The sequence below is a fragment of the Triturus cristatus genome, chromosome 12 (genome assembly GCF_964204655.1).
Source record: "Triturus cristatus chromosome 12, aTriCri1.1, whole genome shotgun sequence".
Classification (NCBI taxonomy): domain Eukaryota; kingdom Metazoa; phylum Chordata; class Amphibia; order Caudata; family Salamandridae; genus Triturus; species Triturus cristatus.
The window spans coordinates 398,029,667-398,101,755 of NC_140595.1; positions in this window are offsets into that span (position 1 = coordinate 398,029,667).

The following is a 72,089-nucleotide window of genomic DNA, read 5'->3' on the forward strand; positions in this document are numbered from 1 at the left end:
ATCTGTGTATGATTTCATCCAATGTTTTCCAGAAAACACTGGAGTAATTAATTCATACAAGGGCTTAACCCGCTCAGCATAGTGTGTCACATAACTCTTCCAAAGTTAAGAAACCCTCTCAAGGCATGTGACTTCCTTAATATGTTTGGAGGTTGTAAAAGTATTAGGTTTTAACAACATACACAACAGTACATTATGGATATCATTTTCAGACCATTTCACATTACATTTCCAAACAACACCAATGCAGCAGGGCATCATAAGCAGGTACAGTTCTGGAGCTTCAGGATTCTGTGGATCTAGATAGTGAAGAATATGCTGTTAATGGCCTTCATATATCCTTGGGACTGGATGGGCCTCCACACAGAGTTCAAGTTGCTCTTTGCAGTAGGTCATGTCTTTTAACCATTGGTCCATTTTAGGAACAGACCTCTTCCCCCCGTCTACCGCCACCCTCCTTTTTACTAATAAGAGTGCAACTGCTGCTAGTTTACGATTTGCAGGTTCAAGGAGTTTTACTATCCCAAGAAGACACATTCTAGGCATACATTCTACAGGCTCTGGTATCATATCAGTTATGGCCTTAATCACTTGTTCCCAGAAATGGCCCACCCTCACACAATGCCATGCCATGTGTACGAAATCAGCATCTTCTGCTCCACATTGTGCACACACGACATCCGCTCGAAGCACATATCAGAACAGCCTTGGGGGGTATAGTACATTTGCTGCAGATATATAAAGTGAATTATTATCAGATTACAGTTAGATGTGAGCATGCCTGTTAGCATAAAATTGAAGCTGCTGTCATTAGGTCTCAAAGGTGTGTTCAGCATAGCATTCCATTTTTTCAAGGCTGGCTGTAGTGTTCTCAGATTTTTCCCGCTGTGATATTGTGTGCAAATGTGCAATACGTTTCCTTTGTGTGTTGCTAGTAAGTATGGCCTTTAAGGCATTAAGTGTTTGGGTTTAGCTGGGAATTGTGTATACAGGTATACAGGTTCTTCATGGTGGACTGTGATCTATAAGTAAAAACCAGGAATGGGGCATGCCGCTGGGTCTGCATTAAGTCTGCTAGGTTCACAATATCCCCCCTGGATATATATCCCCAGAGGTTTTCAGCTCATATTCACTCAGTAGTGCTAGTGCTCCTTTTTCATGTGAAACAGATAGTTTTGGATGATATCCCAATGGAAGTGCTGGGGTATACAATGGGGGCTTGTCTGCTTGGGGTCCTAGGGCCCTCCAGGCTTCTGTGGTGCAAGCAACAGTATTTTCTCCTCTCTGGGTCTCATATGTCTCCTATGTGTGATGATGGCTGTTAGAGGGATGGGATGAGTGTCATCGCTTTCAATTGTTGAATGTGGGATGTGTGGCGGGGTGAAACCAATAGTAGTCAAAATGCCCTAGAGCACAGAGATAATAAAGATAAAGATCAGGGGCGCCAACTCCCCCCATTAATAAGGTAGGGTGAGATTATGCCATTTGATTCTAGGTTGCCCCCCCAACCAAGGTAATTATGTGCGATTGGAGAGTTTCGAAAAACTGTTGGGCCAGTGTAATAGTTACATTGATAAACAGATACACAAATCTAAGGAGGGCAATCATTTTCGATAAGGCCACCCTGTAGGCCAGTGACAGGGGCAAGCATATCCACCTCACCACTTGGTCCTCAAGCTTTAAGATAGCTTTTCTATGGTTATATCGGATCACTAAATCTGGGTCCCTCTGCACCTACACCCCAAGCTATTTATTTAACCGGTTCGGTGCTCCACTCTGATGGAAAGTCCAATTGGTATGGCAATGTGATTTGAGTGAGTGGGAAATTATTGGAGTTTGACCAATTAATACCTAATCCAGAGTAATGCTCATATCTGATATACTCATATATAACTGGCACTAGGTGAGTATGTGCATCTCGACCATATCGCCCACATAGAGCGATTTAGCAAGTGGGCTTTGACGGAAGCGTAATGTAGCTGCGTTGCATTGCTGTCTAATTAGGTACGTTAAGGATGCCAGGGCTAGTGTGAATAGGATTGGGGAGAGTGTGCACCCCCGCCTCATGCCTCTTGAGATAGTCAGCGGGACAGACAGAACACCATTGATCCTTAGTCGGGCCTGGGGAGCTGTGTACAATAGCTGTATCCACCGGAGGAACATTCGAGGGATCCCCATGTGCTGCAGGACTGTGAATATAGATGTCCATTCTATAGAATAAAAAAACACATTGGCGGTGTCCAACAGCACTGCCATCGGTTGCACGGGAGGGTCTAGCTGGTGAAGCAATGCAAAAATTGTGCGCAGATTGTGAGCTGTGGACCTGGTGGGAATAAAGCCAGACTGGTCTTGCAGCACAATATTAGTAAGTAGAGGCTGGAGCCTAGTGGCCAATGTTGTTGCCAGCATTTTAGCATCTATATTAATTAATGATAGTGGTCTGTAAGAATCGCAGTTCTCAGGGGTGGGGGTTGTCCGGCTTAAGGAGCTGTGGAACTGGTCGGAATAAAACCAGACTGGTGTGGCAACCCCATATTAGTAAGTAGGGGCTGCGCCTAGTGGCCAATGTTGCTGCCACGATTTTAGCATCTATATTAATTAATCATAGGGGTCTGTTAGAATCGCATTTCTTAGGGAGGTTTGTCAGGCTTAAGTAGGGTGATGATGAAGACCTCTCTGAGGGAGAGGGCAGCCTATGTTTAGTGTATGCTTCTTCATAGACATTAAATACATGTAAATAAATGTGGGGCTAATATATTCCATTCTGGGGGCTTTGCCATTGGGCAAGGTGGGGATCGCCTCCTTAACCTCATCAACTGAATAGGCTGCACCAGGTACTCCCGCTGTCCCAGTTAGAGTAAAATAGCACACTTAAGCAAGAAGTCAGGTGACAATCCTTTATTCTCTCTGGATAAGTCATATTCAAGCAAAACCAAATTAAGATGGACAATTTTAGGTTTAAAAAAAAATGATTTTCTACTCAATTCAGGCAAAAAGAGTCACTATCCTGTCCGCCCAAAACAAGTGTTTAGTCAAGTCATCAACTGTAATATGAATGTTGTTAATAGAGTATAACACCTCTATATGTTCTTGTAAGGTCTTCAAAATTCTTGCTGCAAAGAGGACAGGACTGTTCTTATACCCCAGGGTGCAGTCTTGTATAAGCATACTGAAAGCCACTGAATGAAAAAGCAATTATGTACAGGCACTATATTTTGACGAAAGAATCTGTTAATGATATCTTCCTTTGTTTAATATTTTCCGACTAAATTTGTCATTGGTCCTGTGCTGTGAGAATTTTGTACATCATGTGTGCATGTATGTGCATTCAGTTTTCTATAATCTAAAACTATTCTATATTAATTGTCAGTTTTTAATAACAGAAAAAGAGCACTGTTCATGGCGGCATGACAAGGCATCACGATCAACTTCTGGCTTAGCAGCATATTGAGACAGAACTTTGTGGTCACTTCATAAAGAAATCACATGCGGAACAGATTCTTTGTCCCACCCCACTTAGTTTCTACACAATGCAGGAGATTGCTTTAAGGCGCATTTGCATATTTGTCCATGGGGGTCTTTAAGCCCCAAGATTGGAAACTCCTGCATTATTTCCTCTTCACCTCGAGGTACTTCCCTTATCAAAAACGGAGGCCATTCATCCTCTACAAGGATCATACTAAAAGCAACTGATAAATGAGGCCAGATATAGCCTTGATTTTGCATATTATATCAATATCAATTTGTATCCTACATCTTAAACACTGTTTGGATTGATTCCATGTCCCTCCAGCGTCTTAACCTGTATAAATTATTTAGTTGGAGTCACTACCATATGCTCTTTGAGAGTCTAGTGTACTAATGTCACTTCTGCTCTGCTTTCAGAAGTGTTACTGCCCAAGTCCAATACCACAGAAGTATCCATAGACATACTTTTCTGCTAAACTGGCTAATTTCTTCTTCTTAAAAAGAGTCTGAGTCTGAACATTTTTTTCTTCCGTCTTTACACTAGTTCCAACTTCACACAGCAATTCCCTTTTTTGTTTAACATCCTCATCCTTTCTGCAATCAGGGCCGGCTTTAGCGCTGGTGGCGCCCAGTGCAAAAATCATTTTTTGAGCCCCCACACCACATGAATGCCTTCTCGGATTCTCTCACTACGACTGGGCATAAGTGCCCCTCATGTCTCCAATCATAAATTTCTGCTAAACACAGCACCCAAACCTGAGGTCGGCGCCCCCTCCACAGGTCAGCGCCCAGTGCGGCTGCACTAGTTGCACTGCCCTAAAGCCAGCCCTGTCTGCAATACTCAGTCTGTGCACTCTTTTCTGCCCGTTTACTGTCATGGACTCTCCTTTGGTTCAAGCCCTTCTGCCCACACTCGTCTGAACCCTAAGCCCTGCCACCTGGCACACTGAACAGGAGCCATGATGAGGTGCTGTAATTGAAAGCACTATTGGCAGCATTATGTACAATAGACACTCCCTGAGTTCATTGTGCCAAGCTACTTGTGCACGTGCTGCACACATCCTTGTTGTAACCAGACACTCCTCCACAAGTTGCATATGTTATTGTCACAAGTACTATTTGTAAAAGGTAACATTGTTTGTAAAAGGGGTTTCATGGCATCTTGCAGACTAACTGTTTTTCCTGTAAAAGACCCACAGTTATTGCAGCTGCTGTTGGCAGCGAGATCTCATGCTCAGATACTGGAAGACTGACGAGATGTCATGAGACTTCATTAAAATCTCATCAGCCATCTTGGATTTCAAGAATCCATGAAAGGCAGTCATGCCCGTGTCACGTTGCTTGTTATTGTTGTGACTTGGCATGCAGATGCATCCCATATGAGCTCCAGAGTGATCATCTTTTTGAATTCGGAAATTTTTAGTACAAGAGATGCAAATAACGCTCACCAAACCAGCAGTGTGAGGAGAAGCAGTACTGATGTCATGGTAAGAGACTCCTTCATTGTTTCTTGAGTTCTTGATTCTAGATAAATCCATCAGGATATTTGTGGTCAAATAGAAACAGAGAACTGCACCTTATCCTTGAATGTTTCTCAAAACTATCACGGAACCTTCCTTTCTGAATCAAGAGCAGGTGTGCAATGCATAGTAGTATAGAAACTTGCAAAAACATTTTCCCAAGTATACACTCTTCTCCAAATGGTACCATACCAAGTGGAACACGCATAGTTAAAATCTTATGTTTATGTTGGGATGCTGTGTAATGATAGACTGCTTCTTAGTTATTTTTCCTAGACATCCAAAATGGAATTTGTTAGTTTTTTATGTGTGCTTTGCTCTTGACAGCATTCATAGTCTGTGGACTAATTGCTTGCAATGTGGGATGTGCTTGCTGTACAAGGATGGGAACAGATCCTCCTGTAGCAGTCAAGTGTAAAACAAAGTCACCTATATATAGCCACTAACTGATTTAGTAAGTGTCTTGCTTCTAGTGCTCAAGTTTATTATGTCAGGATATAGCGTATACCCAGCTTGTACGAGTCAGGTAGACCTTTCATTGCTCAAGAGACTCATTTTAGTATTCTGAACTACATGGGGTGGCAGTCCACCAAACAATGCTTGATAATCTTAAAATTCTAACAGGAATTCTCATAATTGATCAGAACTGCAGCAGCTCTGTATGTATTACTGTTTCCAGGACTGGAATCTACAGCACTCCACCCATGAGTAAAATATTTCAACAGGTTATGCAGCATGTGCATTTTCTACAAACGTTACCTCACCAACTGTGTTAGAAAAACCCCTAGCCAATAGGTGCTGTGTAATTGGTGCCCTAAAATTTAGCCCTATTGGAATAGGTTGCACCATTCTAACACATATTCAAAACATGAGATTCCAAATGTAATCAAAAGGGTGAATAGCCTTTCACAAGTCAAGCACCTGGGAAACCCACATCAGAAATGGAGCACATGCCTGGACTCATGGAGGTAACCAATATAAAATTTGACATCTCTGCTAATAGTAATAGTTGGTATCTTGAGTGTGTCATCCAAGATTACTCAAAGATGGAGAAGATCCACATAATGTTGGGCACCATTGAAACATTTACTGGATTTTGTTTGGCAGCACACAACTTTGAAATAGGTTTTCTAGACCTTCTGGCACTAAGGACCTATGCAATATGCCAACCTCAGATAGACAACCAGGTGGACTGCAACCACCCCACAACCTACTGAGCATTACTTGAATGAGGTGTACTCAAGGTAATGATCAGCCCTATGGATTTCACAGGGATAGTTAGTGGAATGCAAACCCTCTTTCATCATGGACTGAGCACTCAAGAAGACTAGGCAAACAATATATTTTTAAGGTTTATTAAAATCAAAATCCAATTCTAGTGTACTCAATATGAATGGTAACTATTACACAAATAAACAATGTATGGCGATGACAGAATTGTAAATAATAATGTAACATTATAATGGTAGCATAAAGCTTCTTAACATCACTATTTCCAACCTCACCATCCTCTTGGCTACCTAAGCTAAACCAATCACCAAAAGAAGCCTACTTCAAGTTTCAATGGTTATTCACACCTACATACCCGTTCTGAACATTAGAGCCAATGTTCCACAAAGAAAAGAGCAGCTGCTATTCTCGTGAGGTCTGGGTGTGCCTTTCCCTATAGCCTGGAGCAAAGGAAGGTGACTACAGCTCTGTGTGACCTTCGGTCTTAAATCAATGGTATGACATTCTTCTCTCTGTTTTTCTGCTCAGTTTTAGTTTATATAATATGCTTCGACCTTTTCTTAACGGAGTTGTTGTGTAACAGAGGCGGACTCATCCCCCGTCTGAAGGCACCCGCCGTGGTTCGATGGCTTGGATGAATCGACGATGCTGTTTTATGTTTGCCGTCAGAACCGCTGCCACCGGATCCCCGTTGACCAAAGGACGTGGATTATACACATCCATGGTGCCCTACCATAGGAGGGATACCTGCGGAGATACTGGGAAGGAAATCGTGCAGCAGGCGAGGGAGTTAAACACAGCCGGTGTACATAATAAGAAGAAAGGAATGACTATAACGGGCGGCAAAAAGAAAATGGAATACAAAGGGCAATGATCAAAACCAACGTGGGAAAATAATTCTATATTTAAAATGCATTGTGGGACATTGATGCCTGTCTGTTTCCAAGCATACATTCTTGATGTAGGAGATGCCGCCCGTCAATTCGTCGAGATCCCACAAATAAGGAAAAACATTTTACATTAAAATGAACACTGACTGTGCTGAAGGTCAGGTTTGGTCTGCACTGAGGAAGGCTCATGCCGAAATGCATTTGCAGCAATAAACCGTTTCACAACTCCTGTGAGTGCTTCGACCTTTTCTTAATGGAGTTGTTGTGTTACAGAGGCGGACTCATCCCCCGTCCGAAGGCACCCGCCATGGTTCGATGGCTTGGATGAATCGACGATGCTGTTTTATATAATATGCCTGAACATTATCTAATTTTCTCAGAATTAACAACTAGTATTAAAGACCTTGCAGCATTTCACTTTCCTACACTCTGTAAAACATTGCCTGCTGTTTAAAAACAATAAGTGAGAAATTAAGATATACATTTTATGAAGCCATGTTCATTCTTTAAAAACAATCACTTCAAACAAAAACTCAAACCCGTCAGAAAAGACATGAATATTTTCAAGCTTACTTAATTATCATGTTAAGTATAAACACAAAGTATGCAGTTCCTAACTAAAAAGGCAAAACCAAGACAAATCCTAACTGTAACAAGAAATACCAGTGAACGACAGGAGAGTGATCTCCTTTTTTTGGAAAAAGACCCTCACACACCTGACAAGAAGGTGTCTTGCTTCATCATCGGGCCTGCTCCTACTCGGGCCGGCGCTGCAATGCCCGATCAGGAGCCCGTGATGGGGCCTACTTATCGGAGATCTTTTTTCCGAAGCCGTTAGGCAAGGTGCAAGTGAGGGTCTTGGTGTAGGTGAATGAGTGAGTATGTGGAGTGATTTTAAAATAGGGAAAAAAATCCAATCAAAACTATTTTAATGTACATGGTTCTTCCCCTAATTAAAATATGAAAAAATCGTGTATGTACACACAATGTTGTGTTTTTATACGCTAGTTTGTGTGATCAACATGTTTCATGCCTATTTTATCAAGTAGATGGCAATTCTTCAGGACCTAAATAATAATACTACCTACACACATTTTTTTGGTGGTGGACACAAATTATCATGTTGCAATGAGTAATGACATTTATAAATGTGCATTTATATTTGAAACATACTCTGAAATACACAGCATATGTAACTCAAGAAGGAAGGGTACTAAAATAGAAAATATATGATGGTTTTAACAAGGATATCAGTAAGATAAAAATCACAGACTTTGATGCTAATCACGGTTTTTCCCCTTTAAGAAAATCAAGAGGTGTATCAAGACTCAGGATCTTTAAACAATGCTTAGGGGAATATAAGACAGGGAGGAGATAGACAAAGCAATGTCGTTCCTGTCTCAGATAGCAGACTTTCTACAGCAAGAGATCCTGGCATCCTGCACTGAACCCCTTGGTTTGTGGCATATGGTACGGTCATATTTGGAATATCAAGAGAATAAAAAATATTAAGAAAGGGCAATAGTGCTGGATGACCAGTGTTTGGAAAAAGAGGGATTGAAATTATCCCCTGAATGAGTAGGATAACATCCAGGAACCAAATCAAGAGTCTGCCTCAATGGTTGATACATTTAATGCAAGAGTGACTTGGAAGTTGCTCAGTTGCACAGGAGAGAAGATTGACAGAATGCGAACCTCGGGGTTTGAGAGAGAAAAGCAACCTAAGCTGCCCTACTCACCTGAGGGGAACCAAAGAGGTAGAAAACATGAAAGGTGCTAGGAGATCTAATGATGCAAACTAGTTATATCTGAACAGAGACCCGCCAGCCACTGTTGCCATGAAAAGTGTAATACTGAAACTGGTGCTTAAACCCTCCACTGTCCCACTGACCAGGAAGTTCATCATTCATTCTTATGCATCCTACCTTTCCCTCGAAGTGATGTTCCATATCCCCCTGTGGCACCACCCTCCTTGCCAGTTGCAGGTGCTGGTGGCCAATCTGTCATATGAAGACATGCCAATGGTGCTAGATGACCAGTGTTTGGAAAAAGAGGGAATGTAACTAGCCCCTCAATGAGTAGGATAACATCCAGGATCCAAAGGCGCGAGCCCGCCTCAATGGGTGATACCTTAGATGCCAGAGCGACTTGAAAGTTCCTCAGTTGCACAGGAGCGCAAGTTGGCAGAATGGTAGAATGTGATCCTAGGAGTCTGAGAGAGAAAAGCAAACTAAGCTGCCCTAACCACCTGAAGAGAACCAAAGAGGGAGAAAACAAGGAAGATGACAGGAGATCACATGATGCGAAGTAGTTATATCAGAACAGATGCCACTAGCGGCTTTTTTTAAACTGGTGCTTAAATCATCCACAGTCCCATTGACCAGGAAGCCCACCGTTCATTCTTGTGCATCCTACCTTTCCCTTGAAGTGATGTTCCATATTCCCCCGTGGCACCACTCTTCTTCCCCTCCCCAGTTGCAGGTGCTGGCGCCCAATCTATCATAATTCCAAATGCGACCCTTAGTTAGCCTCTATTATGGATTTCAGAAAGCGGGATCACACTCTCCTGGTAACTGTTGTGACCTTTGTGGAATTACTGTTCTGTAATTCCTGACATGCTAGCACTTCCCCACATGCCTCTGGTCCCATCCTGCAGGCAATCATACAAGTATAGCCTGGATGGCCCTCTGCACCTGAGTGCATCTCAGATGGCGCTCCGGTGCAGTGTGCCACAAATGTTGTTGCAAGCTCTTTTCCATGTGCAATGGTTTCAGAGGGAATTATTTGCCTGTAAATGTCGCCTTTGTAATGTCCTGCTGGAACCGTTTTAGTGTCTCAGCAGACACTGAGTTGATTTGCCACTCCCTTGGGGGAGTGGACACACATGCACCCCACACCCATTCATCACAGGTGTCACAGGTGACATGACCCTGTTAATAAAAGGACCAGAGTGCACGTGCACGAGGCCAGTTCTAAGAACCATACACAGGGTGTCTGTGTCCTTAATTACCAAACATGTGGGCCTAGGGCACACAACTTTACAGCTTTCTCTGTGAACTGATCTGAAACGTGAATAGCACTGACAACAAAGCCAGGTCCAGAAAGTGGGTTGACCAGCTGCCCTCTCTATGTATGCTAATTGTGGCCGAAGAAGCTGATGTGGCTGTCTTAAAATCAATCCGTTATTATTTTTATGTATACAAACCTGTTTTGGACAGTGAGGCTGAGAAATGCCACTTCGATAAAGTCACGTGTTGTGGGTATTCCTTCTTGCCTTTCCCCAATGTGTGCCTTCCCTGTAAATAAACATGTTTACACCCAATTGCTCAATTTCCAACTCCAGAAATTTAAGCTAACTCGTATGTTTAATGTCGGCGCTCATTAATACCTACAGACCCTGATTCTGTGACAGAGGATGTCTGTTGTACACACACCTTTTAACACACCGAGGTGTCACTGAGTTGCACAGAAATCTTCTCTCAATCAAATCTCTTAAAACTAACCAAAAAAACGTGATAGAAGGCCTTCCTGGAGTTTCCGGATCTCTTAGTATCTCTTAACATTCGTGTCTCCTCAGTGCACTAAATTCGAGTTCCAGTGCCACAAGGCTTGTTATTCAAGGCGCCGCCAGCGCAACTGCACTCAATCAACACCAGACATCTCTAATATATCTCCAACAGATGAACAGGAGATTACAGGGAAGCATATCTTTGGCCAGGTTTTGAGAGGTTTTCAATCACGTAAATTGTACTCAAATCTATAGCTTTTCAGCTCATATGTTCTATGTTGTCACTCTTCTATTGGGATCATTATCCTAAACGTGCTTGGTTTTTATGGAATAAAGAAACAAAATAAGCTTCAGTGTCATTTGAAATTGCTTTACCAGTCAGATATTTGATGCATTCTTTAAAAATTTGCATTTTAGAAATGATAAGCCCTGTCTGGAACCCTGGAGGAAACAGATTTATAATAGCACTTACTCCTGTCATGTATATCAAATATTTCCATGCATTAAAAATGTTCTGTTCTTGGGGCACCACCCACTGGAAACCTGCTGTGCCGAGCTGTACACTGTGCAGTTCAACAAGACTCTAATCAAAAATGCATAATATATTTTTCTAACAATCAGTTATTTAATATTTGTAAAGTAAGATTAGCGAATCCCTCCCTCAGAAAAGGACATGAGGGTCTACCGGTGCAGAATATTGTAACACTGTGGTTTTCCTCTTAGGTGATGGAGTCTTCGTTATGTGATGTCTGAAAAAAGATCAGAATGACGCAGGGCACGTGTTTGTGCGAGAGGGTATTCAGACGACAAAATATCGAAACAAAAATATTGTGCTAGCAAAATATTGTATCCAAAATACTGTGATATGGAAATATCATCTGCAGGAATATTGTTGTCAAGAATATCGAATTAAGGTTCGTAATGTCGATTTTACAAATATCGAAGTCATTAATATCGTTTCCAAAAATGTAGTTCTTAATAATATCGCATTTTAATTAGTTATGCATTTTAGTATCTAATTTAAATGTATATGTTTTACATTTTTTGTATGATAATTGTTTGTTTTTTAATATTGTTGATACATTTTTAGTAGTTATTCAAATACATTTAATACATTTTTGTGATTTTTAGTACTGTAGCAGGTTGTTGGCTCATAGGGGTACAGGGTGAGAAGTAATATGACAATTATGTTAAGGTGCCAATTCCGATCCGGTAAAAACCGGGTACGAACCGTCGGACGGAGCCTTTTCTCCGTCCGACTCGTACCCGGTGCGAAATCCATCCGAAAATGCAAGTACGATTCATACGGAAACACCATTTCCGTACGAATCGAACAAAACACCGACCGAACAGAAACTAAACACAATTCCGATCCTGAAAGGCGCCGACGTGACGTCGGTACGCATCCAGCCTACGTTTCACGAACCAGGAAGTACGATTCGAACCGACGTCATCCCGCACGGAAAATATTTACCGGCTGCCAAAAACTGCCGGGAAATCAGGACGACACACGCAAGGAGCAGCTGGACGCGACGAACAGACATGGACCCGAACCTACGTGCCATCCCTGCCCTCCTAGCAGTCCACCTGGCGTACAGGAACCGACGCAGACGCCGCAGAAGGTCAGCACAACAACCAGGGGCAAAGGGGGGGGCAGGGGCAGGACCCACAACACCAACACATGGTACCAAATCACACATGGCCTGGACATACCTGACCATCAGGGCCTGGTCACTTCCAGGGGGTGGGGGCGAGGCCAGCAACGCAAGCGTCCGCCACAACGGAAGTGGATGGTCACGCGAACCGGTACGTACCCTACCCAGGCCGCAAGAGCATGGGTACGGAACGTACCACGCGTCCCCCTACGTCACTCCAACAATGGCGGTACGGCCCGTACCCACGTCAGAAATGCCTTGGTACGGCTCGTACCAGCATTGCTGGGGTCATGTAGGAGTACGCGTGGTACGACCCGTAGCCACGCCCCCAAGGCCTGTGTACGGTGCGGACCCCACGGCACCGCAACAATGGGGGGACGCACCGTACCCACCCACCAAAGGCATGGGTACGGCCCGTACCCAGGCACGCAGAGCGTGGGTAGGGGCATGTACGGACCGTACCCCCACCCGTGGAAGTACGGCCCGTACCCCCACCCGTGCATGTACGCCCCGAACCCCCACCCGTATATGTACGCACCCAAGCACCACCCGTGTATGTACGCCCCGAACCCCCACCCGTGTATGTATGCCCCGAACCCCCACCCGTGTATGTACGCCCCGAACCCCCACCCGTGTATGTACGCACCGAACCCCCACCCGTGTATGTACGCCCCGAACCCCCACCCGTGTATGTACACACCGAACCCCCACCCGTGTATGTACGCCCCGAACCCCCACCCGTGTATGTACGCACCGAAACCCCACCCCACCCGTGTATGTATGCCCCGAACCCCCACCCGTGTATGTACGCACCGAACCCCCACCTGTGTATGTACGCCCCGAACCCCCACCCGTGTATGTACGCACCGAACCCCCACCAGTGTATGTACGCACCGAAACCCCACCCCAGCACTGTATGTACGCACCGAACCCCCACCCGTGTATGTACGCACCGAACCCCCACCCGTGTATGTACGCACCGAACCCCCACCCGTGTATGTACGCACCGAAACCCCACCCCAGCACTGTATGTACGCACCGAACCCCCACCCGTGTATGTACGCACCGAACCCCCACCCCACCCTGGTATGTACGCCCCGAACCCCCAGCCGTGTATGTACGCACCGAATCCCCACCCGTGTATGTACACACCGAACCCCCACCCGTGTATGTACGCCCCGAACCCCCACCCGTGTATGTACGCACCGAAACCCCACCCGTGAATGAACGGACCGAACCCCCACACCCCCCCCAGCCGTGTATGTACGCCCCGAACCCCCAGCCGTGTATGTACGCACCGAACCCCCAGCCGTGTATGTACGCACCGAACCCCCACCCCACCCTGGTATGTACGCCCCGAACCCCCACCCGTGTATGTACGCACCGAAACCCCACCCCACCCGTGTATGTACGCCCCGAACCCCCACCCGTGTATGTACGCACCGAACCCCCACCCGTGTATGTACGCACCAAACCCCCACCCCACCCTGGTATGTACGCCCCGAACCCCCAGCCGTGTATGTACGCACCGAACCCCCAGCCGTGTATGTACGCACCGAACCCCCACCCCACCCTGGTATGTACGCCCCGAACCCCCACCCGTGTATGTACGCACCGAAACCCCACCCCACCCGTGTATGTACGCCCCGAACCCCCACCCGTGTATGTACGCACCGAACCCCCACCCGTGTATGTACGCACCAAACCCCCACCCGTGAATGAACGGACCGAACCCCCACCCCCCCCCAGCCGTGTATGTACGCACTGAACCCCCCCCAGCCGTGAATGTACGCACCGAACCACCACCCGTGTATGTACGCACAGAACCCCCACCCGTGTATGTACGCCCCGAACCCCCAGCCGTGTATGTACGCCCCGAACCCCCACCCGTGTATGTACGCCCCGAACCCCCACCCGTGTATGTACGCCCCGAACCCCCACCCGTGTATGTACGCACCGAACCTGCAAGAAGAATGGTGTGTGCCAAACACCCCCAGCAGTGCCCAGACATAGGAGGGGTGGGTGCAGAGTCCTCCCAGCAGTGCCCAGACACAGGAGGGGTGGGTGCAGAGTCCTCCCAGCAGTGCCCAGACACAGGAGGGGTGGGTGCAGAGTCCTCCCAGCAGTGCCCAGACACAGGAGGGGTGGGTGCAGAGTCCTCCCAGCAGTGCCCAGACACAGGAGGGGTGGGTGCAGAGTCCTCCCAGCAGTGCCCAGACATAGGACAATATACCCCATCAACAAGTTCAGTGACCAACAAGGGTGATACCCCAGATGCAGGCGGAGCCATCGCTGAGCCAGCATGGCTATATTGAACGGCAACCCTCACACATCCAGGAAATGTAGACACAGCACAGCACAGCATTTGGGAGACACCCTGCAGGGAAAATGGCCTGCTCCACAGAGGATGGAACACACCTTGGGACAATGTCACCATACAGTGAGAGCAAACATGACCAAATACCATTGGCAGAGACCTTTGTGATGGCACGCAGATGGCAGGGTACACCCCATGAGCAGCACACTCCAACATTTCACAGACCCCTAACACATTATCACCACCCCAACGCAGGGAGCACCAGCACCAACAGCAAGTCCAGGAAAGCATCAGTGTGCAAAACCAAAAGAAAATGCTTTATTCAGCAGGAAAATATCTCTGAGAAAATGTCCACTATGTACAAGGGCCATGGGCCAGCCCAGCAGCAAAGTCCGGGGGGGGTACACATCGGGACGTGTGTCCCCTAGCTTGCCTGCACAGTTCACAAGTCCATTTCATCCACAGAAGAGGGGGCATCAGGGGGGAGGGTGGAAACAGGCACCGCAGGGACAGGAGAGGAAAGGGTAGGTGTTGTGGGTGCAGGGAGGGATGATTCTGCCACAGGGGGGGTGCCAGCGCCAAAGGTGGAGGACAGAATGGCGCTGCACACATCGGCAAGTTCCCCCAGCGACTCCCCCGCACCCAATCCAACCACAGGCCCCAAGGAGGGGGGGGCAAAGGGATGGGTCGCAGCGCCACTGGGGGAGGGTGTGGACAGGGTGGGGGACTCAACTCCCCTGGCCGGGTCCCGCCTCCACCGCTTGCGGGGTGGTGTCATCCTGGGGCTGGGGGGCACACTCGCAGTGGATGATGCTGTCACCGACTGTTGGCCAGGAGAGCTAAGGGGAGTGGATTTGGAGGGAGTGGGTTGTGTGGAATGCGGACTCCCACTGTGGCTGCGTGTTCTACGTTTCCCCCCCGACCCAGTGGGTGTGCCTTCCTCACCCTGTGTGTGCGTGACAGGAGGTGTGCGCTTCGACTTCCCTGGTGGTGTGGTGCCTGTGTCTGTTGGGGTGCGTGCACGCTGACGTCTGGATGTGCGTGTGACAGGCACGGGAGTGGGAATTGTGGATGGGGCAGGGGTAGGGGGGGGTACGCAGCGCTGCAGGAGATCCAGTGCTGCAGTCAGTGTGGAGTCTATGGACCTCAGCAACTGCCATTGGTCAGACTGCGCAGCCGACATGCCCTCCATGTATGCCTCCATCTGGGTCAGCACCTGGGTGTGGGCATGGAGGACATTTAGCATCGCAGTCTGACCAACCTGCAACTGCCTCAGGATGTCCACAGACTCCGCACTCACCGCAGCAGTGGTGACAGGGGCAGGGGGTGCGGTGCCTGGCAGGAAGGAGACATGTGGGGACCGAGCACGGAGGGAAGGGCCACGAGCATGTGGGAGGCCGGTGATGGAACCTGAGGTGGCGGGGGGATGTGGAGGGCTGCCATCAGCTGGGGGGGCAGACTCCGCCACCTCTTGGAGCTCAGCCTCGGACCCCTCTGCGTCCTAGTCTGTGTTGGCAGTCGACAGGTCCTCTGCCTCACTCCCTTCGGCCTCCGTGCCACTCCATGTGCCAGACAGGACAGCACTGCTGGCACTGGTGCTCAATCCCTCCTCCCGGTCCGTGCTAGTGTCTCCTTCCGTGTCCCCCGGCGATGCTGTGGGCAAGGTGAAGAGACAGGAGATAATCAGACACCTGTACACATATGTCACATGAGTCAAATATACATAGGTCACATTGCATAGCCTGAAAAGCAACAGGAGGAACACCTACAAAACAATGTACACATGTAGGCCATGGAACACACAGTTTTTCGACCCACCATGCCACTGAGACACAATGGAGAGCATGACACAACAGCAAATCACTGCACCTGAAATTTTACAGAGGAGCCAGCCTCTGGGGACAAATGTGCACAGCACCTGCACCACACTGCGTCGTCAAAAAGGGATGAGCATGAATGATATACATTTACTCTTGCCGCATGCTGCAAAGGCAATACATGAAACCAGGCCAAACATGACTGGGTCACTGCACCTTGAGCGTATGTCCAGTCAAACATCACACACAGGCTAAACCCAGCAAGGAGGATGAAGCTCCTGACATGTAGGCCTTGTACGCACAAACCACCCACACCTGAGACAATCTCATTGAGACGGAGAAAGTATGTACACCTCTTACTCTGGGATGAAAACACATGGCCTCCACTAATTAATGACTGTACACACACAGCCCCTGGTGGGCATGTCCACACATCATTGACAGGCAAACATCATCAGATTGTCTCAACAACACACACAGGTAATGCCCACTGTGAGTATGCACAAGCAAAATGGGTCCCCCTGTACAGTGGACACATGTAGCAACCTGTCGGTCCTAACAGTTGAGCCCAGGGTACAATGCCACCCTACCCAACCCATGGCGAAGACACAGTGAATGGCCATATTGTTGGATGACGCACATGATACCTTGGAAGAGGTGCCCCAGGGCACAGTAGTGCCCACACTCCTCCATGGTCCAGGATGGACATGACTGCAAATTAAGCAACCGTCCCTGCACTTAGCAGGCCTCCCACTCAGGCACATCATGTCAGAGGGCACACAATTGGACATGCATGCTGGAAGGCTGTACAGTTTGGAGACACACCCCTATGTCGTGATTCACAATCAGTGCCAAGTGACATGGACACCACAATGACTGAAATTGGCCATGGCACACGCAAGGTCCCCAGACCTGTGGCACATCACCCCCACACATGATGCTGATGGCATAGGGCACCTGCATGAACTGCCTGCCTAAATAACCTTGTGCAAGAGTGGCTACAGACAGACCAGGGAACACATGGCAAGGAGGGGAAGGGAGGGAGTGAGAACGGCACTGTGCTACTTTGTTGAGAAGTTGACGCACTGCACAATCAAACCCTGGCAGTGTATCCATGCAACTGCACACTTACATTGGCTGGGGACACACAACTGACACACATGTACCTACCCCCTTCCTGCTGCTGCTTCTCCTGTAGGCGCCTGTCCATATCGGGGAAGACCACCGCCAGCACACGCTTCTGGATGTGGGTCAGACGACGGCGCCCACGGTTCTTACGGCTCACAGGTGAGTCCCCCAGCAGGACCCGTGCAATCCTCCTCGTCCAGCACCGGATGTCCTGCCAGCGTTTCCCCACCTGAGACAGGCTCCGCCTCCGACCCTCTGTACCCCTCACGGCACTGACGGCTTCCCTCCAGATCTCCCCCTTGGCAATGGCGCCTACCTGTGAGGATGCAAAAGTGAGAATACATTAATCCACATGAGCAAAGACACAGAGACACACATATAGAACAATCCTCTTTATGAACAGGCCATGGTATGCATGCAACTAATTGCACCTTTGTCATAGGGACATTATCCACTGTGGAAGGCCAAATGCACTACGTGCCATTGAAAGTACACGGGTGGCATGAGGGGTACCACACACTCACTGACCAGGGATCACACTGTGCCTCACAGGCTACACCAGGATTATGTACAGCACCTCACAGCAGTCACCTGCCCCAGCACACTGATGCTACCTCAGCAGAGTACACAGACACACACAGGTACAGGACAATCACATGGCATTGCCAACTGCGGGTACACACCTCACTCTGCCCATGTGCCAGTAGACGGGGGGTGTCACAGGTGTGGGGCTGGCTCAGCACGGCATGCACACAGCACTGCTCCCTGCTCACATCGGATGGCCAGGCTATATCCATCCCTCATGCTGCTTGTGTGCAACACTCCCCATATGCACTCACCCACATGACAGGGAACTTACACACACACCAATGTGCAGGGGACGAACACGGCCTTTGGACACTCACAGCACAGGTACACTGAACAAACACACATCCATGGGTACTGACACCTGTCACACTGGGGGGAACACAGGATCACATCAGGACTGTGGTAACAACATCCCCAGGAGGAGTATGCAGGCAGAATGTGGCATGCACCTTGCATTCATTGTCACAGTAGGCACTATGCAAGTGAGGAGTGCACACAGGAAACACAGCATGCTCTGCATGGGTGACATGAGGCCTTCCACACCCTGGGACCCACTCCAAACAACAGTGCATGTCTGTCACACATGGACACAATGCCAGAAGTCACTGTCACACAAAAGGGGCACAGTCTAAGCTAGTGGAGTCTGCACTCACCTGAACCCCTGGTCGACCATACAGGCTCTGGAACTGTGGGAGGATCACATCTATCAGGGCAAGGTTCTCCTCCTGGGTGAATGGCTGTGACCTCTCCACAGTCCTGGACATGGTGCCAGAGGAATCACTATCCGCAGCAGTGGTCATGGATGAATGGATGTGCAGGCAAGTGCTCTCTCATGGGACCTGGCTGCCTTATATATGCCTGGCTGGCCTGTTCATGTATAGGAGTACAGATTGATTGGTCAGTCACATTTGCATCCTACGTTTCATCCAATCCCTTCAAACCTACCCCAGTGTGTGGCTTTGCATGGTTTCAGTTTTGATGATGATGTCAAGTCAACATCCACATTGCAACAATGTAGATTCTTTCAAACTGACTTCTGCTGGGCACCTGGTGCTCAAATTCAAAAATCTAACTCAGTCTCCATGGCAACCATCATGCATTTAGGCCCTTATACTTGTCCCTCATGTGTCCCCTATGTGTTTTCATACATTTACACACAGGTACGGTGCGTTCCACGCCCTAGGGCACCCCACAAGCAGTGATACGGACCGTAAACGCTCTTGTACGGTCCGGATCACAATATGGGCACTGGCGTATGCGTACGCCACAGTAGTACGGACTGTACACGCGCTTGTACGGTCCGGATCACAATATGGGCGCTGGCGTATGCGTACGCCACAGTAGTACGGACTGTACACGCGCTTGTACGGTCCGGATCACAATATGGGCGCTGGCGTATGCGTACGCCACAGTAGTACGGACTGTACACGCGCTTGTACGGTCCGGATCACAATATGGGCGCCGGCGTATGCGTACGCCACAGTAGTACGGACTGTACACGCGCTTGTACGGTCCGGATCACAATATGGGCGCTGGCGTATGCGTACGCCACAGTAGTACAGACTGTACACGCGCTTGTACGGTCCGGATCACAATATGGGCGCTGGCGTATGCGTACGCCACAGTAGTACGGACCGTACAAGCGCGTGTACAGTCCGTACTACTGTGGCGTACGCATACGCCAGCGCCCATATTGTGATCCGGACCGTACAAGCGCGTGTACAGTCCGTACTACTGTGGCGTACGCATACGCCAGCGCCCATATTGTGATCCGGACCGTACAAGCGCGTGTACAGTCCGTACTACTGTGGCGTACGCATACGCCAGCGGCAATATTGGCCCAGGGACCCTATACACGCACTCCGAGCGTATGTACGGTGCGTTTCACAACTGTCAGTGGTGACAGGCGGCACACAGACAGGAATGGAGCGGTCAGGTATTGCCAAGGGTGGACACCAATGCATTGTCTGTGCAATACCACATGTGTGTGACACAGGTGTGTCAGGATGTGATGTGGCACTTTACCCCTGAGGTGTGGGCAAAGCACATGTACGATGAGCTGTGTACACATGTCGTGTGTGATGGTGCGCATTGTACCACACATCCCCTGCACTCCTTTGACATGTGTGCATGTCGTACACACTAGTGGAGCCATGAGTCACTTGCATGTCCCAGTCACGGACACCCGCACCTGTCCCCTGATGCCAGGTACACGGAATATTACACATGACATGTGTAAGGCTGCGTAGCACGCTGCAACCATGTCATGTGTGTGGCATGTTTTTCCATGATTTTGCTGTAGGTGTGTGGTCCAATGCATCAGCAGTTGCTGCTGCCAACATGTGTCTGTGTGTAGATGGCCATGGCACACTGTTCCGCACACCAGCCCACATATGTGATTTGCCATGAGGTGTGTATGTATGCAACTACACGGAGTATCAACACAAGTACATATCCACATGCTCTCTATGTATGTTCTGTCTCGACATGTACTCCTCCAAGGCAATGTGTGTGGCCTGTCCTATTCCTATGACATGTGACCAGTGCATATCGCATCCAACAACCTGTCTGTACCATACGCATACTACTTCTGCACATGTGTGGATGTCTGTGAATCCTGTGATGCATGTGCATGTTCACTTACACTGGCCCACAGCTAGTCTCATGCCATGTCATCGTGATCTTGCCCCCCTCAGTTAGTGGCTGTCCCTTGGTGGGAGTGTCACCTGACTGGCGTACGTGTCCAGGAAATGTGGCACAGACCTGACTCAGAATGTGGCATATGTGTATTGGCTGTGTAACATGTGCTCAGTGCATTGACAATGTCGTTGTACAGTGCTCACTCTTCGGTGTTCCTTCCATTTCACTGCAGGGCTCCGCCTCTCCCTCGACGTATGCCAGACATGGCTGCCCTGCATGAACGGGACTGTATACGCCGCTACAGATTCAGCCAACGGTTGATTGATGAGTTGACTGGCCGGCTGGAAGCACAACTCCTCCCGCGCCACAGGTATCCCAGTGCACTGACACCCAAGTTGAAGGTGATGGCAGCCCTACATTTCCTTGCCACGGGTACGTTCCAACATACCATTGCTGATGTCGGGGGCATGTCCCAGACGATGTTCAGTCGTGTTCTGCATGATTTCTTAGAGGCCATGTTGGTTCACCTGGATGAGTACATTAAATTCCCAATTCGTGAGCAGTTGACAGATGTCAAGCGTGAGTTCTATGCCCTGGGAGGGATGCCCCATGTCATTGGGTCCATAGATGGGACACATGTTGCATTGGTACCACCACAGGCACAGGAGGTGGTGTATAGGAATCGCAAACATTATCACTCCATTAATGCCCTTGTGGTGTGTCTGTCCAACATGGTGATTTCACATGTCTGTGTTCGCTTTCCAGGATCAGCACACGATGCCTTCATCATGAGGCGTAGCAGGCTGCCTGAAATGATGCTGCAGCTGCGGAACGAGCGAGCATGTATTGTTGGTGGGTAGACTCTGGCAGTTCAGTGTTTGGCGTCATCTTCCAATCTCACTGCCTGTGCTGACACACTTCTGTCCATGATGTTTCCTTGTAGGGGACGCTGGCTATCCCAACATGCCATGGCTGATGACGCCTGTCCGCAACCCCAGCACGGCTGCCGAGCACTGCTACAACAACGCACATGGGCGGACCAGGAGAGTCATTGAGAGGACGTTTGGACTTCTGAAGAGCCGATTCCGGTGCCTCCACAAGACCGGCGGAGCACTCCCATATGCCCCGGTGAAGGTGTGCAAGATCATCATCGTCTGCTGCATGCTGCACAACATGGCAGTGGAGGAAGCTGTTCCACTCATACTGGATCAAGATGACCAGGACCATCCACCCGTGGAGGATGAAGGCCTTGGTGACGGGGCAAGTGATGTGGAGGAGGAGGAGGCTGTGGAGGACATGCGGAGTCGGCTCATACGCAACTTCTTTGCTTAGTGGTGAGTTCCAGTGTCTGAGTGTGCACACATTGGGCCGTGTGTGGCATGTGTTGCAATGTGTGTGTCCATCTGCATGTCTGCCAAGTGAGTCAGTGGTGTGTATTGAAGTGTCACTCGAGTGATGGCGCAATGGAAGGATGTTGTCTGAGGGTCATCATTGTCACCTGTCATGTTGACAACATGATACGTGTTGAGTACATGCTTGCGGATGTGCTCCTTTGGGCTGACTCCTTGTGTGTCTCTCTTCCACAGGTCCATGAGCATGCTGTCTGCTGGTGGCATTGTTGTGCTCCTGCTACTCCTCATGAACACAGCAACATGTGCTGATTCTGCGTCACATGCACGGGCAAGTTTTGAAATCTCCTTAGGGTAAGGGATGCCTCACGGCGTTTTGGGTGTGTGAATTGTTTGTAGTCTGTGTGCACTTCTCCGGTTCATGTGTGTTCCATTTGCATACATGTGGATCCTACATGGGGAACATGACATGGGGCAGGCTTCACCTGGAGCCATGGTCAGACTTGGTGACTGTCATGTGGCAGGGGATTGGGGATTGTGATGAGGCCATCATTGTGTGTAACACTGACCTCGGAAACATACAGGTTGCACCGGGTTGACATGGTGTGTGATTGCCCCATCAGGGCCTCAATGGTGTATAGCGGCCTCTCCGTGGCAGCAGGGGGTGTTTAGCTGTTATCCGTCACTTGTGTGCCAGTTCAATGGAATACCAGCATCTGTGTTGCAATGGGGGGTGCCAGTGTTGCTCCCACATGTTCATCCACATGACCTGTGTATGTGTTGACAGAGTATCATTGTCATTCCAACACACATGACTAATAAATTTGTCACTCTGTCTCCAAGGTGCCTCTTCCCTGTCAATGGTGGCCTGTTGCCACTGTGCGTGCGGCATGTCTGGCATAGTTTTAAGAGGTGGTGCATATGTGTCTATGTGTAGAGTGACAAGATGCTAGGGGTTTGTCAGGGAGTGGGAACTGTATTATGCACAAGATGCACAGTTCCATCCACCTCAAGGCAAGAGAGACCATCCCCCAGGGCAACTACAACATCCGTGTCGAATCCTACCCTGCAGTCTACGGACATGTGCCTTACGACTCCCATGATACTTGTCCATATCCGGAGTGCATCTGCACAGCTCTGCTACTGCGTCGGGCAACCAGGCCACATCAACGTCCAAACGGGATGGGGGGAATGTTTCACAGCCAGCTGCAGGATGACCTTCTCGATCCACGCCCACACTCATGATGCAGCCCACAACCCCAACACAACCATGTGGCACTGTGATCCAAAACTGCATTCTGGCATCTCCATGCATCCAACCTTGGGCTAGCCACCATTCTCAACATCCGCCTGACGCAAGCATGCAGGACATTGTAGGGACACATGTCTAGACATACCTGGGAGCGGCAAGCCAGGTCACTCCACATGATCCCTGACCTCTGCGCATGACTGTTGCTCCCCTGAATGTGTCTGTAGCCACAGTTGTGCGGGAACCACTCAGCTGGTTGGGCCCAGCACAGGTGAGTATGGTACTCCATGTCTGTATCAGATGATACATTGGGACCCATGTGTGTCCTGGGCAAGACTGTGACCCCACGGTTTGGATGGTTGGAGTTAATTCTGAGATCAGGCATGCTTTGACTTTACGACACACACATGTATTGTAATAATGCAGAATCACGACATCATCTTGTAAGTGTGATTAATTTATTTGTGGTGGGGTACGGGTTTGTGGGGATGACAAGAGGTGCACAGCGGGAGTGTAGAATCCAAAGTTCACTGGGGGAGTTGGTATCCTTGCCGTTGCAAAATGTCAGAGTCCATGCCACAGTCTTCGTCAACATAGGTCAGACAGTGACCAGCAAGTCCATGTGGCAGGGAATGTCATGTGCTGCTATTGGGCCAGAGGGCCAGGTGCCAGGCCAGGTGACCTGGGAGATGGTGATGTTCTGCTGACTCTCACAGTCTTTTTCGTGGACGACCCACCTTCCTGCGGGGACCCTCGGAAGCAGGCCATGACGATGTCTGTAACGCTCCGTCGGATGAATCCTCCTCCTCCTGATCCCTCCCTGTGTCTGGTAATGGCCTTCGCCTGGTGCCACAGGGAGGGTTGCCCATGTTGTCGGCAATCCGACGGAGTACACCGGTCATTTGGGTTTGCACCGCCACGAGCTCAGCCTGTCTATCCTCCATCCTTCCTTGGTGTTACAGTTGACCGGCATGTTGCTGGGCCTGCAGGGTCTTCATCTCCTGGAGGGTCCCCTTGATGTCATTGAGGGTGGACGCAATCTGGTCCATGCCCCTGGTGTCACGCCGGTATGTATCCAGGATGTTGCTGACCTGGGACACTACCGGGTCCTGAGCTGCCTGGTCAGGTTCGCGCCTCCGCCGTCCTCCACTCCCGCCACCCCTGCCCACGTGCACCTGGCCTGCCATTGTGGGTGCATCGGGTCTCCGGGACCCCTGAGGGATGGCATCTGCGTTGCCGCCTGCCTCCTCCTGGGTGCCCGGAGGACCGTGTCCCTCCTGGGCAGACTGGCTGGGTGGTCGTGTGCGGGCAGGGCTCCTGGACGTCTCCTGGGATGTGGCAGGATTGGGGGTGGTGGTTGGCACAGTTGTACCTGACGCAGGTGCTGCAGGTGGTTGGACACCAGAGGGGCCAGGTTGGTCTGGGTCATCCACGGAGTGGTGAGAGTCATCGCTGGCGGTGGGGTCCTCATCCCGCGGAGCCTGGTCCTGTGAGACTTCCCCCCCAGTGTTGGGGGGTGTTCGTCGACGTTGACCTGTGTGTGAGAGAGACAATGTTAACAGTGTCACATGTGGCATCCATGTTTCATGCATTTCTGATTTGGCACTCTTCCTCTGGGTAGTTGGATCTGTCTTGCATTCCTCTCACAGTGCACTTGTGCATGGGTATGTCCCTTGGCCACAGCTGTCAGGGCTTTACGCATGTGTGAGACACAATCTTAGTTGATGCATCTATTTGGGTACACAGTCAGCAGTGTGGTGTGCGGGCGTAGCGAGCCATGCAGAGGCGCCTTACGTGTTGCACTGTACGTGGCCAAATGGTGTTTTGCCAAGGCAATTTGATGTTGCAGGTAGGGGACTGAAGCATTTGTGACAGGGTTCTTCCTGACACAGTGGGTGGGTATACTGGGTGTGTGGTTTGGTCTGTGCCTGCAGCACGGATGGACTCGTGCACAGATTGACACATGGACCGGTCTTCATCTACGGAAGGGGGGGTTTGAGGCACTGCCAGACCTGGTCTGCATGCACACAGTCCACCGGCTGACGAGTGGACATGGCCACACCACCCAAGGGTGATTTAGTCTCCCTGTGTCTCCCTTCCTCCCTCCCTCTGTCACCCTCCTCCCTCCCTCTGTCGGTCTCCCTCTGTCAACCTACTCCCTCCCTCTGTCTGTCTCCCTGTGTCCCCCTCTGTCTCCTTCCCTCTCATTCCCCCTCTCCCTCCCTCTCTTTGTCACTCTCTGTCACCTCAGGCCAGCTTCCTGGGCACACACAGTTAGCCGGTCTTTGAATGGCCATTGGCTTGTTCATGTGAGTTAGTCCCTGTTCTCCGGGCACCCATTGGGCAGTGTGTCTGAGTGTAGGCTGCTGCTGTGGCGGTGTGTGCTGAGACTCTATCAGAGCGATGCAACTTCATTGTCTGCTGTAATGTGCAAATTGTGCCTTCAGACCCATGTCATCCTGCATGGCAGCCACCATTTGCAGGCAAGACAGTACTGTGTGGGTACACACAGTTTGTATGGCTGTGCCCTGGGCCATATGGGCTGAGGGCATTGTTGTGTGCTTGTGAGTTGCTCAATGTTAGTTTTGATGCCCCCACTCCCAGCATCGACCACATCCTGTGTTGTGTTGGTGTTTTGTGTGGCCTGTGACTTGGCATGGCCCTGATTGATGCATGGGGCATGGAGGCGCTAGTGGCATGTGTGTGTTTGTGGAGTGTTGTGTGCGGTGGTGGCTTGGGGGGGTGGCATGCATGATTGATTGTGTATGGCATCCCCCCCATGTGAGGTGAGTTGTTTGTGTACTCACCAGGGTCTGGGAGTCCAGGCAGTCCGTGTAGTCCCTCCACCGCCAGCGTGGACATCACCTTCTCCTCCCAGGGATGGTATTGTACCGGTCTGGGGGGCGTCCCTCCTCCAGTGATGTTCCCCTGGTTGTGATTGTCAGTCATCTTCCTCTTGACCGTCCTCCGCAGATCGTACCACCTGGATTGGCACTCGTGCCTGGTCCTTCTGGTGGTCCCAACAGCATTCACAGAATCGACAATCCTCTGCCACATGGCCGTTTTTTCGGATATGCTGGTCTGTCTGACCAATGTCCCAAAGAGCTGTGGCTCGACTCTGAGGATTTCGTCGACAAGGATCTCCAGCTCCTCCTTTGTGAACTTTGGATTCTTGGTGGTGGACATGGCGTGGGGTGTGGGTGTGGATGGTTGTGGGTGTGTGGGTGTGGTAGTGGAGGTGTGTGTGTGAATGTGATGAGGGGGTGTTTGTGTAGGTGGTTGTGTGAAGGTATGCAAGTGTGAGGTTCAAGTATGGTGGTGTGGGTCGTCTGTGGGCTCTGGCAGCAGTGGGTCTGTTGCAAAGGCTCATGGTTTGTGTGTGTGGTCCATTTTTATTGGTCCATTTGTGGGTGTGGCTGTGTTTGAAATTTGTGTGGGTGTGTTATGAGGAGTGATTGAGTTTTGGGCCTCTGTTTGGCAGTTTGGCAGTTGCAGGTGAGTGTATGTGATGTTTGTGGGGTTGTTGGGCATGTTTGGTGGTGTGGGGAAACTCTAATTGACTCTCCTTGTGTAAATATGGTTTGTCCTGGTTCAGTACGTGTGTTTTTGGCGTCAGTACGGTCCGTACATGCACTGGTGGGGGTACGGTCCGTACATTCCCTGGTGGGGTGTGGGTACGGCCGTACATACACGGGTGGGGGTTCGGTGCGTACATACACGGCTGGGGTGGGGGTTTGGTGCGTACATACATGGGTGGTGGTTCGGTGCGTACATACACGGCTGGGGGGGGTTCAGTGCGTACATACACGGCTGGGGGGGGTTCGGTCCGTTCATACACGGGTGGGGGTTTGGTGCGTACATACACGGGTGGTGGTTCGGTGCGTACATACACGGCTGGGGGGGGTTCGGTGCGTACATACACGGGTGGTGGTTCGGTGCGTACATACACGGCTGGGGGGGGGTTCGGTGCGTACATACACGGGTGGTGGTTCGGTGCGTACATACACGGCTGGGGGGGGGTTTGGTGCGTACATACACGGGTGGGGGTTCGGTGCGTACATACATGGCTGGGGGGGGGTTCGGTCCGTTCATACACGGGTGGGGGTTTGGTGCGTACATACACGGGTGGGGGTTCGGGGGCGTACATACACGGCTGGGGGGGGGGTTCGGTGCGTACATACACGGGTGGTGGTTCGGTGCGTACATACACGGCTGGGGGGGGTTCGGTGCGTACATACACGGGTGGTGGTTCGGTGCGTACATACACGGCTGGGGGGGTTTGGTGCGTACATACACGGGTGGGGGTTCGGTGCGTACATACACGGCTGGGGGGGTTCGGTCCGTTCATACACGGGTGGGGGTTCGGTGCGTACATACACGGGTGGGGGTTCGGTGCGTACATACACGGCTGGGGGGGGTTCGGTCCGTTCATACACGGGTGGGGGTTTGGTGCGTACATACACGGGTGGTGGTTCGGTGCGTACATACACTGGGGGGAACACAGGATCACATCAGGACTGTGGTAACAACATCCCCAGGAGGAGTATGCAGGCAGAATGTGGCATGCACCTTGCATTCATTGTCACAGTAGGCACTATGCAAGTGAGGAGTGCACACAGGAAACACAGCATGCTCTGCATAGGTGACATGAGGCCTTCCACACCCTGGGACCCACTCCAAACAACAGTGCATGTCTGTCACACATGGACACAATGCCAGAAGTCACTGTCACACAAAAGGGGCACAGTCTAAGCTAGTGGAGTCTGCACTCACCTGAACCCCTGGTCGACCATACAGGCTCTGGAACTGTGGGAGGATCACATCTATCAGGGCAAGGTTCTCCTCCTGGGTGAATGGCTGTGACCTCTCCACAGTCCTGGACATGGTGCCAGAGGAATCACTATCAGCAGCAGTGGTCATGGATGAATGGATGTGCAGGCAAGTGCTCTCTCATGGGACCTGGCTGCCTTATATATGCCTGGCTGGCCTGTTCATGTATAGGAGTACAGATTGATTGGTCAGTCACATTTGCATCCTACGTTTCATCCAATCCCTTCAAACCTACCCCAGTGTGTGGCTTTGCATGGTTTCAGTTTTGATGATGATGTCAGGTCAACATCCACATTGCAACAATGTAGATTCTTTCAAACTGACTTCTGCTGGGCACCTGGTGCTCAAATTCAAAAATCTAACTCAGTCTCCATGGCAACCATCATGCATTTAGGCCCTTATACTTGTCCCTCATGTGTCCCCTATGTGTTTTCATACATTTACACACAGGTACGGTGCGTTCCACGCCCTAGGGCACCCCACAAGCAGTGATACGGACCGTACACGCGCTTGTACGGTCCGGATCACAATATGGGCGCTGGCGTATGCGTACGCCACAGTAGTACGGACTGTACACGCGCTTGTACGGTCCGGATCACAATATGGGCGCTGGCGTATGCGTACGCCACAGTAGTACGGACTGTACACGCGCTTGTACGGTCCGGATCACAATATGGGCGCTGGCGTATGCGTACGCCACAGTAGTACGGACTGTACACGCGCTTGTACGGTCCGGATCACAATATGGGCGCTGGCGTATGCGTACGCCACAGTAGTACGGACCGTACAAGCGCGTGTACAGTCCGTACTACTGTGGCGTACGCATACGCCAGCGCCCATATTGTGATCCGGACCGTACAAGCGCGTGTACAGTCCGTACTACTGTGGCGTACGCATACGCCAGCGGCAATATTGGCCCAGGGACCCTATACACGCACTCCGAGCGTATGTACGGTGCGTTTCACAACTGTCAGTGGTGACAGGCGGCACACAGACAGGAATGGAGCGGTCAGGTATTGCCAAGGGTGGACACCAATGCATTGTCTGTGCAATACCACATGTGTGTGACACAGGTGTGTCAGGATGTGATGTGGCACTTTACCCCTGAGGTGTGGGCAAAGCACATGTACGATGAGCTGTGTACACATGTCGTGTGTGATGGTGCGCATTGTACCACACATCCCCTGCACTCCTTTGACATGTGTGCATGTCGTACACACTAGTGGAGCCATGAGTCACTTGCATGTCCCAGTCACGGACACCCGCACCTGTCCCCTGATGCCAGGTACACGGAATATTACACATGACATGTGTATGGCTGCGTTGCACGCTGCAACCATGTCATGTTTGTGGCATGTCTTTCCATGATTTTGCTGTAGGTGTGTGGTCCAATGCATCAGCAGTTGCTGCTGCCAACATGTGTCTGTGTGTAGATGGCCATGGCACACTGTTATGCACACCAGCCCACATATGTGATTTGCCATGAGGTGTGTATGTATGCAACTACACGGAGTATCAACACAAGTAAATGTAAATGTAAATGTGTAAATGTAAATGTGTTTGTACTTGTATAGCGCACTGCCGCCCCCAACGGGGGCATCCTGGCGCTTTTACTCATACCGCTGTGGAACCCTTCCTGGCTTTCCATGTGAGGTGTCCACTCCTGGGCACCCCCATGGTGAGGCCAGGCATCCCAGCGCTGTTGGGGCCGTTGTGGAGATTAAGCAAGCTATTGCCCAGAGTTGCAGCGTGGGACCCATGATTAGAATAGGCACTGAGGCGAGAATATCCGGTCTGCGGAAATTATAGCCCGAGACCCTGCTGTGACGGGAAACGAACCCTGGTCCCGGACCAGTGCTCTGCATCGAGGTCTGCCACTCTAACCATTGAGCCACACTTCTCCACTCCAAGTACATATCCACATGCTCTCTATGTATGTTCTGTCTCGACATGTACTCCTCCAAGGCAATGTGTGTGGCCTGTCCTATTCCTATGACATGTGACCAGTGCATATCGCATCCAACAACCTGTCTGTACCATACGCATACTACTTCTGCACATGTGTGGATGTCTGTGAATCCTGTGATGCGTGTGCATGTTCACTTACACTGGCCCACAGCTAGTCTCATGCCATGTCATCGTGATCTTGCCCCCCTCCGTTTGTGGCTGTCCCTTGGTGGGAGTGTCACCTGACTGGCGTACGTGTCCAGGAAATGTGGCACAGACCTGACTCAGAATGTGGCATATGTGTATTGGCTGTGTAACATGTGCTCAGTGCATTGACAATGTCGTTGTACAGTGCTCACTCTTCGGTGTTCCTTCCATTTCACTGCAGGGCTCCGCCTCTCCCTCGACGTATGCCAGACATGGCTGCCCTGCATGAACGGGACTGTATACGCCGCTACAGATTCAGCCAACGGTTGATTGATGAGTTGACTGGCCGGCTGGAAGCACAACTCCTCCCGCGCCACAGGTATCCCAGTGCACTGACACCCAAGTTGAAGGTGATGGCAGCCCTACATTTCCTTGCCACGGGTACGTTCCAACATACCATTGCTGATGTCGGGGGCATGTCCCAGACGATGTTCAGCCGTGTTCTGCATGATTTCTTAGAGGCCATGTTGGTTCACCTGGATGAGTACATTAAATTCCCAATTCGTGAGCAGTTGACAGATGTCAAGCGTGAGTTCTATGCCCTGGGAGGGATGCCCCATGTCATTGGGTCCATAGATGGGACACATGTTGCGTTGGTACCACCACAGGCACAGGAGGTGGTGTATAGGAATCGCAAACATTATCACTCCATTAATGCCCTTGTGGTGTGTCTGTCCAACATGGTGATTTCACATGTCTGTGTTCGCTTTCCAGGATCAGCACACGATGCCTTCATCATGAGGCGTAGCAGGCTGCCTGAAATGATGCTGCAGCTGCGGAACGAGCGAGCATGTATTGTTGGTGGGTAGACTCTGGCAGTTCAGTGTTTGGCATCATCTTCCAATCTCACTGCCTGTGCTGATACACTTCTGTCCATGATGTTTCCTTGTAGGGGACGCTGGCTATCCCAACATGCCATGGCTGATGACGCCTGTCCGCAACCCCAGCACGGCTGCCGAGCACCGCTACAACAACGCACATGGGCGGACCAGGAGAGTCATTGAGAGGACGTTTGGACTTCTGAAGAGCCGATTCCGGTGCCTCCACAAGACCGGCGGAGCACTCCCATATGCCCCGGTGAAGGTGTGCAAGATCATCATCGTCTGCTGCATGCTGCACAACATGGCAGTGGAGGAAGCTGTTCCACTCATACTGGATCAAGATGACCAGGACCATCCACCCGTGGAGGATGAAGGCCTTGGTGACGGGGCAAGTGATGTGGAGGAGGAGGAGGCTGTGGAGGACATGCGGAGTCGGCTCATACGCAACTTCTTTGCTTAGTGGTGAGTTCCAGTGTCTGAGTGTGCACGCATTGGGCCGTGTGTGGCATGTGTTGCAATGTGTGTGTCCATCTGCATGTCTGCCAAGTGAGTCAGTGGTGTGTATTGAAGTGTCACTCGAGTGATGGCGCAATGGAAGGATGTTGTCTGAGGGTCATCATTGTCACCTGTCATGTTGACAACATGATACGTGTTGAGTACATGCTTGCGGATGTGCTCCTTTGGGCTGACTCCTTGTGTGTCTCTCTTCCACAGGTCCATGGGCATGCTGTCTGCTGGTGGCATTGTTGTGCTCCTGCTACTCCTCATGAACACAGCAACATGTGCTGATTCTGCGTCACATGCACGGGCAAGTTTTGAAATCTCCTTAGGGTAAGGGATGCCTCACGGCGTTTTGGGTGTGTGAATTGTTTGTAGTCTGTGTGCACTTCTCCGGTTCATGTGTGTTCCATTTGCATACATGTGGATCCTACATGGGGAACATGACATGGGGCAGGCTTCACCTGGAGCCATGGTCAGACTTGGTGACTGTCATGTGGCAGGGGATTGGGGATTGTGATGAGGCCATCATTGTGTGTAACACTGACCTCGGAAACATACAGGTTGCACCGGGTTGACATGGTGTGTGATTGCCCCATCAGGGCCTCAATGGTGTATAGCGGCCTCTCCGTGGCAGCAGGGGGTGTTTAGCTGTTATCCGTCACTTGTGTGCCAGTTCAATGGAATACCAGCATCTGTGTTGCAATGGGGGGTGCCAGTGTTGCTCCCACATGTTCATCCACATGACCTGTGTATGTGTTGACAGAGTATCATTGTCATTCCAACACACATGACTAATAAATTTGTCACTCTGTCTCCAAGGTGCCTCTTCCCTGTCAATGGTGGCCTGTTGCCACTGTGCGTGCGGCATGTCTGGCATAGTTTTCAGAGGTGGTGCATATGTGTCTATGTGTAGAGTGACAAGATGCTAGGGGTTTGTCAGGGAGTGGGAACTGTATTATGCACAAGATGCACAGTTCCATCCACCTCAAGGCAAGAGAGACCATCCCCCAGGGCAACTACAACATCCGTGTCGAATCCTACCCTGCAGTCTACGGACATGTGCCTTAAGACTCCCATGATACTTGTCCATATCCGGAGTGCATCTGCACAGCTCTGCTACTGCGTCGGGCAACCAGGCCACATCAACGTCCAAACGGGATGGGGGGAATGTTTCACAGCCAGCTGCAGGATGACCTTCTCGATCCACGCCCACACTCATGATGCAGCCCACAACCCCAACACAACCATGTGGCACTGTGATCCAAAACTGCATTCTGGCATCTCCATGCATCCAACCTTGGGCTAGCCACCATTCTCAACATCCGCCTGACGCAAGCATGCAGGACATTGTAGGGACACATGTCTAGACAAACCTGGGAGCGGCAAGCCAGGTCACTCCACATGATCCCTGACCTCTGCGCATGACTGTTGCTCCCCTGAATGTGTCTGTAGCCACAGTTGTGCGGGAACCACTCAGCTGGTTGGGCCCAGCACAGGTGAGTATGGTACTCCATGTCTGTATCAGATGATACATTGGGACCCATGTGTGTCCTGGGCAAGACTGTGACCCCACGGTTTGGATGGTTGGAGTTAATTCCGAGATCAGGCATGCTTTGACTTTACGACACACACATGTATTGTAATAATGCAGAATCACGGCATCATCTTGTAAGTGTGATTAATTTATTTGTGGTGGGGTACGGGTTTGTGGGGATGACAAGAGGTGCACAGCGGGAGTGTAGAATCCAAAGTTCACTGGGGGAGTTGGTATCCTTGCCGTTGCAAAATGTCAGAGTCCATGCCACAGTCTTCGTCAACATAGGTCAGACAGTGACCAGCAAGTCCATGTGGCAGGGAATGTCATGTGCTGCTATTGGGCCAGAGGGCCAGGTGCCAGGCCAGGTGACCTGGGAGATGGTGATGTTCTGCTGACTCTCACAGTCTTTTTCGTGGATGACCCACCTTCCTGCAGGGACCCTCGGAAGCAGGCCATGACGATGTCTGTGACGCTCCGTCGGATGAATCCTCCTCCTCCTGATCCCTCCCTGTGTCTGGTAATGGCCTTCGCCTGGTGCCACAGGGAGGGTTGCCCATGTTGTCGGCAATCCGACGGAGTACACCGGTCATTTGGGTTTGCACCGCCACGAGCTCAGCCTGTCTATCCTCCATCCTTCCTTGGTGTTACAGTTGACAGGCATGTTGCTGGGCCTGCAGGGTCTTCATCTCCTGGAGGGTCCCCTTGATGTCATTGAGGGTGGACGCAATCTGGTCCATGCCCCTGGTGTCACGCCGGTATGTATCCAGGATGTTGCTGACCTGGGACACTACCGGGTCCTGAGCTGCCTGGTCAGGTTCGCGCCTCCGCCGTCCTCCACTCCCGCCACCCCTGCCCACGTGCACCTGGCCTGCCGTTGTGGGTGCATCGGGTCTCCGGGACCCCTGAGGGATGGCATCTGCGTTGCCGCCTGCCTCCTCCTGGGTGCCCGGAGGACCGTGTCCCTCCTGGGCAGACTGGCTGGGTGGTCGTGTGCGGGCAGGGCTCCTGGACGTCTCCTGGGATGTGGCAGGATTGGGGGTGGTGGTTGGCACAGTTGTACCTGACGCAGGTGCTGCAGGTGGTTGGACACCAGAGGGGCCAGGTTGGTCTGGGTCATCCACGGAGTGGTGAGAGTCATCGCTGGCGGTGGGGTCCTCATCCCGCGGAGCCTGGTCCTGTGAGACTTCCCCCCCAGTGTTGGGGGGTGTTCGTCGACGTTGACCTGTGTGTGAGAGAGACAATGTTAACAGTGTCACATGTGGCATCCATGTTTCATGCATTTCTGATTTGGCACTCTTCCTCTGGGTAGTTGGATCTGTCTTGCATTCCTCTCACAGTGCACTTGTGCATGGGTATGTCCCTTGGCCACAGCTGTCAGGGCTTTACGCATGTGTGAGACACAATCTTAGTTGATGCATCTATTTGGGTACACAGTCAGCAGTGTGGTGTGCGGGCATAGCGAGCCATGCAGAGGCGCCTTACGTGTTGCACTGTACGTGGCCAAATGGTGTTTTGCCAAGGCAATTTGATGTTGCAGGTAGGGGACTGAAGCATTTGTGACAGGGTTCTTACCGACACAGTGGGTGGGTATACTGGGTGTGTGGTTTGGTCTGTGCCTGCAGCACGGATGGACTCGTGCACAGATTGACACATGGACCGGTCTTCATCTACGGAAGGGGGGGTTTGAGGCACTGCCAGACCTGGTCTGCATGCACACAGTCCACCGGCTGACGAGTGGACATGGCCACACCACCCAAGGGTGATTTAGTCTCCCTGTGTCTCCCTTCCTCCCTCCCTCTGTCACCCTCCTCCCTCCCTCTGTCGGTCTCCCTCTGTCACCCTACTCCCTCCCTCTGTCTGTCTCCCTGTGTCCCCCTCTGTCTCCTTCCCTCTCATTCCCCCTCTCCCTCCCTCTCTTTGTCACTCTCTGTCACCTCAGGCCAGCTTCCTGGGCACACACAGTTAGCCGGTCTTTGAATGGCCATTGGCTTGTTCATGTGAGTTAGTCCCTGTTCTCCGGGCACCCATTGGGCAGTGTGTCTGAGTGTAGGCTGCTGCTGTGGCGGTGTGTGCTGAGACTCTATCAGAGCGATGCAACTTCATTGTCTGCTGTAATGTGCAAATTGTGCCTTCAGACCCATGTCATCCTGCATGGCAGCCACCATTTGCAGGCAAGACAGTACTGTGTGGGTACACACAGTTTGTATGGCTGTGCCCTGGGCCATATGGGCTGAGGGCATTGTTGTGTGCTTGTGAGTTGCTCAATGTTAGTTTTGATGCCCCCACTCCCAGCATCGACCACATCCTGTGTTGTGTTGGTGTTTTGTGTGGCCTGTGACTTGGCATGGCCCTGATTGATGCATGGAGGCGCTAGTGGCATGTGTGTGTTTGTGGAGTGTTGTTGTGTGCGGTGGTGGCTTGGGGGGGGGTGGCATGCATGATTGATTGTGTATGGCATCCCCCCCATGTGAGGTGAGTTGTTTGTGTACTCACCAGGGTCTGGGAGTCCAGGCAGTCCGTGTAGTCCCTCCACCGCCAGCGTGGACATCACCTTCTCCTCCCAGGGATGGTATTGTACCGGTCTGGGGGGCGGCCCTCCTCCAGTGATGTTCCCCTGGTTGTGATTGTCAGTCATCTTCCTCTTGACCGTCCTCCGCAGATCGTACCACCTGGATTGGCACTCGTGCCTGGTCCTTCTGGTGGTCCCAACAGCATTCACAGAATCGACAATCCTCTGCCACATGGCTGTTTTTTCGGATATGCTGGTCTGTCTGACCAATGTCCCAAAGAGCTGTGGCTCGACTCTGAGGATTTCGTCGACAAGGATCTCCAGCTCCTCCTTTGTGAACTTTGGATTCTTGGTGGTGGACATGGCGTGGGGTGTGGGTGTGGATGGTTGTGGGTGTGTGGGTGTGGTAGTGGAGGTGTGTGTGTGAATGTGATGAGGGGGTGTTTGTGTAGGTGGTTGTGTGAAGGTATGCAAGTGTGAGGTTCAAGTATGGTGGTGTGGGTCGTCTGTGGGCTCTGGCAGCAGTGGGTCTGTTGCAAAGGCTCATGGTTTGTGTGTGTGGTCCATTTTTATTGGTCCATTTGTGGGTGTGGCTGTGTTTGAAATTTGTGTGGGTGTGTTATGAGGAGTGATTGAGTTTTGGGCCTCTGTTTGGCAGTTTGGCAGTTGCAGGTGAGTGTATGTGATGTTTGTGGGGTTGTTGGGCATGTTTGGTGGTGTGGGGAAACTCTAATTGACTCTCCTTGTGTAAATATGGTTTGTCCTGGTTCAGTACGTGTGTTTTTGGTGTCAGTACGGTCCGTACATGCACTGGTGGGGGTACGGTCCGTACATTCCCTGGTGGGGTGTGGGTACGGTCGTACATACACGGGTGGGGGTTCGGTGCGTACATACACGGCTGGGGTGGGGGTTTGGTGCGTACATACACGGGTGGTGGTTCGGTGCGTACATACACGGCTGGGGGGGGGTTCGGTGCGTACATACACGGCTGGGGGGGGTTCGGTCCGTTCATACACGGGTGGGGGTTTGGGGCGTACATACACGGGTGGTGGTTCGGTGCGTACATACACGGCTGGGGGGGGTTCGGTGCGTACATACACGGGTGGTGGTTCGGTGCGTACATACACGGCTGGGGGGGGGGTTCGGTGCGTACATACACGGGTGGTGGTTCGGTGCGTACATACACGGCTGGGGGGGGTTTGGTGCGTACATACACGGGTGGGGGTTCGGTGCGTACATACACGGCTGGGGGGGGTTCGGTCCGTTCATACACGGGTGGGGGTTTGGTGCGTACATACACGGGTGGGGGTTCGGGGGCGTACATACACGGCTGGGGGGGGGTTCGGTGCGTACATACACGGGTGGTGGTTCGGTGCGTACATACACGGCTGGGGGGGGTTCGGTGCGTACATACAAGGGTGGTGGTTCGGTGCGTACATACACGGCTGGGGGGGGTTTGGTGCGTACATACACGGGTGGGGGTTCGGTGCGTACATACACGGCTGGGGGGGGTTCCGTCCGTTCATACACGGGTGGGGGTTCGGTGCGTACATACACGGGTGGGGGTTCGGTGCGTACATACACGGCTGGGGGGGGTTCGGTCCGTTCATACACGGGTGGGGGTTTGGTGCGTACATACACGGGTGGTGGTTCGGTGCGTACATACACGGCTGGGGGGGGTTCGGTGCGTACATACACGGGTGGTGGTTCGGTGCGTACATACACGGCTGGGGGGGGTTCGGTGCGTACATACACGGGTGGTGGTTCGGTGCGTACATACACGGGTGGGGGTTCGGTGCATACATACACGGCTGGGGGGGGTTCGGTCCGTTCATACACGGGTGGGGGTTTGGTGCGTACATACACGGGTGGTGGTTCGGTGCGTACTTCCACGGCTGGGGGGGGTTCGGTGCGTACATACACGGGTGGTGGTTCGGTGCGTACATACACGGCTGGGGGGGGGTTCGGTGCATACATACACGGGTGGTGGTTCGGTGCGTACATACACGGCTGGGGGGGGTTTGGTGCGTACATACACGGGTGGGGGTTCGGTGCGTACATACACGGCTGGGGGGGGTTCGGTCCGTTCATACACGGGTGGGGGTTTGGTGCGTACATACACGGGTGGGGGTTCGGGGGCATACATACACGGGTGGGGGTTTGGTGCGTACATACACGGGTGGGGGTTTGGTGCGTACATACACGGGTGGGGGTTGGGTGCGTACATACACGGCTGGGGGGGGTTTGGTGCGTACATACACGGGTGGGGGTTCGGTGCGTACATACACGGCTGGGGGGGGTTCGGTCCGTTCATACACGGGTGGGGGTTGAGTGCGTACATACACGGGTGGGGGTTGGGTGCGTACATACACGGCTGGGGGGGGTTTGGTGTGTACATACACGGGTGGGGGTTCGGTGCGTACATACACGGCTGGGGGGGGTTCGGTCCGTTCATACACGGGTGGGGGTTTGGTGCGTACATACACGGGTGGGGGTTCGGGGGCGTACATACACGGGTGGGGGTTTGGTGCGTACATACACGGGTGGGGGTTCGGTGCGTACATACGCGGGCGGGGGGGTGGTGGGGTGTTCGGCGCGTATGCGGGCACATGTCTCCATGGTTGCTATGGGAGTTCGGTTCGGACGGTGTTTTTTGCGTACGGTTGTGAAATGGGGAGGACGGGAGGGATCGTACTTGCGCTGTCGGACTTTATTTTTCCGCACGGTGGGTTTTTCGACCGGGGACGTGTCGGTGACTTTTCCCGACCCGAGGACGTGTGGGGAATGCTTCCCAATGCGATTCGTATGGACTTTTTTCCGTTCGAATCGTACTTGGCAGTTTGTACGCTACTTTGACGATTCGGACGGAAAAAAATCCGGATACGAGTCGGACGGGGAAGTTTTTTACAGGATCGGAATTGGCACCTAAATGTGTAATTTTTTTTAAAGTTACATTTTAGGTGCAGGTTGTGAGTTTATAGGGGTACAGGGTGGGAACTCATCGAATTATAATTAATGAATAATTTGTTTTTAATTAATATTAATTATTTCATTGATAATTATATTAATTGTGTTATTCATTTTTTAAGTTAAATTTTAGGTGTGGGTTGTTGAGTTCATGGGGTACAGGGTGGTAAGTAAATTAATTCGAATTAAATCAAAATAAGTTTGTAATTAATAAATATTTAATTGATAATTACATTAATTTTGCAATAATTTGTTTTTAAGTTATGGGTTTTGTAGGGTTTAGGGTGCGAAGTTAATTAATTTCATTTAAATAATACTTTTTAATTGATATTACTTCTTTATTTTGACAATTAATTAAGTTACTTGTGTAAATAATTTTTTGTTATGTTAAATCTTAGGAGCAAGTTGCGGGTTTTGTAGGGGCATAGCGTTGGACTTAACTGAATCAAAATTATTTAATAATAAACTTTTTGTTAATTTTTGAATTATATCAGTTCTTTAAATGAAACATAATGATGTAAATTGTGTAATATATTAAATGTTTTTTTGGGTGTGAGTTGTTGTTTTTGTATGTGTAAATGGTGTGTAGGAAATTAATTATACTAAATAATAAATAAAGTAAATAAAAAAATTATAGAAATGATAAATAGTTATATAAATAAAAGTTTTTTGTATTATATATTAGGTGTCATTTGTTGAATATGTAGGAGTAAATGATGGGAAGTTAATTTCATGTTAATAATGTATTATTACTTAGTTATTAGTATTAAATGTTTAATTGAGATTTAATTATGAAAATGATGGAAATAATAATTTGGTTTGTGTTTAATAATTTTCATGGTTAAAGGTTGGGGTGGTAATTAACTACAAATATTTTAAGAATAAATTAATAATAAAGTTTTGATTCATATTTAATTATTTAACATGTATACATAATATTATTTTAATAAAGACTTTTAGATATGTATTGTTTATTGAAGTATAGGGTAGAAAGTTACTTAAGTAATAACACATTTTAAAATAGTTACTTGTTTTAAATTATGTTATTTATTATTGCATGTGTTAATTGGGTTGTGTTTTTTAAATGTAAATACTATTGTATTTATTAGTTGTTATTATTTTGAGAATATTGTTTTGCATTTTAATTATAATATTTGCAGTAATTTAAGATATGTAGTTAATATTTTAATACATATTTATTTTATTTATTTAAAAATGCATATATATATATTTATATTTCTTTTTTTAACATATTTCTTTTTTAATTGTTTACTATGTTTTTGAAAATATTTTATTATGTTGAATTGAATTAGTTTGTTTCTAACATTGCACTGACTGAAGTAGGAATAGTAACTTTTACCCCTCCACAATCCAACACTTTCCCTACTGTTGCACTGACTGGAGTGGGAATAATAACTGCCTGGTCAAGAGGAAACAGCAACTTGCACCATCCATTGCCCCTGCCAGCGCTGCCAATTACAGTACCAACACAACTACTAACCATCACACTCCTACAAGTGTGACAATTCCTACTATTCAAGGCTCCCAACGCTATCCTAATGGTTTGGGTGCCGTGTATTAGTGATTGTTAATGTATCTTAAATTAATAAACAGTTGCTGTGGTCTTCATACCACAGACACCAGGGATGTTGTTTTTTTTTTTTAAAGGAAGCGATCCCTTGGGCAAGGGTCGCTTCCAGGGGGCAATTTTTTTTTAATGTGTATTCAGCCCCCCCTGGGGGCAGATCGGCATTTTTATTGGGCCTTTCTGCCCCCGGGGGGGGGGGGCAGAAAACCCCACTAGACACCAGGGACTCATTTTCAAAAATGAAATGAGAGAGACCCCTTGGGCAACGGTCGCTGCCAGGGGGCATATTGTTTTTGTATGCGTATTCTGCCCCCCCGGGGCCAGATTAGCCTGTTTTTTTTTGCCTTTCTGCCCTCTATGTTCCCTGGAGGGGCAGAAAACTCCACTAGGCACCAGGGATTTTGTTTTGTGAGTAATGGAAGCAACATAGTTGGCCTTTCTGCCCTAGGCGGGAGAAAGCCCTACTAGGCACTAGGGATTTATTACTTTTGCAAGGGGGCAAATTTCTGTCTGCTGTTTTCTGCCCCACCTGAGGGGCAGATTGGCCTGACAGACAACCCCACTAGACACCAGGGACTCATTTTCAAAAATGAAATGAGAGAAACCCCTTGGACAACGGTCGCTGCCAGGGGGCATATTGTTTTTGTATGCGTATTCTGCCCCCCCCCCCGGCCAGATTAGTCTGGTTTTTTTTGCCTTTTTCTGCCCTCTATGCCCCCGGGAGGGGCAGAAAACTCCACTAGGCACCAGGGATTTTGTTTTGTGAGTAATGGAAGCAACATAGTTGGTTTTCTGCCCTAGGCGGGAGAAAGCCCTACTAGGCACTAGGGATTTATTACTTTTGCAAGGGGGCAAATTTCTGTCTGCTGTTTTCTGCCCCACCTGAGGGGCAGATTGGCCTGGCAGACAACCTCACCCGTTCCCTTGGGCAAGATCACCCCTTATTTTTCTCAGACCTATTTGAAGGCCCATCTTGCCGATTGACCATTTGGGTAGTAACATAGCGTGTTATAATGTTAATTCTTTTTATTTTTTGTGAATTGCAATTGTAATGCTTTATTTTTCCTTTTTTGTTCTAGGTAAAGGCTTTTGCTCTTTAGACTGTTCCAGGTTGCAGTTTCGTTTCTTGTGGTTCTGCTGTTTGTGTAGTTGCATGTGTTTGGTAAGAGACTTTTTTTTGTACACTGTAAATGAGTTTCATTTCTCTGCATGAATTTGTTTTTTGCAAATGGTGTAATACTAGCAGTATGTTTGGCTTCTGGTTTTTGAGTGTCAAAAACTTTTTGCATTTGTGCTCCATGTGTATTTTGTTGTCTTGTGATTAATTGGTTTTGTTTTTTTCTTTCTAGTGGGATATCGTTGGTTTTTGCCGTGTCTCTGCAGAGTAGGTGCTGGTGAGTGTAGCTGTCTCTTGTAAGTGAATTGTATAGTTTTTGAGTATATAGATCTTTGTGCTAAAGGCACACATTTTTTTACTTACTTGTTTTGCACAGTGTTGGTTGTTGTTGACTTGTTTGTGCAGTCCTGGGGACAGAGCTGCCCCTGAAGGTTATTCAGGGTTCCGCAGCAACCACAGCACCGAGACCGCCCTTATCGTCGCCACCGACGACATCAGGACCCTGCTGGACAATGGTGAGACCACAGCACTCCTCCTCCTAGACCTCTCCGCTACCTTCGACACCGTCTGCCACCGCACACTACACGCACGCCTCCATGCCGCAGGGATCTGAGACAAGGCTCTGGAATAGACCACCTCCTTCCTCTCCGGCAGAACCCAGAGCTTCCGCCTCAACCCATTCCGATCAGCAGCCTCCGAGATTATCTGCGGCGTACCCCAGGGATCCTCTCTCAGCCCAACACTGTTCAACATTTACATGGCCCCGCTCGCAGACGTCGCCCGACAGCATGACCTCAACATAATCTCCTACGCCGACGACACTCAACTGATCCTCTCCCTCACCAAGGACCCCATCACTGCCAAAGCCAACCTCCACAAAGGAATGAAGGCCGTCGCCGACTGGATGAAGATCAGCTGTCTGAAGCTGAACTCGGACTGGACTGCTCCAACACTTCAGCCTGGGATGACTCTTGGTGGCCGACGGCACTGGGGGCAGCCCCGACACCCACCGACCATGCACGCAACCTGGGAATCATCCTCGACTCAACGCTCTCAATGACCAAGCAAGTCAACGCCGTCTCCTCCTCCTGCTTCAACACCCTCCGCATGCTCCGCAAGATCTACAGATGGATCCGACAGATACAAGAAAGACAGTCACCCAGGCTCTCGTCAGCAGCAGACTCCACTATGGAAACGCCCTCTACGCAGGAGCCCCGACCAAGCTCATCAAACGACTACAACGCATCCAAAACGCCTCGGCACGACTGATCCTCGACATACCATGCCACGGCCACATCACCCCCCACCTGAGAAACCTGCCCTGGCTCCCCGTCCACAAGAGGATATCCTTCAAGCTCATCATCCACACACACAAGGCACTCCACAAGACCGGCCCAGCCTACCTCAACAGACGACTTTCCTTCTACATCCCCAACTGCGAGCTACGCCCCGCTGACCTCTCTCTCGCCACCGTCCTGCGCGTCCGAAGAGCAACCCGCCAAGACATGAAACACCCTTCCACTGAGCCTACGTCAGACCCAAGACCTGTTGACCTTCAGGAGGACACTGGCTGTTCAATCAGTAGCTGCCCCCCCCCAGCGCCTTGAGACCCTCGTGGGTATGTAGTGCGCTTAACAAATGATTGATTTTCCTTTCTTAGCAAGGATAAAGGCTAGCCGCAGGATTACTGCTCAGCAGGTTGTTGGTATGCTTTTGAGTCTTCCTCTGACCATGGTTCAGAGAGTGACTCTGCATCTGAGGTAGAGGAGGCAGGGGACGATTCTTGCAGTTAGTTTTCTCTCCACATGGAATCATCGGATGATGAAGATACTCTTAGTGCGGATGAAGTGCCTGTGTTAGAGGAGGAGATTGATGTGCCGATAGTGCGGCAAGAGGCATCTGGGCTGCAGCCTGGGGCTGCAAGGCTTTCCATTGGTATAGTGCGGCAAGAGGCATCTGGGCTGCAGCCTGGGGCTGCAAGGCTTCCCGTTGAAAGCGCTGACCTCTGGGTTGCCCGAGGCATGGTGCAGCCAGCATTGCCAGAATTTACTGGTGTTCCAGGGTGTAGAGTGAATACTGAAAACATTTTGCCGATACATTTTTTTCAGTTGTTTATGGACGATGTGATTTTGGCAGAGATTGTTGAGCAGACTAATTTGTATGCCGAACAGTTTTTGAGGGACAACAGTGCCAGTCTTAAGCCCCACTCTAGAGCTACCCGGTGGACTCTCACAAATCTGGAAGAGATGAAGAAGTTCTTGGGTTTAACTTTTTTGATGGGCTTGCTAAGGAAGCCATCAATGTCTTCATATTGGTCTACTAGTCCCTTGATGGCAACTGCTATTTTTCCGGCAGTCATGAGTCATGATAGGTATTTGCTTCTGCTACGGATGATGCATTTTGTCGATAATGGTATAGCGTTGCCAAGAGATCACCCTGATTGTTACCGTCTTTTTAGGATTCGGCCTGTCATTGATCACTTTGTTGATTGATTTTCTGAGATCTATGCTCCTGGGAAAGAAATTGCAGTGGATGAGTCTTTGGTGGTGTTCAAGGGCCGCTTGGTTTTTAGGCAATACATTCCTAGTAAGAGGGCACGCTATGGAATTAAGCTGTATATGCTGTGTGACAGTAGGACTGGATATGTCTCTAATTTCAGGGTGTACACTGTTAAGGAATCCATGATTAACCCCCCTGGCTGCCGTCCACTTTTGGAGTGACTGAGAAAATTGTGTGGGAGCTTGTTCGAGGATTTTTTAACAAAGGCCACCATTTGTATGTAGATAACTTCTACACTGGCGTGCGGTTGTTCAGGGAATTGGCCAAAGTGGACACTGTTGCTTGTGGCACAATCCGCTCTAACCGTAAAGGTTTCCCAAAAGAACTTGTTTGTCAAAAGCTTGTGCGGGGACAGTGCAGTGCGTTGCATTGCCAGGAGCTTCTAGCTGTTAAGTTTTCAGACAGGAGAGATGTCTACATGCTGACTACCATCCATGATGAAAGCACTGCACCTGTGACTGTTTGGGGTCAGGTTGCTGAAGTGCGCAAACCTTACGCTGCTCTTCGTAAGGCTTACATTTCTTGGGGGATCCACACAAGCCATACCTCCCTGGAAGCCCCCGGGGGTCTAGATTTCAGAAATGTGTGGGTTTTGTAGGTTTCCCTAGATGGCCGTCGAGCACGGGGCCAAAAACCCAGATGACCCCCCTTGCAAAACCAGGTGGTTTTGAGATAGGCAATTTTGATGTCGCCAAAATGGGCCCTTGCCTGTCGCGGGGCACCATTTTTATCAGGAGACCCAGGGGAACGCTGAGTGGTGGGAAATTTGTGTGAGCCCGGTGATGCCACAACTTTCCCACACAAAAATGTGTGAAAAAAGTGATTTTTTTCAGCTAAAATTGAGGTTTGCAGGGGATTCTGTGTAAGGAAACGTTTGGGGATCCATGCAAGCCATACCTCCCTGGAAGCCCCCGGGGGTCTAGTTTTCAGAAATGTGTGGGTTTGGTAGGTTTCCCTAGATGGCCGCCGAGCACGGGCCAAAAACCGAGGGGACCCCCCTTGCAAAACCAGGTGGTTTTGAGATAGGCAATTTTGATGTCGCCTCACTACGTTTTGGACCCTTGCCTGTTGCGGGTACTTGGGCCTCCCACACAAGTGAGGCACCATTTTTATTGGGAGTCTTGGGGCAACGCTGGGTGGTGGGAAATTTGTGTGAGCCCGGTGATGCCACAACTTTCCCACACAAAAATGTGTGAAAAAAGTGATTTTTTCAGCTAAAATTGAGGTTTGCAGGGGATTCTCGGTAAGGAAACGTTGGGGGATGCACGCAAGCCATACCTCCCTGGAAGCCCCCGGGTGTCTAGTTTTCATAAATGTGTGGGTTTGGTAGGTTTCCCTAGGTGCCGGCAGAGCTAGGGTTCACAAACTACAGCTAGGCACTTTGCCCAAAAAGGATCATTTTTCACTGCGAAATTGAGGTGTGACCACGTTTCGTTTTGTGCTGTTTCCTGTCGCGGGCACTAGGCCAACCCACACAATTGAGGTACCATTTTTCTCGTAAGACTTCGGGGAACGTGGGGTGGGTGGGAAATTGTGGATCCACGCAGATTGCAGAACTTTCCACCACAGAAATGTGGGGAAAATTTGTTTTTTTGGACACTGTTTTAGGTTTGCAAGGGATTCTGGGTAACAGAACCAGGTGGGAGGCAGTCAAGTCACCCCATCCTGGATTCCCCTGGGTGTCTAGTTTTCAAAAATGTATAGGTTTGCTAGGTTTTCCTAGGTGCCGGCAGAGCTAGGGTTCAAAAACTACAGCTAGGGACTTTGCCAAAAAAGGGTCATTTTTCACTGCGAAATTGAGGTGTGACCACGTTGCGTTTTGCGCCGTTTCCTGTCGCGGGCACAAGGCCGACCCACACAAGTGAGGTACCATTTTTCTCGTAAGACTTTGGGGAACGCGGGGTGCATGGAAATTTGTGGATCCATGCAGATTCCAGAACTTTCCACCACAGAAATGTGGGGAAAATGTGTTTTTTTTGACAATTTTTTAGGTTTGCAAGGGATTCTGGGGATCAGAACCTGGTGGGAGGCAGTCAAGTCAGCCAATCCTGGATTCCCCTGGGTGTCTAGATTTAAAAAATGTATAGGTTTGCTAGGTTTCTCTAGGTTCCGGCAGAGCTAAGGTTCAAAAACGACAGCTAGGCACTTTGCCAAAAAAGGGTCACTTTTCACTGCGTAATTGAGGTGTGACCACTTTGCGTGTTGTGCCGTTTCCTGTCGCGGGCACTAGGCTGACCCACACAAGTGAGGTACCATTTTTTTGGTAAGACTTTGGGGAACGTGGGGTGCGTGGAAATTTGTGGATCCACGCAGATTCCAGAACTTTGCACCACAGGAATGTGGGGAAAATATGTTTTTTTGGACAATTTTTTAGGTTTGCAAGGGATTCTGGGTAACAGACCCTGGTGGGACCCTGGTGGGAGGCAGTCAAGTCACCCCATCCTGGATTCCCCTGGGTGTCTATTTTTCAAAAATGTATAGGTTTTCTAGGTTTCCCTAGGTGCCGGCAGAGCTAGGGTTCGAAAACTACAGCCAGGCACTTTGCCAAAAAAGGGTCATTTTTCACTGCGAAATTGAGGTGTGACCATATTGTGTTTTGAGCCGTTTCCTGTCGCGGGCACTAGGCCGACCCACACAAGTGAGGTACCATTTTTCTCGGGAGACTTTGGGGAATGCAGGGTGGGTGGAATTGTGTGGATTCATGCAGATTCCAGAACTTTCCACCACAGAAATGTGAGGAAAATGTGTTTCTTTTTACAAATTGTTAGGTTTGCAAGGGATTCTGGGTAATAGAACCTGGTGAGAGCCAGTCAAGTCACCCCATCCTGGATTCCCCTGGGTATCTTGTTTTCAAAAATGTATAGGCTTGCTAGGTTTCCCTAGGTGCCGACAGAGCTAGTGTTCAAAACCTACAGCTAGACACTTCGCAAAAAAAGGGTAAATTTTCATTGTGAAAATGTGGTGTGTTCACGTTGGGTTTTGAGCCATTTTTTGTCGTGGGCACTATGCCTAGCCACACAAGTGAGGTACCAGTTTTTATCGGGAGACTTAGGGTATTTCAGATTTGTAAAGCAACTGTTATTACCTATTGATTTTTGATGCATTTCTGCCTTCCAAATGAAAGACATTGTGTAAAAAATAAGTCATTTTGAAAAATGACCGATAATTCTCATGCTAGTTTGAGTATTCCCAATTTTGAAAATGTGCAAATATGTACTGTTTCTAAACTCTATAATTTGTTCCCATTTCAGAAATACATAGGTGTCTTTCATACCGATTTTTCCATGTATACATTTTCCTACAATAATTTCTATATACCCGGAACATAATGAAAAACCATTGCAAATTGCTGCTCAGTTTTTGACTCTGGGTTCGTGGGGTTCTTGGTGAACCTACAAGTCCTATATATCCCCACAACCAGGAAGGTCCAGCAGATGTAATGGTATATTGCTTTTAAAGAGCTGTCATCATTAGAAGAAGTTACAGGTGAAAACGTTGACACAAAAGGCTGTTTTTTTCAACTAATTAAATTTTTTTCCTATATTTAACTTGATGGATCTACACAAATGACCCCTTGCTGAATTCAGAATTTTGTCTACTTTTCCAAAATGTATAGCTTTCCAGGATCCATTATTGCTTTCACATCCATTTCTACCATTAACTGGAAGGAGGTTTAAAGCACAAAAAATAGCAAAAATAGGCTAATTCCCAGAAAAATGCCAAAACTGTGTAAAAAAATGTTTGTTTTCTGACAAAAGTCTGTAATTCCCTAAAAGCAGGGAAAATGGTGATTTCATCCACACAACCCCTTTTTTGATACCATTTGCAGAGAAAAACCCAGACGCTTTCATTTGCAGCCCGTTTTTCCCATAAAAAATAAAATGTTGCTGTATTTTGGCTAATTTCTGGGACCCCTCCAGAGGAATCCACAAACCCTGGGTACCTTTAGAATCCCCATGATGTTGGAAGAAAAGGACGCAAATTTGGCGTGGATACCTTATGTGGCCAAAAAGTTACAGGGTCCTAAGCACGCACTACCCCAAATAGCCCAAAAAAGCTTAGCACAGGGGGGGGGGGGGAAAGGCCTAGCAGTGAAGGGGTTAAAGATATTTCCATGGCTTGGCCCAACTGTAAGGCAATGTTTGCTACATATGATCACATGGTAAAATGATAGGGTAATGTAATTGACCCTGAACTCTGTACATCTTTGCAATACATTGTACCACTGAATACTGACACCAACGATTTTGTGAATGATGAATGAATGAATGAATGAATGAATGAAAGTGAATTTATAACAGCGCAAATTGCTGCCCTGAGGCGTCCAAGCGCTAGAGGAACCAGTTGGTAGGGTGGGTGAGGTTGCAGACTGGTAGGGAAGGAGAACTGAGTTTATTGAGGAGAATTGAACAGGTGTGTTTTTAGTTGTTTGCGGAAAGAGGCGAGGTCAGGGTTGGATCTCAAATGAGAAGGGAGGGAGTTCCAGATCTTGGCGGCGTTGAAGGCAAGCATCCTTCCACCCGATCTTGTCCTTTTGATTCTAGGGACTGTTGCCATAAAAGCCTGGCTAGATTGCAGTTCTCTGCCTGGACGATACTGGCTTACTAGCCTACGAGTAATTAGGGGTCCCGAGTCCCAGAAGGCCTGGTGAGCAATACACATTGCCTTAAAGGTGACTCTCTTACGCACTGGGAGCCAATGCAGGCTGGTCAGTGCCGCTCTAACTGGCAGTCTGCGTGGGATCTGTAGCAGAGTGCGGGCAGCGCAGTTTTGTACCAGCTGTAGTCTCTTTAGTGTGTACTCTGGTGCACCCAAATAGAGGGCGTTGTTGGAGTCTAATCGTGACTGTATCAGGCCCTGTACGGCCATCTGCTTTGCCTCCATTGGGAGCAAAGGAAGAACTTTCTTCAGTGTCCTGAGCAATCCAAAGCAGATGGCTGAGAGCTTTGTGGCCTGGGTGTTAAGTGAAAGACTCCTGTCCAGCCATACCCCTAGGCTTTTGATGTTATCCTTCGGAGCCGGGGGGGTGGCCTGGACAGGTGGGCCATAGTGAGTTGAAGAACCATTGAGCTTTAACGATGACAGAGTCATCCAGGCCTTCACCTCCTCCAAGCATTTTGTTAGTCCACCTGAAAGTGGCTGTTGAGCCTCCTGCGCTAATGAGACCACCAACTGGGTGTCGTCCGCATAGGATATGATCTTGACTCCATACGGACGAACTACCTCAGCCAGTGGCCTCATGTAGATATTAAAAAGCGCGGGGCTTAAAGAGGAGCCCTGGGGGACTCCACACTTCAGGGGCATGCTGGAAGACACTGTCTGTCCGTCAAACACTTGGAACGACCTGTTACTCAGAAAAGATTTTAACCAGAGCCAGGCCTTGTCCACAATGCCGACATTCGAAAGACGGTTCAGTAGAGTGTTATGACTGACCGTGTCGAACGCCGCGCTGAGATCAAGGAGGATCACTGCCACTGATCCTCCCTGGTCAAGAATTTTCCTGGACTCCTCGATGACCATTAGGAGGGCGGACTCTGTTCCGTGCTTAGGTCTGAACCATGTCTGAGTGTTTTCTAACAGCTGGTTATCTTCAAGAAAGCTAACCAGCTGGAGATTGACATACTTCTCCACGATTTTACTCACCCAGGGGAGCAGGGAAATAGGACGATAATTGCCAAAGTCCAATGGGTCCAGGTTTGGCTTCTTTATCAGCGCTCGGACCATCGCCCGTTTCCAGGCAGGAGGTACGATGCCAGAAGCGATGGAAGCGTTCAGGAGATTTTTGATGATAGGTAGGACAGCCTGAGATGCTAGCAACATGGCTTCTGGGGGTGCCGGGTCAGTTGGGGATCCAGATTTTACTTTCCGAGCCATGGACTCTACAACTTCGAGATCCATGCAAGGAAAGTGGTCAAGCGTGGGTGGAGAGCTTAGAACAGCGTCTGTCCCCCTGGTTTTATCCTGAGCTATCAGAGGAGTGGTAGTGCAGGGGAAGGAAGCGTATATTTTATTTACTTTGGCTGAGAAAAATTCCGCCAGGTCATTGCATTGGGAAACAGATTTTTCCTCATATGCACTGGGGGGAGGTGGTTTTGTAAGTTTTTGCAGAGTTTGGAAGATTTCCCTAGGTTTAGATTTTGCAGCTAGGATCTTGTCAGAAAAGTATGCCGCTTGAGCAGCTTTTACTTCCTTTTTGTAGGCTTTTATTTCTTCTCGATATAGAGTTTTTTCCTCCATGGAGTAGTCTAGACGCCATTTCCTTTCAATTTTCCGGCATTGGCGCTTTTTGTCCCTGAGGGCCTCCGAGTACCAAGGTGCTGTTTTATGGGGACGTTTTACCGTTAATTTCTTAAGGGGGAGGAAGGTATCGAGAGAGTGCAGGATCCAGTTCTCATAGGCCTGGTTCGCCAGACATGGATCCTCATTATTAGGGGGAAGTTCTTTCATAAGTTTATTTTTCCATTCGTCTACTGGTATCCGCGCCCAGGATCTGGCATGTCTTATCATCGGTGTTACCGGAATGGGTTTCTGGGTAAACCAAGTAAAGGGCACCAGAGAGTGGTCAGTCCATGGGAGGGGAAGCTGAGGCCCAACCACAAAATCCACACAGTTACTGAACACTGGATCTAAAATGTGTCCTTTCACATGAGTCAATGTTTTTACTCGTTGGATAAGTTGTAGCGCGGCCAGGTCATCGGCTAGTATAGTAGCCGTAGGATCCAGCGGTGAATCAAAGTGAAAATTGAAATCGCCTAACACAGTATAGTTGGCAGCCGCGCTGGTGCGTGGCGCCACAATTGCTGGTAGGAGATTATGAAATTGTTTAGGGGGGCCAGGTGGGCGATATATCAATGTGCCCGAAAAACAGTGGTTGGGAGAAAACTCCAGCGAGAAGGCTAGGCTCTCACAATCTGGGATAGTTTCCGGGATGAGTCTGCAATGATATTGTTCTTTAAATATAATTGCTAGCCCGCCCCCTCTACCCTCCGGACGGTCTTGTCGAATGATTTGAAAGCCAGAGGGGAGGGATGTTACAACGGCAGGGTCGGAGTCTAACGCCAACCATGTTTCGGTGAGAAACACTGCGTCCGGCATACGCTCTTCCAGTAGGAAGGAGATTTCCACCTTATGTTTTGGCAGGGATCTGCAGTTTAATAGGAACATACAGTATTCATGCTTCAGGGTTTTGGTCTGCCACATGTTAAGGGGGACGTTACATTTTGGGCAAATGGCTGGAAGAGACGTTGCATCAAGGCAATGCCTTTCACAGTCCGGTCCCAAGGACCTCATGCCATGTAGAGCGTCTGCGCTGTAGGCTAAGATCTGTTTAGCCTGGGATGTAGGGGACGTGGCCCCTGGCCCGGACTCGGCGTGGACGAGCGCAGACGAGCTTGCCTTATGCGCGCCTTCGGCGCGCATTCGTCGCGCCCGCTGCGCTCGTCCGCTGCGCTTCCTGTATACACACATGCTTTATAGGAGGCAGGAGTAGAGGAAGGGGGGCGTGGCCTATCCCGGTGGGCGTGGCCTGTGTCCTGGTCAATGGTGGCAGGGGGACGAACAGACACTCGCCGGTGGCAGCGTTTTGATCAGCTGTCCGCGGGGGGTTCGTAGCAAGGTTTTGGTGCTCAGGGCGGTAAGTGCAACAGTTAAAAAACACACACGAAGCAATTACAGTTTTAAAAACGCAATTCGCGCTACTCCTGGCTCAAGCCTCAGGAGGTTCCACAATTAGTAACAGGCAGCGCTTGTAGTCAGCGCGCTCTATATACCGGGTGGAGAGGAAGGGGGGCGTGGCCTATCCCGGTGGGCGTGGCCTGTGTCCTGGTCAATGGCGGCAGGGGAACGAACAGACACTCGCCGGTGGCAGCGTTTTGATCAGCTGTCTGCGGGGGGTTCGTAGCAAGGTTTTGGAGCTCAGGGCGGTAAGTGCAACAGTTAAAAAACACACACGAAGCAATTACAGTTTTAAAAACGCAATTCGCGCTACTCCCGGCTCAAACCTCAGGAGGTTCCACAATTAGTAACAATTTTGTGGCATACTAACGTTGAGGACAAAATATCAAAAGATAACTGTAAATAGGTAAATATAGATTTACTATTCCTAACTCCACATTTGTTTACCAACATATGTGTCTCATAGTTACATATATGTGGAGTTACATATAGAAAATCTAGACTTATTTACCTGTTGATATTTTGTTTTCGATATTCTGTCCTCAATATTGCGTTCCCTGGATATTGTTGATTCTATATTCTTTGCATTGCTTGTGTGAATTGAACTACTTTTAGTACAACATAATTCAAAGAAGGATGTAATGTGTGGTGAGGACGTGATTTCTGCCCCAAAGCCTTCACGATTAAATACAATATTGTATGGACAAATAAATATTAAATATTGTTAAAACTTCATTTCAAGACCACCATAAAAGACAAAGGGCCATATGTACAGAAAATAGGAATTTTTGTTTTCTAATTATGATTCCTACCAATCGCAATTAGGATATCGGAATTCCTAATGTACAAAATAAGCATAAATAAAATACCAATTCCTAATGAGTTCATAAATTGTCCTACCTCATGAAAATCAATAACGTAGATGGAAATTTGCGACCCATTAGGTATCGCAGCCATCACAGGGATGGTGGCCTGCTGAAGACAGCAGACCCCCATGTCTGTGATGCTTTTTAGTAAAGTAAACTTTTTTTTTAAATCCGTCTTCTTTCCTTAAAGGAACACGGGATGCCTTTAAAAAGGGAAAATTAAACTTTGAAGCCCACTGTCTGCTCTCAAGAAATATTTGTTTTTCATTCTCAAAGGGGAAAGAGCACCATTGGGAGCCCTTCCCATTTGCTAGTGAAATACCACCTCCTTAATGGAGTCGGTAAAGTATTAATGTTTTGCAACTGGAATTTGGACCCAAAACATTAATACATCTCGTTCAGATTTGGTATTTGGAAGGCATGCCAAAAACACGCCTCTACCAAATACTGAATTGCAAACACAAATTAAGATTGATTAACATATTACTGAATCACAATTTGTGCCTTGAACATATATAAAAGCATTTTTGCAGTTTGAAAAGGCCCAGTCGGGCTGTTTCCGACCCCAAAAATGCTTTGTACATTTGGCCCAAAATGATTTAAAGATATAATTTTCAAAGAAAAAAAATATGCTAAATATGCTGGTGAACAACAGCCTGAATTTCTGAGAAAATATGCTCTTCAACACCTGCTGGAGGCTACATTTAGCTTTAAGTAATGTTACTCATTTCATTTCATTAGTCTTTATTATCGATCATTTTCATCATAAAAAGACAATTACAAAATGAACATTTCATACAAGATTAAAATAAGTAAAAGAAAAAAATATCTAAAACACAGACAGTAATGTTACTCATACTCTGATGACACTTGAAATGTGTCATAGTACGAACGAGGGTTACATAAACATGACAATTATATATGTTTCTTCTTATAGAAAAAAAGTGATGCCTCACGATACAGTAACAAGACAGCTGAACTGTGTTTTTGTTTGAACGCATGTCTCAGTCCATTTTCATAGTCAAGGATGAAAGAGAGTGAGCCATTAATGATTCAAAATGTATTTTCAGATTCGTAAATAACAAAGACAACACAAACCGACACTTTCCTAGGTTCTATTGTGCACATTAAAACAGGAATATTTGATTAATAGAGTTGCCATGAATTATTCATGGAAACTAAGTCGTAAACAATGAGTCAGCTTTCCCATGACTGTCATGTACAGCTAACAAGCACCACAGTAAAAAGATACTCTTTCAGAACACGAGAATTACTAATATGAATTTTTCCTATCACCCATTTTAGCAACTAACAAGTAATTCAAGAGAAATGCCTTGTTGAAATCTTCTTTGTTTACTTTGCTTAAGTAGTTCTACCTTTTAAAAAAAAAATCCAGGTCCTTGTTACATTAGGGGTACACCGCTGTAGTTTGTGGTAGCGCATAACCACAACAGATGCACCCAATGCGCACCACGGTGGTCTCCTATTGCTAGGAGATAACATCTATCTGTGAAATAGGCACTAACTCTCTGAGCATCAATCTCTCTGCAGTGTCAATGCCCCTGCAGGAGAACCTTTGCTGTGGTGTGCAGTCTAGGCTCTTGTATCATGAACCCTCTTTAGGGTCCCTTGCTAGTTCCCTGGATCCTTCCTGCATTCTCCTACAATGCACCTTGAGGGATGCACCAACCATATGCTAACGCTTGCGTGCCACCACATTTTCACCTTTGTGTCTCTATAAGCTACAGGTGCTCAGGGAAAAGCAGTTCTCTATTTGCACGTGTTAACGTCTTCATGCATGTGGGGAAATGCACATTATTATTCCTCATTCCATACTTGTCCCATTCCTTACATGTATGAAGAATACCCTCTGCTGTTTATCTCTAAAACCTGGGTTCAACATGTCCACACTTCCATTAGGTTCATCTCTCTTTACTTTAAAGGTTTCACATCCCTCAGCAACATTCTGTACAATTATGACCGCATCTAGATGACTCCCCATCCAGAAAAGAAGTAGTCAAGGATGTGTGCAGAACAATCTGCAAAATCATGATTTTCAAATCAACCAGACCAACTCTCAGGTGCAAGTCACACAGAGCATGGCACACATAGGGGCTTGATTTTGCATGAATTTGTCTTCCTTAGAAGAGAGCAGGCACACTTCAATACAGACTATTCCGACTGCTTCAGAGGAGAAGAGTAACAGCAAGCAGAATGGCTTTGTGTTTAGGGTGATGTGGTAGGAATAATTGTACAGGTTTAGTTTATGTCTGATTTAATTACAAACATATTGAATTGGATTTCCTAGTAGCATCATCTATCTATCCTCTACGTTGGGCACAACTGTACACTGGTGCTGTAGTGATGTATATGCTCCAATGTTGGGATCCAGCATCAAGGCATTTCAAGCTGTTAAATCCAATAACAAAAAATCTCTTGTATTCTTCAATGATGGCTGAACCTAGCCAGTTTATCAACAGGGAGCTCTCTCTCACACAATGCAATAAGTAATGGCCATGGTTGCCAGCAAAAAGGGAATGGGGAGGCCACAATAAAGGATCTCTCAACCCAGGGCTTGTGGTCAATCAGTTTTAAAAAGTGATCCTCCAAATGAAGAAAATGAGGGTGGTTGGGGAAAAGTCAGATGTTTGCAGATGAGATTCAAACCTCCCATCTGATTGTTTGGACAGACAACACACCATCGGAATTATGGTTGGTCTGCCAGTTCAAAAAAGGTACATTGTTTCTAAATACCCTAAAGATCAGGATTTTACAATGGGCAAAACCCCATCTTCAGTCTCTGAAGCTACACACAATTGAGTAGTGGTGAATGTGAGGGCAAACATGTTGACTCAAGTATTTCAATTCTCTCAGAACGGTGTCATAGCTCTTTCAGTATTTCAGCAGATATGTCTAAGATTTAAGGCTCCAACAGTAGACCTCTTTGAGGATGGTCAGAACAATCTTCATTCTTAAATAGTTTAGATATTTCTGGAAAAAGGAGGTGTGAGGGACAGATGCTTATTGAGCCTGTGACAAAGGAAATGTTTTTATTTAACTCCAAGGATGTTAGTAAACATTCAGAGGGACAGGTGTTGGGTAATAGTAGTTCTCCCTTATTGACAAAGGAGATCATGGTTTCATCTACGTAGGTAGCTGGCATTCACAAGGACATGGGTACATCCCATGGCCTCTTGACCTGTGTGTCATTCTCCATTAACCTTAACTCTGATAACTTGTCTGAAATTATCATTATGGATATTAAAAGGAAGGGCTTGTGGCTGTAGACTTAGCCTTACTAGTCTATGTATCCATTTAGGCTTAATGAAAAGAATCAGGAATAAGTTACATGATCGTTATCGGTGTTCTTTCTGTAATTGGCACTTACTGAGGGAAATGTTTCCAGTGTAAATGCCCTCCTGAATTAATTTTTTCAGTTCTTACAGGAGGGTTTTGGTATTGGGCATTGACATTCAGATGACAATAGGCTGCAGACAAAAGCATTTTGATGCAGACAGAAGGACCTATCTGCAATGAATTTTTTTTTTTTTAATGGTTCTTATTTACTAGGACTAAGAATTTGAAGCCTTGCTCCTTCATGAGATTTAACTTTGAAGCCAACACAATAACATTCCTTTTTCTTTAAATCGCTAAACAAAGCATATGGAAAGTTTTCATCTTTGAAGACTGTAGAAAATTACCATCTTTAGCATGTTGCCCCACTCTCCAAATTTTTGTCTTATCAGTTCTGCTAGCTTTAGAACTTTGTGCACTTTCCCCTGCTTACCTCCTTAAAACATGGTTGAATATTCCTAATTGCCACATTTAATCTGCCTATAAGTCCCTGTATGGCTGAGACCTACTTACTGCACGTTCAATGTTTTGAGAACAAACTCAAAATTCTGGAGAAAAACCATCATTTTCACATCAATGTTGATACAATTAGGAACAGTGTTAAGATGTTTCAGTTGTGAAACCACAGTCATGGATGAATAGCAGAGTGACACAGAAGAAAGACTTGGTGCTAAAGGGTCAGAAATTAAGCTGATTAGAATAGACAATAAATAGGATGAGCACCAGATAGTCTGGAAGGCATATATCCATGACCTACTGTCGCCTTCCAGACCAGCTTGAATTCTAAGGGGTCGATTCCGATGTCGTTCGGAAGGGCTCCGGATCAGATCCGTGTTTGCTGAATCCGATCTGGAGCCCTTGTTTCTGACCGAATCGTACACACATCCAAACAACCGAGTACGGTACTTGGAAATGGGTAAGGCTGTCTGAATCAGTTCCGAAAGGCACTTGAACAGCTCACGTCTTTCGGAGCCGAATCGTACAGCTCTATGGACTCTGTTTCCGCACGAGCGAGTACTATGACCGATTCGGAGAGCTGTTCTGACTCGGTTTCTCCAGAACAAATCTGCTGCTGGAATCTGTCTTTGGGGGCCCATAGCAGGCCCCCCTGCACCCGGGGCCCTCCGAATCAGGCCCTTTGGGGTACCCAAGGGAACCCCCCTTTACAACCATACACAAAGTGGTAGGCACCAACGGGTGTCTGCCACAGGGTGCACGATTTTCCCCAGCCACCCCTTTCTTCAATTAGCGCTTGTGGTCTTGTTTGGAACACAGCTTCCTATTGAAGTCAATAGAAGTCCGACCAATTTGTATCCGGAAGCACCTGAATACATCCGAATCGCTCTGTTGGACTACCCCAATCCGAGTCGTTCGGAAAGCATTCCTGGTCTGATTCGGTAGGAATGCTTTCCGAACGAGATTGGAATCGGGCCATAAATATGACATTGCCTTGACATATGTATAGCTGCCAAGGTTTCAGATTGCTATGTGCGACTTTTCCATAATTTCATTGTAATTATAAGTGACATTTGAACGACTATGAGTGACACTTTCTTGCAAGCAAATTCAAGGAATGAAACATAAATATCAGAAATTTACACCAATTTAAGCAACAAGAAGCTCTAAGGAGATTTTAAAACTTTTTGCAAAGCACCAGAAATTAAAGGCCACTAACCAGAGACAGCCTGCGTGACTGCAACTCTCAGTAACAGAGGGAAGGCAGGCACTGCAGCTGCTCAGAAGACGATCTAACTGATCTGATCATTCATGACTGCATACTAGCCTAAAAAGCTAACTTTTTAGTATAGCATAGCAAGTGCAACTAGGAGAATATACCATCACTCAGTCTCAGGCAGTCACTGTTTTTGAGAGCCTGGCCAGCTGGAGCCACAGCAACAGGCAGGCCTTGTCACACTCAGCAGCCCGGCTGTCGGTCTCCATGGCAGCATAAACTTCATAAGACAGTGTAGTAACTACTTAAATGAATGCAGGATTTAATAGAAAATATATACTTCCTTAAACAAGAACACATGTAGCCATTGGACAGAGCGTGTCAGCCTGGCTTAAAAAGCAACAACTGCCGCTACTCTTGGGATATACAATTAAAACATAAAAAAATACCAGATAACGTCAGATATTTAAGGGGTACCAGTGCACTCCAGATGAAACATGTTTGTATACTTCAAATTAGACAGTGTTCCTACATGGAATGCGTTGAAAGTCATGCTCCATTTGCACAAGATTCGTGCAGAAACATCCAGCGTCTTTGGTGCTCCTGAAAACATGTTTTCCTCCTTGAATACTTCCCTTGAGCTACCTTGGCAGACACTAGGAAGTCAACCACAGTTTGAAACTCCGGTCTTCAAAGCAGCATGTAGTGCCTGGAAGTGAGCCAACTGAGCCATGTATCAGGACTTTTACTGAAGCCTGCAAGTGCAACACTGCTACACAAACCTACTCACTGCACTGGGGTGCTGTGGCGTGGGCACAGTGTCAGCCTGTTGCTTGGTGGTGGTTAGTGGTGCTGATACTAATAAAAAGACACTGAAGTGACAATTTGATTTGTTTAACTCATAGTGCTCTGCAAGTAAAAATATTTCTCTCACAGCCACAAGAGAAGTGTTTCTCATCAAATTACACTGACAGGCAGTCCTGACAGTGCATCTGTGGGTGAGATGCATATTTTGCTGGTGTTTAAACCTAATTTTGCATGACACCCGCAAGTGTGCTTTGTTTAAAATATGTTGCCTGATTTGTTGCTAAATTGAAGTGAATATTTTTTTTATTTTTCGCTCGTTTTTTTCAGTAGGGGAAAGACACAGATGATCTACATTTTCGCCTTCCTTTAGCAGTGAGATGCTGTGCTGCCTGTCTATGCGCTTGCGCTGATTGGAGGCTGGCTTGCTGTGTTTTCAATCAAGGTGTTAGATGCTAGATGTGAGCCTTTGACATGTAACTGCTCCCTGCATTGTCAGTGAGCTGCTCATTGCTCTTTAAGTGCACCAGGCCCAACTGTAAAATTAGAGAGTTGTACAGGCCTCGCAGCATGTGCCTCAGTGTTTTCACACTACCCCTCCCTGAAACAGTAAGGTTCAGGATAAAAAAAGATTAGCTGTGGCCCTGCCCTCGGACCGGCCCAATAATAACTTTCAGGGCTGGATCCCCCTATAGCCCACTCCTACCTGTTAAACGTGCATTAGAGCGAAAGATGTTGAAAATTACAACTTTGCCATTAAAAGATCATCATTTTACCGCGTACATAAGCAGCCTAGGCATGTGCCCTGGTGTGGCGCCAGGGTCTTCATGGTTAAGATGCTGGGCACTCCTACTTCCTCTGAAGTCTCGGGTCACTGAGTTTTTATCACCCTAATTATGAGCACCACAACGCCATCAGAGAGGAGCCGAGGCCCATAGATGGCACTGCGGCAGCAATTGATCAGCTCTCTGGCAGAGGGACCTCAGAGGGTGAAAACTTCCCGGAGAGGCCGAAACTCTGGCCTTTACATGGACAGACAGTACATCGCTCCAGAAGCACTAGAGGGCTCTGTCCCAGACGTTTCTATTCTGCTGGGTGCCGGGGCTGAGTTAATTTATCTTCCTGTAGTATGAGGGCAGGCGCACAAATGAGATCTGCTTTAGGAATCAGACTAGTGACCACAGACTCTGGAGCCTGAAGTCAACAGGTGTCGGCATTTGTAATTACCACACACATGCTGGTACTTACTTGGGCCACAGTGAGAATCAGTCCGGACTCAAGACTGTGGCGGGTGGAGCTCCATAGTTGCAGGCAGCGACTCTGCTCTGCAAGGCTCGCTGCAGCAGGCAGGCTCAGGCTTGAGCCACTGCGGGCCATGGCAATTCAGGTTTGCCGCTCAGCCCGCCTCCAGTGATAACTGTCCAGGCTGTCCTGACTCCTCTGAGTCCTGGGCGGGGCCTTGGAGCGACAGACAGTGATTGAACACACACTACCTCGATGACGTCAGACTGACGGGCAGTGAGAGCCCCACTATGGGGAATCACAATAATGGATTGTGATACATTGTAGCAGGTGAGTGAGTGTGACCCTAGCAGCAGCCTTAACTCAGCTGGGAGCCCCAAGCTGGCTGCAGGAGCAGCGTGCATGCCATGGGCGGCGCACTGCCATACTCAACAGTTTTAGGCAACACTTTCAGTGACAGCTGAGGCACATGCATATGCGTGACAATGCCTTTCAATGTGGTAATGCGGAGTACCACAATTAAATGCGTTAATCGAATGCCTGATGCATGGTACTTGGCAGGACTGCATATGATGTAATATATCTCTCACATATGAACCACTACTGGAACAATGGCTTGATTATTTTTGCACTACATCCTCCCCTCCCCTGTAATGGGCATCCTCACCTCTTTGCTTGATGGCTTCTAATGCTATTGATAAACATTTTAAGACTTTCCTGGTCCCTTCAACACATGCTGTTATCCATGTGCCACATGTGCTCATGATCAGCTGTCCACGAGAACACCACTCACTGATGATACCCGATTCACAGTAGTGGACTGCTGTTATTATGTATAGTTTGATTTCTTTTCCTTATATATATTATGTTGAATTTTACATTGGTTTTGTTTAAAGAATCTCATGGACATTGTCATTTCCTAACTGTTCTTTTTTTGCATGTAAAAGTGCCATTTCTTTGTAGCTAAAGAGGTCCAATCTTATATCCTTACCATTGAACATTGACAAAGCATTGAACTATGCCTTCTGAATGAAACAAAGCCATTATGGTGAGAGAGTTGGCAAATGTAGTTTCTTTGATATCTAATGGTCAGTAGTAGCCTGACAGTAAGGTGTTAAAAATATAGGAAATATATTGGTACGGTTTTAATGAGTTATTTAGCAAGGCTTGCCCATAGTGACATTTTGGAATTGGAGAGACATGAGATACAGTACAGTAATTCACAACTGTATAGTGAGTATTCTTGGAATCCAGACATATCTGTGGTAGCCATTTTAGTTGAAGAACCTATTTTTAAGGTGTTTTAAAGGGGCCTAAAGGGTAGGGATCACTAAGATATCTTATGCAAAAACTAAGCATGGTTCTCTTCACAAGAGGTTCCATTCTCTAAATGCCGCTGTCTGCCTAGACTGAATAGGTACCACACCAAAGTCTTCAATGATGAACCCATCTTCCTGTCACTACTGTTTATATAATTAACTTGCTCACAGTGATGATCTTCCCCAAGAAATGTTCTGTTCAGCTGTTTTCCTCTTTACTGTAGTGAGGCTGACTTCCAAAATCAAGGAAACATTGAATACTATTTTCATGGCTTTAAGAGATGCACATCTAACTTGGAAAAAGCCAAGGAAGCCTTTGAAGAAACTGATGCTGAAACTGCATTGCCAGGCAACCCAGTTTAAATAATTTTTGAGTAATCTGTGGGATATTCACAATTGTATAAGTGATTCTAGAGTGTACTTTGTATTAATACCCCACAGTGATTGTGAGTGGCTTTTTAAATATTCCCCCCCCCCCACATTTCTGAAGAAAATCCTATTTGAAGACTGTGTAGGATTCACACATCTGTGTCATGACATCAGATAAGCAGCTATTGTTCCCCCTTATAGTTACAAGTAACCAGTTTGAGGTTTCCTTGGTATTCCAGAATGTATGTTTGATGGTTGGAGTAGTCCCATCAGACAAGAGAATTGATGATCTGTGGAAATTGACTGCTCTATGGGAAAATATATTCATGCCAAGACAAAACAATTATAGCTTTATACATTGATTTGAATATGTTATATATTCGACTCAGCAAGAAGAATTTAGCAGCAGTCATTAACTAACGAACACATATCGAATTTTTTTTTGGGTTAAAATATTGCTGCTACTGTGGAAAGGATGTGGACACTGTACTTTTTAATATGTGTATTATTGTTAATATAGCTCTAATTAATTGTATTGTTATTTATTTAGATTAATGTATATAATATGAATTGCTACTATTGTGGAAAGGATGTGGACACCGTACCTTTTAACATGTGTATTATTGGTAAGGTAGTTTTAATGAATTGTATTGTTACTTGTGTTTTTTCTTCTTGTCTGGGATTCCATTGTGTTTAAAGACTTTGGTCTAAATAAACAGAGTTTCACTCACTCAGTCATTAACTGGAATTTTCAGGTACTCTCCCAATTACGGCTACATAGGAAGTGATCTATCTTCCAGGGGATATCATTGAATCTGTTTTGAAGTCAGCAGAGAAGGTCTATGATTGAAACTAGCCAGCTTCAAATAGCGAGGATAACTGGTAAGTGTATTTTGATCTTCTATGTCATTTTATGAAAGTTACATTACTTAAGCCAAACCATCTACTCACTATGGGGCCTATTACGATGGCGGGCGGACTTTGTCCTCCCGTCACCGTACCTGTAAACTCAACCGCCCGCCACAGGTGCGGCGGTCCTGCCATGGGAATTAGGATGCCACCACCACAGTGGCGGTGGCATCCCGCATATATTGCACTGTGGCGGGCGGTGCTGTAAGCAGCACCTGCCACAATGCAATATATGCATGTCGTGCATTTGCATGCACAACGTGGCAGGCACGGCGCGGTGCCTGTCACATAGTGCATGCAAATGGAGGGGGGTACGATGGGTACCCCCCAAGTGCACCCCCAACCCCTGGGGGCCTGCAACAGGCCCCCAAAAGTGAACTCCGCCTGGCTTTTCCGCCATGGAAAGCCCACAGCTCCACCCATCCTAATATGGATGAAATGAAATGAAATACCAGTATCTGTAAAGTGCACAGCTACCTCCGAAGTGGTGTCCCGGCGCCGAGGGCCCTCGGGAAGATTAAGCGAGCTATTGCCCAGAGTCACAGACAGCCCCACCACCATATTGGAGCCCTTTTCCGCCCGGTCGCCTGTCCGACCGGCGGAAAAACCGGCAGACGGTCATCATAATTTGGCGGGGGGAAATGGTAGGCGGGCGGTGGAAAATGGCGGGCGGATCGCCACCGCCAGATGGGCGGTGGCGATCTGCCCACCATCCTAATTGACCCCAATGTATTGATTATCTTGGACCCCCAAAAAGATACCTAAGGCATTGGGTGAAAACATGCCCTATATGCAATTTGAGAGTTGTCTGCAATAGCCATACTTTTAAACAATGTCCAGCTCATGGGCTCTATAAGACTTCAGTAAATGCAGGTTTTGAATGAAGAATTTAACCTAAACTGCTTATGTCACTCAACAAGAATTGTTTTCTATTGGTAAGCCTGCAGGTGTGTAGACTTTGGATTAAAACAAATCCTCTTCAAGTGTGTGATTTTGACTGGGCAATTCAATATGTATGTACAATGTACACTGTTGGAAGAAAGGGCTGGCTTCTTGCCTTCTATCACATTATGCGAATTTGTTACCATCAGTTTAAATTGCTGTCTCGTTGGTATATTCCTATGATTATGACCCTCCAAGTGGGTGGTGGGGTGGTTGAATTTGGGATCAGGTTATCTATTACACTTAAACAACTCAAAAAGGGCCCTTTGTTTTATTTATTTCTGTTCGGAATCATATTTCCAATAAAGGTAATATTACATATCCATGTTTTAAGGAATAGGCAGTTAGTGATATAGTGAAGGTAATAATGACTCAGTTAGTGATTTTTTTTTTTTACTTCAGTTAATATATATCTTAGTTCAGATAAGAATAAACTGCCATTGCAAATTATGGTTGTTCACTATAAATAGAAAGTACACATTCTTATAAAAAAATAAGAATAGCAATCACTTTGGTGACAGCTGGTTAAACCAGATGCAGCATCACAGTGTACATTTAGATGCAAGCGCAAATATTAATATGAATACCAGGTAGGCAAAATGTTGTGGAAGTATGTCTATGATAATATACAGTAAAATTACCTCTCTAAATATCAACTATCAGATACAAGAAATAAATATTTAAGGAAGCTCACTGATTAAGTAAATTTAGATAAAACTAATTACACCATTTAATCTTCACTAATTTGTCATGAAATTTTAGGGTATTAATGGTGACATCACATATGTTTACTTGCTTCCTTAAACTATGCTACAGCCCTAGAGGGCAAACCTTCCTCCCCGCCCCCCTACACTTTTAGAGTTTGAATTTAGAAAGCAAAAACACCCCTAAGCCCTAAGCTGAGTGTTTATGAGACTTAAAAACCTATTTTGTGGTTAGAAATTGTGTTTGTAAAACATTTGTAGCACTCGTTTTTGACTAGAAAAACAAAGTTTTCAAGTTCATGAAAAGCAGTATTTAGTAGTTGCAAAGTGTGTAATGGACCTGTCTGTATCAAAGGAGATTGTGTGCTCAGGAGCAGCGCCCAGCCCCCAGCCCCCATGCACATCACTTTCTGCTTTACTGACTGGCTCACAGTGCACCTGACCAGGCCTCTGCCCTTCCCTAACACATGCACAGGCCATTAAGTTTAAGGTCACATGCTGTTTAAATGTGTTTCTTATTGGTTGCTGCAGTCGTGGTCTGATTAGCTCCTAGGGCTAAGGTTTGTACTGGGCTTAAGGTTGGGGTTCTGGTTGGCTGATAGAGCTAGGGTTCTGATTAGTTTCTAGGGGTAGGGTTTCTATTGGACTTCGGGCTGAGGGTTTGGGTTTTGATTGGTTGTTAGGGTTAGGGCTGTGATTGGTTAATAGGTCCATAACATAAACATCTCACTCCTGCACACAGCTTTGCATCTCAGTGTCCATTACACAACATGACTACACCACAAAATCAACTGCACAGTCCACCATCTTGACAGCAACCACTATCCCGACCACCGGCAAACTTGTTGGAAAAGGATAACGATACAGAAAAACACTATTTCTATTCCACTACAGTTTCTAAACTGCCTACTAATAACTGCACACTCGCTTTCTAAAACCAAGCACCACATCTACTACCTACTCACAGACACAAAACCTGACTTGCTCTTTATAACTGAATCATGGTTGAGGGATGACATGGCACCAGGACTAGCTGTTATATTCAATTAAACATTACATCTCACTAAAGCTGGGTACATTGCCATACAAGGTTGTGAGGCCCTCATCACCAGATGCAACCCTACACCAACTTTCTCCTTGAGGTCCTTCTTTAAAGACAACCACCTAGTAATGCAACCTTCCGAGATACATTTCCAGACACCATAACTGACCTTCTGACACTACACTCCAACTTATACATCCTAGGTGACCTAAACATATGGTTTGATAAACCTTATATGACCAATCCCTGAACTATCATCACTAACCTAGAACCAATGAATCTCCCTCAGATTGCCCCAACACCGACACACTTTGCTAGAGACATCTTAGATGTCATTTTTGCCAATCCAGAACTAGTCACATTCCAAAGGATTACTCTAGTCACGTGGTCAGACCACCATCTGCTAGCTTTCCAACACAAGACACCACAGCTCTCGTCACCTAAGCCCACCTTACCAGCAAGCAAATATTGACCATGGAACAAGCAGAATTTTGAGGACCTAGAAACACAACTAACTTACAACAGAGATCTGGACACAATGCATTCAGTTCTAAAACTCTACGAGTTGCCTCTGGAAGCTTTTGTTATCTAATTCCACTAAAAACAACAAAAATTGCCAAAAGAAAACAAGCACCTTGGATAAATGCAGAACTAAAAAAAGATAAAACAACAAATTGCAAAGCTGAAACACACCTGGCTCAAAATAAACAACACTCAAGACAAATAACACCTACACATAAACAACTGAAAATACAAGTCATCTATCAAAAAAGCGAAAAAAAACCTACTATTAAAACAGAATTCAGAATTCAAAAGGTGCAAATAAAGGATTTTTATAAAATTCTCATTGAATTTATTAAACCTAAATGCACAGACGGAAACTATCCTATTTCCCAAGATTGTACAGACAAAATGGCAACTTATTACACAACCAAAGCAGGCAAATTGGATTCCTATTTAAACCAAGAGAAAACCACCAGCACCAACAGTTTTCCAACAAGCCCTTCCAAGGGTAGGTTAACCTAGCCTCTGAATTCCTTTAAGCAACTATCAGAAACTGAATTTATGGACCTTGTCAAAGAAGCTCCTCAGACCCTTGTCTATCACAAAACTTCAAAACATCCTTTTAACAACCTCTGCTGCCACCCCAGTTGGAGCAATCATCAGTCATTCCTTGAAAATACGAGTTTTTCCAGAAGACTTAAAAAAGACACACATACGCCTATTATTAAAAAAACAAACCTGGACCCGCAAGACCCAAAGAACTACAAGCCTATGGCAAACAGATCATTACCCTGCAAAATAATAGCAAGAGAAGCATTCACCCAGATGTCTTATTTATTGAAGACATCTGGGACATCCCATTACAAGCGACTTCACAAATCTCCAAGCAAACAAAACTAGGTAATAAGATTCTAGAAGATCTGGTACATTTCAACATCAGGGCCCTAAATGGAAGGACCTCTGGAGATAATCCCCCAGCTGCAACTTTTCATTCAACAAGAACAAGCAGCATCTTAGATTATAACTTTATCTCATTACCACTATTCCAGTTCTTAAAATCATATCGGATAGGCCGCAGCGGAGACAGTGATCATTGCCCCCAAGAAACCATCTTTAAGATTGTAAAACCTAACTTTGAGTTATCGAAAGAATCAAAAGAGTCAATCCACACCGTCAACTTCAAAAAAATTAAATACTCAACAGTAATAGACGGAACTTTAGTGGAAAGGGCAAAACAGCATTTTTGGAGCTGCTCTGGATACAGCGAAATCACAAAATGGGAACAATTTACAAATACTATGTCCACGTATGCTACAAGATCCAAGCCACAGTCACAATTAGGCAATGAAAGACCGAGCAAATTCTCTCAAGAATATAAAGGAAAAATTAGAGGCATAAAAACCTCAATCTATTGCACAATGAGAGAACTTCAACAGAAACCCATGGACATAGCAAAACGCGACCATCTACGGAAATTAAAATCAACACAGAAAAAATCAAAATGGGAAGCAAATAAATCCGCTGAGGATAATCTATGGGCAAGACTTCACTCTGACATTAAATGGAACGATGGGGTAAGGTTCTGGAAATCAATACACTCATTTATAAGACCTACGCACCATGGGGTCTCATCTAACATCTCAGAGGACACATGGGCAAACTTCCTTGGTACCCATTTTAACCAGGCTGCGGGAAATAACCAGGACCACGAGTTTGCTACTTACAAAAAACTTCCAACGAGCAATGATATAAGCTCCACAGAATGGCACATTCCGAGCGAAAGAGAGAATCTGCCGAATTTACAAAACACCATTCAGCACCTAATTAAGAAGGGAAGAAGTGAGGGAGCACCAGGGCCGAATGGAATCCCGCCAATTCTCTACAAACAAGATGTGGTAGGCTGGGCAGCAGCCCTGGAACCCCTTTTTTTGGAGATAAGATATTTCAGCATCCTGCCAAGCTCCTGGAAGGGCTCAATTATCTCCCCAATTTATAAGGTAGGAGACAAGGCTTCCCCTCAACTATCGATTGGTGGCTTTAATCGACAACGAGGCAAAATATTTTGCAGGTATCCTTCTAGAAGAGCTGATGGCCTGGGCAACAGAGAGATCCTTAATCCCGGCCAACCAGACAGGTTTTGCCAAAGCAGTAGGCACAATGACTAATATTTTGAGTATGGGCATGCTAATAGACAAGGCAGAATCTAACAAAATGCCCATTCACTTCTGCTTCATTGACTACAAGGCCGCTTTTGATCACATAAACCGGAACCTCTCATGGTCTAAACTGAACGACTGGGGGATATCGAGACCCCTTTTAGACCTGCTAATTAACCTCCATACAGAGACCTGGGTACAGATAAAGGTGGGGGATGGATCCGTTTTGTCCAGGCACATACCGACCAACAAGGGCCTGAAACAAGGCTGCGTTCTGGCCCCCACCTTATTTAACCTGTTCCTAAGCGATCTTGTCCCCATTTTAAATGGTTGCAACTCCCACGCTCCCAAGCTAGGAGGACTGAAACTACCTTGTCTACTATATGCTGACGATATCGTCCTTATAAGCTATACTAAGGTTAGGGGTGGGCGGAATGTGCGTAATTGCGTTACGCAAATCTCCGCGAAACGGTAAAAAATCTCCGCGAACACGCAGAAATTCCGCGAACACGCGGAATTGCTTGTTCGCGATGCTTTTTTCCTGTTCGCAATTGCTGTTTGCGTGCTCGAGGAGAAATATCTCGCGAACATGCATTTTGAGAACGCGAACAAGCAAAAATTTCGCGAAATCGCGGAAAGCAGACTTTTGAGCAATTTCGCGTTCTCCGCGGAACGCCAAATTACGCAAATTACGCGAGCGGAACGGAATTTGCCGCCCAGGCCTAACTAAGGTAGGACTTCAGCACCTCCTGAATGCAACACAATGCTACTCAAATGAAAATGAGCTTACAATAAATCTTGAGAAAACCCAGACAATGACCATCAGCAAGAAAAAAAGGAAATTAACATCATGGTACTGGGACAAGACAAGAATTGGAGATACACCAATATATAAATACTTAGGAGTGAAGATCGACAACGGTGGGCAGTTCTCTGCCCAGAGAACGAGTATACGAGGGAAAGGGTTATCTTTGGCAATCTCGCTGAAGTCTCTAAATCGCAAACTTTCTGGCCCCTCTCTTCTGCCCTTGACGCAAGTAATGCGCGCTAAACTTCTCCCAACAATTACCTACGGGAGCGAGGCACTTGGAGGAAGGGACGCCAAGATTCTTGATAACACAATAACAGCTGCCTATAGAATCATCTTCAGCCTGCCCAAGCAAACCTCACCAGCTCAAATCAGGCTCGAATTCGGCATCGATCAATAGCTCCTGGCAAGGCAGGGAGCCTACATGATAGCCTGGGACAAAGTGAGGAAATCGAAATAAGGAACATTAAATGAACATTTGTGGATGGAGTTAGTACAATACCCGTCCTCAGCAGCAGCTAAGTTCCTAGGGAAAAGCCTGACGAACACGGCATTAGAGCAGCTCTGGGATACCCCAGTAAATCATATAACATTTAAAAAATTGGTCAAGAAATCGATCAAACAACTATCATGGGTCCAAGATAAGGCAGCCCTCTCTAAAAGAACGCATGGCTGGTTGACCCTAAACTCGTATACAACGAAGGCACCACAGAGCTACTTTGGCGAGGGATACTCCAAATCCGTCAAAATGTGCTTCTTAAAGCACAGGCTGGGCCTGCTACCTTGTATTCAAAACCTTCCAAACTGGATTAAAATAAAAGCTGATCCCCTTTGTCGGCTATGTGGCTTGGGGCAAGAGGATATGTTGCACTTGATATGTTCTTGCGAGAAATTACGTGATGAACGGAAACACTTGTTGATACACCACTTCAATCAGCAAGGGATCCGCACACGAAGGAAGGCAGTTCTCGCTTGTTTTTCTCCCCATGACCCTCGCTTGAACTGCAGCTTCGTAAAATTTATGAAGGCAGTGGGAAAAAAGATGCCAAAAATCAATTTATAACGGTCCCTGTATTATCGATTTAATATTGCCTCGTCGATTGACATTACTGACCCTATGAGCTCATGAGAATATCGGGAAAGAAGATATATCTTACAAACACAAACCTGAACTATCCTTTTAAAAACGCTATTGCTCATGAAGTTGTCGCGCGTACATTCGAACTTAGGAAATGTGAATGTTTTATTTTGATTTTATTGAATTGAACTTTTATTATTCTCTGCTTTTAATCTATTTTGTATATCAATGGTTTTAAGTAACTATGCTAAATAAATTACTTACTTACTTACTTAATTATTGAAGATAATTCCGTAGCTTCAGACTTCCAAGCAGATTTGCGTCCAGGAAGAGACACATAATTTGCTCTAATCGCCATTTGGGAGGACCATAATAATGCAATAGACCACAACAGAGTCGCTGCACTTCTTTTCTTAGACCTTTCAGCTATCTTAAACACAGTTGATCATTACACTCCAATCCAAAGGCCCTGCGCGAAGCCAGTATAATGGGACTGCTCTTGACTGGATCGCATCCTACCTTCAAAACAGAACAAATGTCATCCATACTTCCTCTTTCTGATCTGAACCCTACACCATAAGAGAAGGGTCGCTCAATGCTCTATCATCTTACCCATGCTTTTTAACATCTACCTGAGGTCATTACTGGCAATGATCAAAGAATTTCAGCTTACCTGCTATAACTATACAGATGACGCACAAATACTTCTTACACTATAAAACCTCAAATATATTTGAAACTCAAAATATTGTTGTTGCCTCTGAGCTGTTGATCAGTGGATAACACTGAGCCATCTTAAATTGCATGCATCTAAAAATTAAATATTCACCTGTGACGATTACAAAAATGATGACCTATCCTCTGCCTGATGATCTGGGACCATCCCCTAAAGTATGCAAGGAAGTAAGAAACCTTGGAATTACCATGGACTCTAAGCTATTAGAGAATGCCCAAGTGAATAGATTAACAAGATGATGCTTTTTACTATGAAAATTGGGCGACACATCTTCCCCATCTAGGATTTCCCATCTAGGATTTCCACACAAAGTCCAAGCAACTATCTGTGTTTATACTTGAATAAGCCAATGGCTTCTACCATGGATCACCTCTATCAACCATAAAAAGACTATAACAAATTCAAAACTCTGCTGTCAGGTCAGGCTACTCCTACTTATAAAGCCACAAGCTCAATTCTCCACTGCCTAAAGGCCCCTACAGGGTTACCAGTTGCTAAGCGATCCACTTTTAAGTTGCTTTTTATTGCCCAAAAAGCAAAACATGAAACAGGATCACTTTTCGGCAGAAACAAAATCACAAAATACATACAATAAAGAAACGTTCGCTCCAGATTGGTGCTCCTCCTAAAAATCCCAGCGTACTAGGAAAACACATAGGTGGAATACTTGTATTTGTTCAAGAAGCCAAACTATGGAATTTATTACCCTCAAATATAAGATCCACAGTTAATCATCTTATCTTTAGACGACTGCTCAAGAGGAGGCTCTTCCCTTCATGACCACCATATTTAAAATACAAATATAAAGCAATATTATGCACAACACACCAATGTTGCATATACGTGTGTTTGTAATCAAGCATCCTTTGCATATATGCATGCATTCAGATATGTGCATCTCTTTGTAACAATTCAAATATTACTTATTAATAAAAAAATATATATATTCTCTCATGTCTGTTCTTAACGAATGTACAAATGTATATATTACTTATGGTTAAAATATATACCTCTTCATATTTGTGCTTAACATGTATATAGATCATTACATAAATAACAGTTTTTGACTATATGCCTATGGATCTCTATCAATTAGGATCACTCATATCAGAACATATAAATATAATTATACAGGAAGTATGTGCAAATACTATTCACTATATTTAATACATCAATTTAAATAATTAAATAATAAAAAAAGTAATACTAATGCATCAATGGAGAAAATCCCCACAAAAACGATGGTTATGTATCTCTTTATATATATATTTATACTTACTAGAGGAATCACTAAATATCTTAAAATATATATATATATATTTCTATTACATGCATACATACATATATGTAAAACTTTCTCATATCCATATATAAGTAGATCAATACATCAATAAAATAGAAGATGATTACTGCATGCTTATGGTTTTACTTTTCTATAATAACACATATCTGTCCCAATGTGTAAATATGACTATAGTAGCCTGTATCATTATATACATATATTAGTGGATCAATGCATTAATAATCTATCAGATGATGAGTGTATGCTTATTGATTTACTTCCCTATAATAAAATATATCCATCACAATGTATAAAAATGATTAATGCAATGTTATCTATAAGTGCTTCACTACTGAAATATTGGGGATAAATTAAAAAAAAAACATAATTTACAGCAAAAATCGAAAGTCTAAGTTTGTAAATATTTTTCCATGCATGTGTATATGCAACTTCATCCACTACAATTTTTATCTCCTGATCTTTTACCAAATGTATATCATATTCAAATCTTTATTCATGTATACCTCTTATTTGATGCCATGTATCTGCATATTTATATATTTTTCTTCCACTGCAGGGAATAAAAAAAGCTTTACTAATCTCCCGAACCTCTTCAAATCACCACTATACATCTCATGCTATTCCTCTTCCACAAAATCCTGTACCTTCACCCTCCAACTCATCAC